The 72,089-nt window shown below is 35.6% G+C and overlaps 5 protein-coding genes and 2 pseudogenes across 5 annotated transcripts; 5 read left to right on the top strand and 2 right to left on the bottom strand.

The window, feature by feature from the left end:
- The first annotated feature begins 2,873 nt into the window (after positions 1-2,873).
- Positions 2,874-3,821, top strand: LOC138384198 (olfactory receptor 5P76-like). Its single transcript, XM_069469506.1, has one exon. It carries the CDS (start codon positions 2,874-2,876, stop codon positions 3,819-3,821), a length of 948 nt encoding a protein of 315 aa, XP_069325607.1.
- A 2,368-nt stretch (positions 3,822-6,189) lies between these two features.
- LOC138384892 (olfactory receptor 5P76-like) lies at positions 6,190-6,894 on the top strand (annotated as a pseudogene).
- Positions 6,895-16,627: 9,733 nt separating this feature from the next.
- On the top strand, positions 16,628-17,572 carry LOC138384197 (olfactory receptor 5P76-like). Its single transcript, XM_069469505.1, has one exon. The coding sequence runs from the start codon at positions 16,628-16,630 to the stop codon at positions 17,570-17,572; it is 945 nt and encodes a 314-aa protein (XP_069325606.1).
- Positions 17,573-40,467: 22,895 nt separating this feature from the next.
- LOC138384196 (olfactory receptor 5P76-like) lies at positions 40,468-41,168 on the bottom strand (annotated as a pseudogene).
- Positions 41,169-43,548: 2,380 nt separating this feature from the next.
- LOC138384195 (olfactory receptor 5P76-like) lies at positions 43,549-44,493 on the bottom strand. Its single transcript, XM_069469502.1, has one exon. It carries the CDS (start codon positions 44,491-44,493, stop codon positions 43,549-43,551), a length of 945 nt encoding a protein of 314 aa, XP_069325603.1.
- A 13,468-nt stretch (positions 44,494-57,961) lies between these two features.
- On the top strand, positions 57,962-58,915 carry LOC138384891 (olfactory receptor 5P4-like). Its single transcript, XM_069470550.1, has one exon. The coding sequence runs from the start codon at positions 57,962-57,964 to the stop codon at positions 58,913-58,915; it is 954 nt and encodes a 317-aa protein (XP_069326651.1).
- A 10,312-nt stretch (positions 58,916-69,227) lies between these two features.
- On the top strand, positions 69,228-70,173 carry LOC138384194 (olfactory receptor 5P76). The gene has a single exon (XM_069469501.1). It carries the CDS (start codon positions 69,229-69,231, stop codon positions 70,171-70,173), a length of 945 nt encoding a protein of 314 aa, XP_069325602.1. The 5' UTR covers position 69,228.
- The last annotated feature ends 1,916 nt before the right edge of the window (positions 70,174-72,089 follow it).

Raw genomic sequence — 72,089 nt, 5'->3', positions numbered from 1 at the left:
AAACATGAAAAAAATGCTCAACATCTCTAATCTTCAGGGAAATGCAAATCAAAACTGCAATGAGATATTACTTAATTCCAGTGAGAATGGCTTTTATCAAAAAGTCCCCAAAGAATAAATGTTGGTGTGGATGCAAAGAGATAGGAACTCTCATACACTGCCAGCGGGACTGCAAACTAGTACAACCTTGGTGGAAAGTAATATGGAGATACCTCAAAGAGCTACAAGTTGAAATACCATTTGATCCAGCAATCCCATTACTGGGCATCTACCCAAGGAAAAAAAAGACATTCTATAAAAAAGACATCTTCACTCAAATGTTTATAGCAGCACAATTCACAATTGCAAAGATGTGGAAACAACCCAAGTGCCCAACAATACATGAGTGAATTAATAAAATGTGATATACATATACAATGGAGTTTTACTCAGTCACAAAAAACAATGGTGATCTAGCACCTCTTGTATTATCCCAGATAGACTTGGAGCCCCTTGTAGTAAGTGAAGTACCACAAGAATGGAAATACAAGCACCACATTTACTCACCATTAAATTCATACTAATTGATCAACACTTAAGTGCACATGTGATGGTAACATTCATGAAGTGTCAGGCAGGTGGGAGGCGGGAGGAGATGATGGGTATATTCACACCTAATGGGTGCTGTGCACAGTGTTGTGGGGGTGAGCATGCCTGCAGCTCTTACTGGAGTAGGGCGAGGGCAATATATGTAACCTAGACATTTGTACTCCCGTAATATTCTAAAATAAAAATAATTAAAATTAAACTTTACCTCAAGCTACACCTCATATCCCTTCAAGGTACCTAATGACATGTCTCATAGATATTGGTACAAAATACTTATCAATAAACAATATTGAATGGATAAAGCTAAGGTTAGCATTTTATATCTGAAATTTAGTACTGGATATTTCTTAATCCGAAATATACTAAACTTGGAACCTATATTTACTTATAAGAATTTATTATATGCTCTAAAAATTATTAAACAAAGGTTATAGAACTATACATGAACACCTAGATAGAAACAAAAGAATAAATTGACCACTGGAGAATTGACAGAATCTGGAAAGATTAGTTGTTTTTGTGTCTGAATTGAACTGCTCAATTTCCAGTACAGAAAATAATGATGCTCTACGGTGCCTTTGAATTCACAATTGAATCTCTACAGTCTTTAGAGAATTTTCCTCAAAGGAAAACAAAAATGAAAGATACCTATATAACCGCTATGACTTTGAGTTGTTACTGAAAGTTGGATGAGTTCTCATTGCAAGAGGTAAGACGTTGGCTCTTGTTCATGAATCTGATGTATTCATTTTCATTTATATCTGTACTCACAAGCCACAGTGCAGAAACAGGGCAGGTGTGATCAAGCAGTCAGCTACTGAGCAACTTTGGCTGAACTGCTCTGTTTCCACCATCAGTTTCATGTGAATAAATAGGCATAATCCAGGTCACCAGGATTGCCTGTTTATCTCCCCATAGCACAGAAACTCAGTTGGTCTTTCACCACTATTCAAACTGGGCACTCTGCAATAATGTTAATAAACTCACTAGCTTTAAGACACTTTCAGTACTTATAGATATTATAAATACTTCCATTAAAGATTAAAAATGTGAAGATGAAGTAAATATTTGCAGAAAGACTTACTTTACTTATGGATCCAAATGCTTTTAGCTTAGAAGCAACAACGTACTATACAAAGCTTGCGACATAAAGTCAGAAAACTAGGAGATGAGGGTCAACATGGCCACTAGCTGGATATGCCTTCTTCAATTCTTAGACTATACTTTATTCATCTCTATATTATGTTGAAAATGCTATTATTCATTCTGCAAAACCCCAATTAGAAAACGTTGTTACAGTAGGAAGTTATTTGATTTATTTGAATAAGTGTATTTTTATAGCATGCTAAATATTAATCATGTTTTTTGCATATTGACTACATTGATATCTCAAACTATTTGAAAAAAATAAAACAATAATGTATTTAATTATAAATATTTTAAAGATATCTAATAAATTTTCACAATAAGTGAACTTATTTATAATAGTAATTTGAAATTACTTTCTGATAATAGAGTCAAAAATAATTTTTTTCTTCATTTTAAAAAATGTTCTTATTTAACTGATAGATATTGTGAAATATGTTACTAACCAACTTCCTCTTTAACACATTAGATGCGAGAAGACCTAAAGCATAAGCTGTTATCCACTTATTGCCAGGTGTGTTGGACTTCATGGTATTATTTAATTTTATTTTCTGTGTAGTTATTAAAGGAATAAGCAGTCAGATTTCCTGGGGCTCATATTCTGACTCCAACATTTGCTATGTAACCTTTTATAAGATACATAACCACTTTCAGACTCAGTGTATGCATCTATAAAATAATAATGAAACTAACATTATTTTATGGAAAATGAATCAGACTATGTATACAAAATTCTTAACCCTAGGCTTATCATTTAGTAAGCATGTAATAAATGTTAGCTATTACTCAAGTCTTTATTTAAAAGCTCTATATGCATATATTTCTTTTTTTATGTACCTGCCAATCTTCTTTGTTATTCTCATTGCTTTATATTTTTTATACTTTTAATTTAAAGCCACTTTAACTGCCTTTTTGGAAACAATATGACAAAAAAAGGACATTATTTGAAGGGAATTTTTCTGGTGTTTGAGAAAAAATAATTTTAACAGCACAGACAGATTCATCATTTCATATAAAAATATAATGGTGCTTCAATATCTTTATAATGACCATGTGTACTAACAAAAATGAAACTGACAAATGTATAACTATTGGACTGTTTGCATCACAGGTTCGTTTTCGGAGCAGTACCTTGTCTCATGGATTCCTGGGTGGATGGGAACCACACTGCTGTGACAGGGTTCATTTTATTGGGCTTAACACATGATCCAGTCCTTCATGACATTCTCTTCGTACTCATGCTATGTTTTTACCTGGTGACCATATCTGGAAACCTCAGCACAATCATTCTAATCAGAATCTCCTCTCAGCTCCATCACCCTATGTATTTTTTTCTGAGCCACTTGGCTTCTGCTGACATAGGCATTTCATCTTCTGTCACCCCCAACATGCTTGTAAACTTCCTGGTGGAGACAAATACAATCTCCTACCTTGGATGCGCCATCCAGCTTTTTTCAGCTGCTTTCTTTGGGACAACTGAATGTTTCCTTCTGGCTGTCATGGCATATGACCGCTTTGTGGCAATCTGCAACCCGCTGCTTTATTCAACCAAAATGTCCACACAAGTCTGTGTCCAGTTACTTGTAGTGGCTTATATGGGTGGTTTTCTTAACGCTTGCTCCTTTACCTTTTCCTTATTTTCTTTATCGTTCTGTGGCCAAAATCAAGTCAATCATTTTTTCTGTGATTTGGCTCCCTTAATTGAACTCTCCTGTTTTGATACCAGTGTCCCCGCAGCTGTTCCCTCATTTTCTGCTGGCTGCATCATTTTGGTTACTGTGTTTGTCATAGCCATCTCCTACATGTACATCCTCATCACCATCCTGAAGATGCGCTCCAGTGAGGGGCGCCACAAAGCCTTCTCCACCTGCACCTCCCACCTCACTGCGGTCACTCTGTTCTATGGGACCATTACATTCATTTATGTGATGCCCAAGTCCAGCTACTCGACTGACCAGAACAAGGTGGTGTCTGTGTTCTACATGGTGGTGATCCCCATGTTGAACCCCCTCATCTACAGTCTCAGGAACAAGGAGATTAAGGAAGCTCTGAAGAGAGAGCTAGGAAGAAAAATATTTTCTTACTGATACCTTTTATTTTGTAGAATTTGAAACAATAATGTCTCATTAATAAAATATTAATAGTAAAAGGAAATCGAGTGTCTGTGGTTAAAATATATCTGTTCATGCATCGTTACTCAGTGTGGAGCTTTTCAGTAAATGTAGGGGCTAGATTTTCATATCAAATAGTAAATCAGTAAAACTCACAGCAAATATTCTTTAATAAAATAAATTTATAATTAGGACAACATTGTTTCACATCAAAATATACTTAATCTGCTTAAAATCCTCTCACATTTTATTCATTTCTTCCCACACATTGTTCTCTACAATAAGTTAAGGTTATTATGCTTCTAAACCCTTAGACTGTGTCCATTTTCAAAGTCAGCTTATCCTGAGATAAGCTTGATAACTGTAGTGATGATTGAGTACATTGTGAAAGAAAATGACAAAGTGGAACCAAATAATAATATTGTTGGAAACATTCTTCTTGCGGAAAGTTTACCTACTGGGAATGAGCTTTGTGGACCCATAAAATCCTGGTCTGTGTTCCTGGCCTCTGGTTCTGGCATAGTTACAGGGCTCCTAAAGGAGAACAGGAAGACTTCTCTCTAACTGTCCTGTGAATTTCTCTGTCAGGTCATGATAATTGATTTATTTTGCCTGAATGAGCAGAATTCCTGAATTCCCTGAGGACTGAGTGAAACAAAAATAAGCAATAATTTCCAGGAGGACAATCCAATTACAGGGTGTCATTGAGACTGTAGAGAAAACCCTTGTTTGTGGTCTCACTCACATCTTAACTCAGAAAGCTCCAGGGGACTTGACTGTCTCTCCCCTAAAATTTTGACTGGCCCCTGGAAAGACTTTATCAACCTCCACATGGTGACAGCTACCACATTTATTTCCCTTTCCTGTCCTCTGCTTAGTGTTTCAGACATAAATTCTTAGCTGTTTGCCTACACAACCACAGGAAATTAAGCATTTCTTTCATCAATTTGCTCTTGCATATGTTCAAAAATTATAATATATTGAGTGACTCATAATCCAAGCACTGTCCTTGGCTCTTGAAGATGCAAGTGACAAACAGTCAAAGATATTTGGCCTCATGAAATTTATCTTCTAGCATAGAGTTCGGACAATAAAACTAATAAGTAAGTAAAAACAGAGTATTAGAAGGTGATGAGTGCTATGAACAAAAAAAAGTAGAGCCGTGCATGGAAGGTTGCTATGCCAGGGGCAGGAAGTGGTCACTGCAGGTGTCACTGGGAACATAACATCTGAGCAATAATTGCAGGAGGTGACGATGGTTCATGTCGAATATGGTGATACCTGTGAATCGTTGTGCAAGTCTAAGCTTCTACTCTCAGGTATGTAACTTACCTTTGAGGTTTCTGTTCCAACAATGGCAGGGTTGGTCATTTTAATCAATCGCCTGGTGGGTACAAATAAATCAAATGATGGAGTGTTAGATATCTTAAATATCACTTTGAAGCTTACAGGATAATAAGGAATTGCCTCACCAGAAAGTGTGAGAACCCAGAGAAGTAGACCGGATACTTGAAAATGCTTTTGCCAAGGGAGAATTTGACAAGTGAGAAAGTGCTACCAGCCTGTGCTGTGGATTTAGTGTTCTTTTGGGTTGAGAGGGGCACAAGTCCAAGCCTAGGGCACATCCAGCACAGAAGTCTGATCCATACACCTCACATATTTCCTCAGGATAAGGGAAACCTGAAGTAACCCAGCCTGGCACAGATTAGCAGCCCTGGAGGTCCAGGGATCTCAAGCCTTGAACTTGGATGTGATGGGTAAGGACAGGTGAACTGAATAAGCAAACGAACAATCCAAGCCTCTATTATTCCTACTACCAATTATTCAACTACAATAAGTAGCATACGGTGAAAAATAATGACTGTTACAAAAGGAATAAGATACCAAACATGAGAGCCAGTGGGAATAGCAGAAAATGGAAATAGAATCATTAAGATTTAAGATAGGGGAATTAATAGACACAAATCATAATATTACTTTGTTTAAAAATATGAAAGATAATTTTAAAGCATATACAATCACAGGAAACAAAAAAAGCCTAAATAGTATGCAAGACACCCACATAGAACCTCATAAGTGACAAATTCATCATGCCTGAGGAGTTACACCGGACATCTTTTGGTGAGTGTAGCCCTCACAGATCTTCACATAGGATCCCAAGTGACAGCACAGATAGAGGCCCCATCCAAGCTTGGAAATTCATGACCCTAATTGCAACCAGTATCTTTTGTAACATCAGGCACAGTTCTTGGCTCCCTGCAAGTGTCGTTTCCAGTTGTAAGAATCATTGCACTCAGGGAAGCATAATGTAAAAAACAGAATATGTTTTACATATTATACTGACATGGGCTATTCCTCTTCTCTCGCACCCAACATGCTTGTAAACTCCCGGGAAATAGAAATACACCCACCTTGGATGCACCATCCAGCCAAGTTCAGCTGTGTTTGTTGCCACAGCTGAATGTTTCCTTCTGGCTGCCATGGCATCTGATTGCTTTGTGGCAACCTACAATCCACTGCTTTATCCATCCAAAATGTCCACACAGAGCTGTGTCCAGTTATTTGTAGTGGCTTACACAGGTGGTTTTCTTACACTTTCTACTTTACCTTTTCCTTCTTTTCTTTATTTTTCTGTGGACCAAATAGAATCACTCATTTTTTCTGTGATTTTTTTCCTTTAATTCAACTCTCCTGTTTTGATATCAGTGTCCCCATAGCTGTTCCCTCACTGTCTACTGGCTCCGTCATTGTGGCACTGTGTTTGTCATAGCCATCTCCTACATCCACATCCTCATCACCATCTTGAAAATGCGCTCCACCGAGGGCACCACAGGCCTTCTCCACCTGTACCTCCCACCTCTCTGAGGTCACTCTGTTCTATGGGACCTTTACATTCATTTATGTGATCTTCAAGTCCAGGTTCTCATCTGACCAGAACAAGGTGGTGTCTGTGTTGTATCTGGTGGTGATTCCCATGTTGAACCCCCTCATCTACAGTCTCAGGAACAAGGAGATTAGAGGTATTCTAAAGAGAAAGCTTGGAAGATAATTATTTTCTTAATGACACCTGTTAGTTTGTAGAAATTGACACAATAATGTCCCATAGAGATAATAATAAAAGGAAATTTTCCATGGTCCCAATATAGCTGATCATACATCATTACCCAGTATGGAACTATTTTTAGTACTGGGTGGAGTTTTAGGTATCAAATAGTAAATCACAGGCTCAAAGTGAATTACCTTTAATAAAATTAAGTTGAATTTATAATTAAGAAAAATATATATAATCTGCTGAAAATTCTAGGTTGTATTCATATCTTTTTCAAAAGTAGTTACCTGCCACAATTTAATTTGAAGACATGTGAACTAAAGAGACAAGTCACGTGCTCTCTATGCACCTAACAGACCTGGTTGATAGAAGGGTAAGCAAACTTCTGTCAACACTTTTGCTTATGAAGAGTGAATATAGCAGTCACATAGCAATCATTGCCCCATAACATTGCCAAAATCTAACTTGATACAAATTCCTATTTTTTTTTCAGGGCCTAGTCCTAGTCCATGATAATTAATTGGCTCTGTGTGTATTGACTCTATCTTCTGGACCTTTGGTTCAGTATCTAGATCATCCTTCCTTTTCCAGAACAATACTGCCCATGTTACAGCTGAGTAGTTTTCTTGTCATATATCCTGCCCAGTCGAGGCTAAGAGTTCACAGACCTTTCACTTTCCTCTGTTCCTGTGCCTTGTAGTAAGTACAAGCTGATATATTTTCTCGCTTAAGTCCAGTGATCCTTTGTCAAATTTGTGCCTTGATGATCTGTCTAGTTCTGACAGTGGGGTGTTGAAGTCCCCAGCTACATGATGTGGCTGTTTATTTCTTTCCTTAAGTCCAGTAGTATTATTTTTATGAATGTGCAAGCTCCTGAGGTGGGTGCATATATATTTAGAGCTGCTATGTCTTCTTAGTGAGTTGATGCCATTCTCATTATATGATGACCGTCTTTGTCTTTTTTTTGCTCTTATTGTTATAAAGTCTATTTTTCCCGATGTAAGTATAACTTGTAATCCCCATGCTGAACCCTCTAATCTACAGCCTGAGGAAGAAGGAGGCGATAGAGGTCATGAGAAAATTGATGGTGAGAATACATCCTTCATTTGAAAGAAATCCAATGTGAGTACAGAATTTGCAACACAACAGTTTTGGGAACAACAAGATGGATGTTTATGTTGTCCATTAGCCTTGTTTTATGTCAAGAACTACCTTAAATATACAATGTCAGTAGTTAATTAAGGTCCATTTTATAATTTTGTAGAATCACAAAATAAAATATATAATTTTCATGAAAATCTACTGGGTTCAAGTTAAATGTGTATATTTTTGGGTTAGGATATCTGGAGAACATAGTTCCACTTTTTTTCTTCTTTGCCCATTACATAGGGAGTCTAACTATGGATTATGGTTTTTTTTCCTCCATTTAAGTAGTATATTTTTAAAATGTCATCTTATAAATTAGCATCTTGGAAAGCATCATGTATTCAATTGAAATGCAATTGATGATAGTACTGATATCCCAGGTCACGTTCTCTGGAAGACTTGGTCTCTTTTACAGAGGATTATCTTAATCTTTGGAAATAGTGATGCTGGCATCTTGGAAAAGTTTTATTCCCTTCTAATCTAAACTAGACCAAAAAATTCTGTTTCACAATTTTGCCACCAGGAGACTCAATCCAGGTAACAGAGAAGGAACTCTGAGGGCTTACCAGACAAGCATTTGAGTAATAGGAAAATCTCCTGGGGAGTGCTGGTGGGGAGGCGCCTAGGCACAGTGGAGCTTTCTTTCAACAAACCAGCTGATATTTCCAGGGCATAAAATTATCCACTGAGACACCCAGGCTGATGCAGGCTCGGAATACAGCTGCCATCCTTCTTTGTAATATCTCTCAAGAAGGTGTTCATTGCTGCTACTTCTGTCACTTCTTTATTTTAGGTACCCAATTCAATGTTCATGAAATATAAATTGGTAAAAGCATAACTGTTTGCAAACATTCAGGGATACTAAGACAACCTATGGAAAGAACTAGTTTAAAGAATTCCTGGACACTCAGCACTCTGGTGGGTGAAATTATTTACCTATGGCTTTTGAAAAGGATGACACCATAGAATTCAGGGGTAGACACCAGTTTTTGTAATGATGTAATCAGGCAATTCTCACTCTCATCACTCTGGACCTCTTCTGTTGAGCATTTTAATATATACATGTATCAGCCATTTGCATATCCTCTGTTGTGTAATGTCTTTTCAGGTCTTTTGCCAACTTTATTCTTAGATTGTACTTTTCTTATTCATTTGTTCTTATAGTAATCTGTCATGAATCCTTTGTCAGATTTGTATATTTTAAAGGTGTACCCCCAGTCCCATTCTGAAGTTTGCCCTGTCACTCTCTTAGCTGTATGTTTTGATGAACAAAAGATTGTAATCTTAATGAAATCTAATTTAACAATCTTTGCTTTAATGTTTAATGTGGTAACAACTTCAAAAAATCTTTGCCCAATCCAAGGTCACAATGATATTCTCCCCTCTTTCTTCTACAGGCTTTATGCTTTTGAAATTCAGTGTTAGGCTGAAATGTTGTTTTTTTAACCTATGAATTCAACACAGGCAAGGCCCACAGATCTACTTACTGTGAGAATGTGTGGGACTATGTGATTTCTCTCTTTGGACCAGCTCCTCATCTGCTGCTGATTTCTAGGTAAATTCCTGGGAGGCTGTTGTTGGGTGAAATGATTTGTTCTTGAATTTGGGTTTCTTCTAAATTTCTACCTGTCCAGGCAGTCTGCACTGTCATTGAAGGTCTGGCTGATTCCTCCTCATCCCTTCAGTCTCCAAGTCTGTGGCTGGCCAAAGTACTCACCTGCCCTCAGGCATGCAAACTGCCACAGTTCTTTACTCGCCTATGTGGATGTGAGCTCATGAACGCTTTCATGAATCCTCTGTTCTCAGTTCATTGCATATAATAAATGTGATTTTCATTTTGCCTAGATTTTTCTTGCTATGATGTGATCAAAGGTTTTTTTATATCCTTCTATGTCTTAAATCAGGGATGCACATCCCACTTTGATTAATGTTCACACATTAATTATTAAATCAATCTAGAATTTCTGGAATAAATCTGACTGCGGTTGCTTTTTTATCCACTTTGTTATCATTGAATTTGTTTTACTAATGTTTTGTTTAGGATGTTTGCATCTATGTTCATGAGAAAGTTTCAACTATCATTTTCCACTCTTGAAATGAAATTTTCAGCTGGGGCTATAAAAATAAAAAACATGACTTGGAAACGATTTCTTTGTTAACTTTTCTCAGAAGAAATTTTTACAGGATTGGTGATATTTATGTCCTAAATAAATGTATGCAATTAACATTGAAACCATTTGTGCCTTCCACTCTTGTGGAAAATTCACTGTAAGAAGCATTTTCCTTAATGGGTAAACGAATATTTAGGTTTTTCAATTTCTTTCTATGTCATTTTCGGTAAGGTGTTCTTAAAATAGTTTATCGGTTCACTTCTATTTCCAAATCATATCTTCTTATTTTGTATTTTCAGTATGACCTGTAATGTCATCATTTCATTCCTGATGTTACAATTCTTCTATTTTATTTAGTCTTCTTAGAGTATTAGAGGTATATCAATTTTATTAACATTTTCAAAGAATAAAATTTTTGATTTGTGCTTTCCTGTATTGTACATTAATTTTCTATATATTAAATTTTTATTCCTTTTTATTATTCTTCTTTATTTACTTGGGTTTAATTTAGTGTTCTTTATTTAAATTCTTGAGAAAGACACATAGATCATTGCTTTCAGCCTTTATTTTGCAATATGTCATGCAAAAGATGTGTTTTTTCCTTTCTTTGTAATATATTATGCAAAAGATGGCTATGAATTTCCTTACAGTGATTACTTTAGTTGTGCCCAATATGAGTTAATGTGTTATATTTTAGTTATTTAATTGAACACATCTGATTTTATCATGATTTCTGTTTTGATTTTTGTATACTTTACAAATACGTTGCTTATTTTCCAAAATGTGGGGAATGTTTAAGTTATATTTTTGCCAGAGGACATAATCTGAAAGAATTAAGTACCTAAAAAAATTGGAACTACATTTGTGGCCCCATTTATGGTCAGTTTAAAAAAAAATTATTCCATGTACAATTACACCAATGCACTCTGTAAGTATTTGCTGTGGTGTTAGATACATTTCAGTGGGATTAATTTAGGTATAACTTTCAAATTTTCTAAATTTTTATTTAGGTTTTTTATTGCTTTCTCTGTCAGTTATTGAGGTTTTTGAAAAGATTACAGTTATTTTTTTAAAATAAAATTTCCTTTAATTCTGTCAGTTTTTATGCTTTCTGTATTTTGATGCATCTATGCTATGTACAATGAATTTAGACATGTTATGCTTGCCTGAATGATTAAGCATTTTACCAATACAAATGCCCTAATTTTCTCCAAATATATGCAAACCATACATCCGATAAGAAGTTAATATCCAAAATATATAAGGAACTGAACTAACACGATAGCAATAAAGCAAATAACCTGTTTAAAAATGGGCAAAGAACTTAAATAGTCACTTTTCAGAAGAAGGCATACAAATGACCAATTGGTATATGAAATGATATTCAACATCACTATCATCAGGGAAATGTAAATTAAAACCACAAGCAGTTATCACCTCATACTTGTTAGGATGGGTGTTATCAAAAGCCAAAGCATAACAAGTGCTGGAAAGGGCATGGGGAAATAGCAATCCTTACACTTATTGATGGCATTGTAAATTGGTATAGCCATTATGGAAAAGAGTATACAGTTTCCTCAAAAAGTTAACAAAACTGCCATATATTCCAGCAATCTACTTGTGGGTATATATCCAAAAGAACTGTAATCATGTTATCAAGGAAATATATGCATCCCCATGTTAATTGCAGCATAATATCAGTATCACCAAGATATAGAAATAACTAGATGTCTGTCAATGGATCAATAGATAAAGAACATGAAGATACACAGACACACACACACACAAACTGGAATATTATTAATCATGAAAAAAGAAGTACATTCTGACATTTGTGAAAACATGGATACAACTTGAGGATATTATGCTAAAAGTGAAATAAGCCAGACACAGAAAGATAAATACTTCACGATCTCACTTCTATAAGGAATTTAAGTAGATGAACTCATAGAAACAGAGTAGAAAGGTGTTTGCCAGGGGTTGGAGGTGTGGGAGAAAAGACAGGATTGGAATTTTCAGTTACAAAATGAATAAGTTCTGAGGATTTTATGTATAGCATAGTTACCCTAGCTGATGATGTACACTTGAAATTTGCTAACAGAGTAGATATTAAGCGTTTTCACCACACATACACACACATACACACACACACACACACAAAAGCTGACTATGAGGCAATGGATAAGATAATTAGCTCAATCGTGGTAATCATTTTACAATGTATGTATTTATCAAAACATGACATTTTATGTCCCAATTACCCTGATTTGATTATTACACATTATATACATGCATCAAAATATCGCATGGACCCCCAAAATATGTACAAATATATATCAATAAAATTTTGTTCAAGCATGGTGAAAATCTTAAATATATACAATTTTAATTGTCAATCACACCTTAATCATACAGTAAATAAAATGTATTTGTATATTACCTTTGCATACTGAGATCTTAGTAAATTAGTACTGTAATACTAGTATGTGTTTTGTAGCTATCTTAGAATTTCCTGTTTGAACAGTTACATACAAAAGGGGGCATTTTTGTTTCTTCCTGTTTCACCTTTGTGCTGTTTGTTACTTTTTATTGCCTTATTTTAATACCTGGGACTTCCAATATAATGTTGAATAGAAGTGGTGAGGATGGACCTTCTTCCATTTTACCCAAATGTGGATGGAAATCATTCAATATTTTACCATTAAGAATGATGTTAGTTGAAAGTTTTTCATAGATGCTCTTTCTCAGGTTTTTATTGTTGTCATAGTTGTCGTTGCTGTTCCTATCTTTCCCTTTCCTGCTTGCATACGGACTATTTAAACTTTCTTAAAATTCTATCTGAATTTTTATACTGCCATTTTTGGCATATCTCTTTGCATTATGTTTTTAGTGATTGCTCTCAGAATTTCAACATATGCCTCTAAATTTTCAGAGTTTACCTACAGTTAACAATGTATTAAATCACATAAAATATAGAGACCTCGAGACCTTATATGTTTCTTTTCTTCCTGCCACCTTTATGTTATAGTTGTCATACCATATGTCTTATATCTCTGTACATAAAGATCCCACAAGAAAATGTTACAATTTTTTATTTGGTGAGTTGTATGAATTTTAAAGGAATTAGGAGAAACACAATATTTCTCAACTTTATTAGAGTATAATTGACAATTAAAAATTATATATATTGTGGGGTGCAATGTGATGCTTTGATATATGTATATATTGTGAAACCAAGTGAATTAATATATCTATCATTTCACATACTTATAATTTTTTGTGATCAGGTAGTCTATTCTTTTAACAATTTTCAAGTGTGCAATATTATTGACTATAGTTACCATGATGCACAGTAGATCTCCAGAAATATGTATTATTATTTTTACACTAAACCAGGTAGTTACTATTTTAGATTCTCTCATGCATCCCTACAAAAAAGAAATTCCCATTATCCTCCAGATGTCTTGCTTTCTGGTTGTGTGATCAAAGTCACTGGTGTAACAACAGTGTCTTGACTCCACTGGGACATGTGAGAAACCCACCGATTGCCTTTCAGATTGTCCATATCAAATATGAGGGAAGAATGTGTGCACCGAATTCCAGCCTACCTTGGTTGGGGTTGCCCTTGGGGGTCAACTGTCTCCTTATCTGGGCTATACTTGCATGTTGACTGAGCAGGCTGCTAAGAGCTTCCCAGGTCTTAGGCTCCAGAGAAGGAGGGGGCATTAAAGTGGAGAGGCTAGTGGTTAGCGCAAGAAGCAGGAAAATGACAATGTGGGTCAGAATCACCCAACAGAAATTGTTTGAACTCCTCAGTCTCAGTTCTCTCATCTGAAAAATAACAATAAAATCACCTACCTCATAAAATTTTGTGAGGATTAAATGTACATAAACTGTTAAGCATAGTTCTTGGCATAAAGTGAGCTCTGAATGAATGCTGGCTCTAATTTTCTTAGTGATGGTACAGCTACTTTCTCAAAAGAGGGGCTTCAGGGGTTGGTAGAGGAGAGTCTAAAATTAGGGTTAGCAAGAGAGTTAGGGTAAAATAGGGTCTTTGACTTGAAAATACCGGTATTTCACCATCATCTACCTGTACTGTATAGTACTACTAAAAAGGTAACACATTGAGGCATCGACAGTGAGAGACTATTACTTATCTGGAAATTATCGGAACCTCCTTTTATTAATAATTTGAACTTCTTTGTACAACTTTAAAGGCATTTATTGTCTTACTTTTGCTCTGATAATTAATATATATGTCTTTAAAATTTTTCTTATTTAAAATTCAACTTTACTTCACGCTACATCTCATATCCCCTCAAGGCACCTAATGATATGTCTTGTAGATATCAATACAAAGCACTTATCAATAAACAATAATATTGAATGGAAAAATCTAAGGGTAGAATTTTATACCTGAAATTTAGTACTGAATATTTCTTAATCAGAAATATCATAGTAAACTAGAAATCTATATTTATTTATAAGAATTTGTTATATTATATTCTCTACTAATTATTAAACAAAGATTATAGAAATATGCACCTAGATAGAAACAAAAGAATAAATTGACCACTTGAGAACTGACAGAGTCTGGAAAGATTAGTTGTTTTTGTGTGTGAATTGAATGGCTCAGTATCCACTACAAAAAATAATGATGCTCCATGATGATTTTGAATTCACATTTGACCTCTAAGGTCTTCAGAGATTTTTCCTCAAAGGAAAACAAAAATGAAAGATACCTATATAACCATTATGAATTTAATTTGTTACTGAAAGATGAATGAGTTCTCATTAGAAGAGGTAAGACGTTGGCTTTTGTTAATGAATCTGATGTACTGATTTTCATTTACCCTTTGAGAACACTTTGTATCTGTACTCACAAGCCATAGTGCAGAAACAGGGCAGATGTGATCAAGCAATCAGCTACTGAGCAACTTTGGCTGAATTGCTCTGTTTCCACCACCAATTTCATGTGAATAAACAGGCATAATCCAAGTCACCAGGATTCCCTGTTTATCTACCTGTAGAACAGAAACTCAGATGGTCTTTCACCACTATTCAAAGTGGGCACTCTGCAATAATGTTAATAAACTCACTAGCTTTGAGACACTTTGGGCACTTATGCATATTATAAAGACTTTACTTAAAGATTTAAAAATGTAAAGATGATGTAAATATTTGCATAAAGGCTCACTTTGCTTATGAGTCCAAATGGTTTTAGCTTAGAAGCAATAACATTTTAGACAAAGCTTGGGACATAAAGGCAGAAAACTAGGAGATGAGGGTCAACTTGGCCACTAGTTGGATGATCCTTCGTCAATGTTTAGGCTACACTTTATTTAGCTATATGTTACGTTGAAAATAATTTTATTCATTCTGAAAAACCCCAATTAGAAAACACTGTTATAGAAGGAAGTTATCCGATTTATTCAAACGAATGTATTTTAATTATGTCATAAATATTAATGCTTTTTACATAGTGATTACATTGATATTTCAAACTACTTAAAAATAAAACATGTAAGCAAAATATTTGTACCCCCATAATTTCCTGAAATAAAAAAATTTTAAAAATGTAAAAAAAATAAAATAATAAAAAAATAAAAAAATAATATATTTAATTATAAATATTTTTTAAAGGTTCACTTAATTAACAATAAGTGACCTAATTCATAATAGTAATTTGAAATTCCTTTATGGTAATAGGATCAAAAACAATTTTATTTCTTCTTTTCAAAAAATGGTCATATAACTGATAGATATTGTGAAACATGTTACTAACCAACTTCCTCTTTGACACATTAGATGCCAGAAGACCTAAAGGATAACCTGTTATCCACTGATTGCCAGGTGTTTTGGACTTCATGGTATTATTCAATTTTATTTGCTGTGTAGTTACCAAAGGAATAACAGTGAGACTTCCTGGGGTTCATATTCTGACTCCAGCACTTGCTATGTTACCTCATCCAAGTTACATAACTTCTTTTAGACTCAGTGTTATGCATCTATAAAACAATAATGAAACTAATATTATTTTGTGGAACCAGACTATGGATACAACTCTCTCAGCCCTGTTATTAACATTTAGTAAGCATGAAAAAATGTTAGCTATTACTCAAGTCTTTATTTAAAAACTCTATATGTATATTTTTCTTTTTTTGGTATACTCACCAATCTTTGTTGTTATTCTCATCTGTCTTGTATTTTTTATACTTTGAATTTAAAGCCACTTTAACTGCATTTTTGGAAATACTATGACAAGAAAAGAACATTATTTGAAAGAAGTTTTTTCTATTGTTTGTGACAAAAATAATTTTCAAAACGCAGACCCATCATTTCATATAAAAATGTACTAGTACTTGAATATTTTTATAATGACTTCCCATGTGTACTGATGAAAATAAAACCAACAAATTTGTAACTACTGTACTGGTCTCATCACAGGTTCATTTTGGCAGCACCTACATTGTCTCATGGATTCCTGGGTGGACAGGAACCACACTGCTGTGACAGGGTTCATTTTATTGGGCTTAACACATGATCCACTCCTTCGAGTCGTCCTCTTTATACTCATGCTATGTATTTACCTGGTGACCATATCTGGCAACCTCAGCACAATCATTCTAATCAGAATCTCCTCTCAGCTCCATTACCCTATGTATTTTTTTCTGAGCCACTTGGCTTCTGCTGACATAGGCTTTTCATCTTCTGTCACGCCCAACATGCTTGTAAACTTCCTGGTGGAGACAAATACAATCTCCTACCTTGGATGTGCCATCCAGCTTGGTTCAGCGGTTTTCTTTGGGACATCGGAATGTTTCCTTCTGGCTGTCATGGCATATGACCGCTTTGTGGCAATCTGCAACCCGCTGCTTTATTCAACCAAAATGTCCACTCAAGTCTGTGTCCAGTTACTCATAGTGGCTTATATAGCTGGTTTTCTTAATGCTTGCTCCTTTACCTTTTCCTTCTTTTCTTTATCGTTCTGTGGCCCAAATCAAGTCAATCATTTTTTCTGTGATTTCACTCCCTTAATTGAACTCTCCTGTTTTGATACCAGTGTCCCTGCAGCTGTTCCCTCAGTTTTTGCTGGCTCTATCGTTGTGGTCACTGTGTTTGTCATAGCCATCTCCTACATCTACATCCTCATCACCATCCTGAAGATGCACTCCAGCGAGGGACGCCACAAGGCCTTCTCCACCTGCACCTCCCACCTCACTGCGGTCACTCTGTTCTATGGGACTGGTACATTCATTTATGTGATGCCCAAGTCCAGCTACTCGACTGACCAGAACAAAGTGGTGTCTGTGTTCTACACGGTGATGATCCCCATGTTGAACCCTCTCATCTACAGTCTCAGGAACAAGGAGATCAAGGAGGCTCTGAAGAGAGAGCTAGGAAGAAAAATATTTTCTTAGTGACACCTGTTATTTTATAGAATTTAATACAATAATGTTCCGTAGATATAATAATATTAGAAATTTTTCTTTTGTCACAATATTGGTGACCATACATCATTACCCAGTGTGGAACATTTTTTTAGTATCAGATGGATTTATAGATATCATATAATAAATCAGAGACCTATAGTGAGTTACCTCTAATAAAATTAAGTTAAATTTATAATTAAGAACAAATATGTAATCTGCTGAAAATTCTAAATTGCATTCATTTTTTTCAAAAGTAGTGACCTGCCATAATTTGAATTGAAGACATGTGAACTAAAGAAACAAGTCACCTGCTCTCTATACACCTAACAGACCTTGTTCATAGGCAGGTAAGAAAACTTCTGTAAACACTTTTGTTTATAAAGTGTGAATACAGCAGTCACATAGCAATCACCAGCTCATGACATTGCCAAAATCTAACTGTATACATATTGCTATTTTCTTATCTTTTTTTTTGAGACACAGTCTCACTCTGTTGCCTGGGCTAGGGTGCTGTGGCATCAGTCTAGCTCACAGCAACCTCAAACTCCTGGGCTTAAGTGATCCTACTGCTTCAGCCTCCCGAGTAGCTGGGACTACAGGCATGTGCCACAATGCCCAGCTAATTTTTTTCTCTATATATTTTTAGTTGTCCAGCTAATAGATTTCTATTTTTTTAGTAGAGAAGGGGGTCTCACTCTTGCTCAGGCTGGTCTTGAACACCTGAGCTCATATGATCCTCCCGCCTTGGCCTCCCAGAGTGCTAGGATTACAGGCGTGAGCCACCGTGCCCGGCCACAAATTGCTATTTTCTTGGTCAAGGCCGAGTCCTAGTTCATGTTAAGTTTGCTCTGTGTGACTTGGCTCTACGTTCTGGAGCTTTTGGTTCCATGGTCTGGATCATCCTTCCTTTTCCAGAAAAATATTGCCCTTGTTATAGCTGAGTAGTTTTTTTTTTTTTTTGGCATATTTCCTGACCATTGTAGGCTAAGAGTCCACAGACCTTTCACTTTCCACTCTCTCTGTTTCTTGCAGTACAAGCTGATATATTTTCTTCAAAAATTTTGTGAGAGTGACCAGAGAAATGAAAATAAAAGCTCCGTGGGATACTACTTTACACCTATTTGTACAGTTAGAATAAAAAAGTAAGACAAAAAAAAAGTGTTGGTGAGAACATGGAAAATTGGAGCCCTCTTACACTGCTGGAGGAAATGTAAAACAGTGCAATCATTTTGGAAAACTGTCTTACAGTTTCTAAAACTATTAAAAATACAGTTACCCTATCACTCAGCAATTTCATTTCTAGATGGATACCCAAGAGAATTAAAACATATGTCCACAAAAAAAATTTTCCTCAGTGTTCTACAAACACTCACTGCCTATTGTTATTGAATACAGAAGTCTTTTAGCTCAGAGAAGAATCAGGGTTGAACGTATAAATTAAAGAGTAAACACTATTTAAGTAGTATTTTAATTGGAGAAATTGCATGAGACCCATACGTGGTTGTCAACATAAGGATATACAGGATAAACAATGGAATAGTCCATCATTTAAGGGTCTGGCAGAGTTGGAAAATCTAGCAAAGATTATCACAAATGGACAAGAGAGGTAGGACAAAACCCAAACAGGAATGTAAGTTTGCAGAATACAGAAACAAAAGTGATTCAAGATGAGACAGTGTGGGTACTTGTTCAATCCTTCTGAGATTTGGCAATGTGGCGACTGTGGGTAACTTAGCAAGAGCAGTTTCAGAGTGGTGAAATTGAAGCCACATGGGAATGTACTTGATACGCAGCTGATAGGTGAAAAATAATTTCAGCAAAATGGCAGGCCATGAACAGGAGAGTAGGGAGAATATTTCAAGAACAATGAGTAACACACTTTCACTGGGTCTCTTTGCTACATGAATGGAGGAGAATACAGGATTATAACATTGGAAAACAGTTATGCTTACAGTGGAGAATTCTCTACAAGTCAGTCTAATGAATTTAGACTTGAATAATTTCAACTGCATTACATTCAATCAGTGTCTGTAATTTATTGATTATAAAATCAGGTTATAAACTATATATTTACATTTATAGTATGATTTTCATGTTTTAAAAATAAAAGTTTGTTTTTTCCAAAAAAAACACATGTCTGGGAGAATAAATATCAAGTTGTTAGCAGGAGATCAATTATAGAAAATGGTCTATATTATTATTTAGGACAACTGAAAGAAATTGGTGACTCACTCAGTCTAGATAATTGAGGGGAATTTAATAAAGAAACTATTTGTAAAGTTGTGGGCAGAGTTTGGGAAAAGCTTCAAGGATAATGCTGCACCCAGGGACACTGACCAGCTCAAAACCTGAAGGGGGCCGGGCGCGGTGGCTCACACCTGTAATCCTAGCACTCTGGGAGGCCGAGGCGGGTGGATTACTCGAGGTCAGGAGTTCGAGACCAGCCTGAGCAAGAGCGAGACCCCGTCTCTACTAAAAATAGAAAGAAATTATATGGACAACTATAATATATATATACAAAAAATTAGCCGGGCATGGTGGCGCATGCCTGTAGTCCCAGCTACTCGGGAGGCTGAGGCAGTAGGATCGCTTAAGCCCAGGAGTTTGAGGTTGCTGTGAGCTAGACTGACGCCACGGCACTCACTCTAGCCTGGGCAACAGAGCGAGACTCTGTCTCAAAAAAAAAAAAAAAAAAAAAAAAAAACCTGAAGGGGCAAAAGGTGTGGGCAGTTACTGGACCTTGCAGAGCTGTGGTAAGAGAACCACCTGTCAGGAGCTGAGGCATTTGTTGGAACATCAGCAGCACCTGACCCAGGAGGGGAAGAGCCAGGAAAGTATCCAAACCTCAGTGTCCTCTGCCAGTGTTTCCCAGAAGCCACATGCAAGGGAGTCTGTTGATACGGTGCATACAGGTCAGTCTCTTGGGATTATGTCAAGGTGGAAATGGGTAGAAAGCAGATCTGGGAAGACAAACGGGAGATATATAGCACTCTGAGGTTTTTAATTTTTTACCATGCTTATTGTCTTGTGCATCTATGTATTTTTAAAATTTACATAAAAATGTGAATTCCTTTTGTAATGTTAAAAATATTTTCAAGTTCTAAAACTAAAGAAGAAGGAAGCAGGAAGAACATTTCTGCGTCTATTGCAGGAGTTCCAGTGGGATTATACACCCCACAATTTAAGTAGTCTCAGAAGTGGCTGTGCAAAGGGAAAGAAGGTGTAATACTTTAAAGGCTTTATAGAAGTGTGTTGCAGGTGTTTCCTGGGGATAAACTAACCTCAGTAAAGAAGTGTGCAACAATAATTTCACTGCAGTGAGGTCACTGGAAGAAGTGCCCTCATTCAGGTATCGCTTTCCACCTGTACACTTACTACACAACTCCTTCAACATACTGCAAAACGTTTACTCAAAATTGACTATCAGAAGATATAATAAGCTATAATTGACTCACATGTGCAAATCATTAAAAACGTTTCAGTTGATGGTGACGTTATGTCAGAAAATATAAAGTGTGCAGGAAGTGACTCTGATTACACCTTACTGCTCACATGTAGGTATTTCTGCTGGAGGAAGTTTGTCCCAGTGGTTTTCAGGCTTTGGAATGAGATGTGGCTGTGACTTTGAATAAGTTTCTTAACCTCTTCAAGTCTAATGTTTCTTAATTCAGAATTGTATATTATATTTATACAAGTCTCATAGGATTGTAAGGATTAAATGATATGAAGATAATATTACATGTCTTCGTGTGCAGTTGTATGTAAAACATTTAGAAAGTTTAATAATGTGACTGAATATAAATTAAGACTCCAAATTATTTCTTTCTTCCATTATATCAATACCCAGCTAGAAAAGGAAATTTTAAATCTTATCTTTATAACTGCAAATTTGTTAAATGTTTAGAAATAAAGGAAAATACAAAACCTTTCCAAAAGCAAAACATGAATAAATAAACATATCAGATAGGAAGATTTAATTGTGTAGACATTAATAGTCTCTAAATCAATTTCTATAATTAATATAAATCCACTGAGAATCTTGAGCATTTTTTTGGTTGAAGCATTGTACAAGATGAATTAAAATTTAAAATGAAAGAATAACTGTGAAAGTATTGCCAAAAAATCTTACCAAAGAAGCATTGTGAGGTGGTAACTTAACCTATATTAAAACATATTCCAAACTATTATAAAAACAATGTATTAACTGTATTTCTGGTTAGAAGGTTAGAAGGAAATAAAATTTCTTACCCATGTGGTGAGAAAAAAATGGATAAAATAAAAAGCATTGTTTTGTGTAGGGCTATCAAAGAGTACTGGATGAGAGAGAGAAAACCGATTAACTAAATTTTCAAGAGGAAGGAGTATGTAACAGAGCTGAAGCAGCATCTACATTCAGGAGCAAGCACCTAGTCTTGATGTGATTGGCAGAAGAACAGGTTTGCCATAGACAGGGACTTTGCAAGAATCAGAAAAGAAAATCATCCAAGAATGTAATGACAGTGTGGGCTGGTAGACTTTGGAAGAGACTCTAATTGGAAAATAAATTGTTTGACCTAAGAATTCTCCATCTTGAACCCTCCTGGGAGTTTGCAAAGAAAGTGGTAGTGGAGGAGGGATTTAAAAGGAAAGGCTGGTGGGTGGCTCATGCCTGTGATTCTAGCATTCTGGGAGGCAGGAGGATCACCTGAGCTCAAGAGTGTGAGAGCAGCCTGAGCAAGAGTAAGACCCTGTCTTTACCAAAAATAGAAAAATTACATGGATGTCGTGGTGCACACCACTCGTCCTACCTACTTGGGGGGCTGATGCAGTAGGATTGCTTAAGCCCAGGAGTTCGAGGTTGCAGTGAGCTATGGTGACACCCACTCTGTCTCAAAAAAAAAAAAAAAAAAAAAGCAACACATAATTTCACTGTAAATGCTAGACTGAGTAAAAAGGCTGACATTATCTGGGAAAGGCAGAAACATGTATGTCACTTATAGTTTTTCGCATATGTGGTAAATTATTTTAAAAATTTAGAAAACAGCAAGTGGAAGATGTGCACAGATGTCTCATATTTCTGAATTAGTGGAAAAACATTTTAAAATAAATATAAATATATTAATTAATTTAAAGAAAATATGGACATAATTGGGGAAATTAAACAGAAATTTAGAAAAACAGTAAAACTCAAAAAAGAACAAAATGGATACCCCAAAACTAAAAATTAAATATATAAAATAAAAATACATTGTATAGGCATAACAGACTATTGAACACAAAAGAAATAATTAATTAGAAAACAAGTTATAAGACATTATGGAAGCTGAGAAGTAAAAACAAAATTAAAAATTAGAATAATGTGAGGGAATGATAAGACAATATCATATAATTTAACACATGAATATTTGGAATTCCCAGGAGATAAGAAAAAGAATAGGCCTATAAAAATATATGAAGAAGAATAAAATTTGCACAAAATTGATTAAAAACACCAATCCGCATTTTAAAGGTTAATAAAAACCATGCAAATATATATATACACATACATATGTGTATATGTACACACATACATATGTGTATATATATACACACACGTATATATGTGTATATTTATAATGGCTTATCATAGTAAGCTGCTAACAACCAGAAATAAAGAGAAAATTTTGAAGCAGCTGTAGAAGAAAAATGTTTCCTATAGAAAATCAAGGATAAGAATAACTGCTGACTTCTCATAAAAAAATAACAGAAGGCAAAGACAATGGAACAGTTTAAAGGTTCAAGAGGAAGAGAAGATAAGGAGGAAGGGTAGGAGGAGGAGGAGCAGGGGACAATGATGGCCAAAATCATATATGAAAACAGTTAAAATATATGGATTCCACGGAGTACTAATCAGCCATAAAATAAAATGGTGAACTAGCGCCTCTTGCATTATCCTGGATGGAGCTAGAGCCCATTCTTCTAAGTGAAGTATCACAAGAATGGAAAAACAAGCACCACATGTACTCACCACTAAATTGGTACTAAAAGATCAACACTTATGTGTACATATGGAAGTAACATTTATCGGGTGTAGGGCAGGTGGGAGGGGGGAAGATGGGATGGGAAACTTCAAACCTAATGGGTGCGGTGCACAATGTCTGGGGGTTAGGCATGCTTGTAGCTCTGAGTCGGGTGGTGCAAAGACAGTCTATGTAACCAAAGCATTTGTACCCCCATAATATTCTGAAATTAAAAAACGAACACTAAATTAAACCCAAGTAAATAAAGAAAAACATAATAAAAATAAATAAAAATTTAAGAAATAGAAAACTGATATACAACACAGAAAAGCACAAATAAAAAAATTTATTCTTTTAAAATGCTAGTAAAATTGATATACCTCCAATCCTCTAATAAGACCTAAAAAAATACAGAAATTACAACATCAGGAATGAAATGATAACATTACAGATCTTACCGAAAATAAAAATAAGAAGATATGATTTTGAAATAGAAGTGATCTGGAAAACTATTTTTAAGAACACCTTACCAAAAATGACACAAAAAGAAATTGAAAAACTGAATATTCCTTTACACTTTAAAGAAAATGACTCCTACAGTGACTTTTACACAAAAGTAGAAGGCACAAAAGGCTTCAGTGTTAATTTAGTACAACTATTCAGGACATAAGTATCATCAATCCTGTCAAAATTTCTTCTGAGAAAGGATAACAAAGAAACCCTTTCCAAGTCATTTTTATATTTTTATAGCCCAACCTGATAATTTCATTTCAAGAGTGGAAAATGACAGGTAAAACTTTCTCATGAACATAGGTGCAAACATCCTAAACAAAACATTAGTAAAACAAATTCAATGATAGTAAAATCTATAAAAAAAAAGCAACACAAGTTAGATGTATTCCAGGAATTCTAGATGTATGAACATTAATCAAAGTGGGACTTGTATCTCTTAATTAAGATATACAAGGATGTACAAAAAGCCTTTGATCACATCATAGCAAGAAAAACCTAGGCAAAATGAAAATCATGTTTATATATGCAATGAACCGAGAATAGAGGATTCATGAAAGCATTGATGAGCTCATACCCACATAGGCGAGCAATGCACTGTGGCAGTTTCCATACCTGAGGGCAGGTGAGTACTTTGGCCAGCCACAGACTTGGAGACTGAAGGGATGAGGAGGAATCAGCCAGTGCTTGGATGACAGTGCAGACTGCCTGAATAGGTAGAAATTTAGAAGAAACTCAAATTTAAGAACAAATCATTTCACCCAACAACAGCCTCCCAGGAATTTACCTAGACATCAGCAGCAGAGGAGGAGCTGGTCCAAAGAGAGAAATCACATAGTCCCACACATTCTCACAGTAAGTAGATCTGTGGGCCTTGCCTGTGTTGAATTCATAGGTTAAAAAAACAACGTTTCAGCCTAACACTGAATTTCAAAAGCATAAAGCCTCTAGAAGAAAGAGGGGAGAGTATCATTGTGACCTTGGATTGGGCAAAGATTTTTTGAGGTTGTTACTCCAACATTAAACATTAAAGCAAAGATTTTTAAATTAGATTTCATTAAAATTAGAATCTTTTGTTCATGCAAGCATACAGTTAAGAGAGTGACAGGGCAAACTTCAGAATGGGAGTGGGAGTATACCTTTAAAATATACAAGTCTGACAAAGGATTCATGACAGATTATTATAAGAACTAATGAATAAGAAAAGTACAATCTAAGAATAAAGTTGGCAAAAGACCTGAAAAGACATTACACGAGTGAGGATATACAAATGGCTGATACATGTATATATTAAAATGCTCAACAGAAGAGGTCCAGAGTGATGAGAGTGAGAATTGCCTGGTTATGTCATTATAAAAACTGGTGTCTACCCCTGAATTCTATGGTGTCATCCTTTTCAAAAACCATAGGTAAATAATTTCACCCACCAGAGTGCTGAGTGTCCAGGAATTCTTTAAACTAGTTCTTTCCATAGGTTGTCTTAGTATCCCTGAATGTTTGCAAACAGTTATGCTTTTACCAACTTATATTCCATGAACATTGAATTGGGTACCTAAAATAAAGAAGTGACAGAAGTAGCGGCAATGAACATCCTCTTGAGAGATATTACAAAGAAGGATGGCAGCTGTATTCCAAGCCTACATCGGCCAGGGTGTCTCAGTCAATAATTTTATGCCCTGGAAATACCAGCTGGTTTGTTGAAAGAATGCTCCATTGTGCCTAGGCACCTCCCCACCAACACTCCCCAGGAGATTTTCCTATTACTCAAATGCTTGTCTGGTAAGCCCTCAGAGTTCCTTCTCTGTTACCTGGATTGAGTCTCCTGGTGGCAAAATTGTGAAACAGAATTTTTTGGTCTAGTTTAGATTAGAAGGGAATAAAACTTTTCCAAGATGCCAGCATCACTATTTCCAAAGATTAGGATAATCCTGTGTAAAAGATGTCAGGCCTTCCAGAGAACGTGACCTGGGATGTCAGTACTATCATCAATTGCATTTCAATTGAATACATGATGCTTTCCAAGATGTTAATTTACAACATGAAATTTTTAAATGAAGAAAAAAAAACATAATCCATAATCATAGACTCCCTATATAATGGGCAGAGGAGAAAAAAAGTGGAACTATGTTGTCGAGGTATCCTAACCCTAAAATATACACATTTAACTAGAACCCAGTAGATTTTCATGAAAATGATATATTTTATTTTGTGATTCTACAAAATTATAAAGTGGACCTTAATTAACTACTGACATTGTATATTAAGATAGTTCTTCACATAAAACAAGGCTAATGGACAACATAAACATCCATCATACTGTTCCCAAAACTGTTGTGTTACAGTTTCTAGACTCACATTGGATTTCTTTCAAATGAAGGATGTATTCTCACCATCAATTTTCTCATGGCCTCTATCGCCTCCTTCTTCCTCAGGCTGTAAATTAGTGGGTTCAGCATGGGGATTATAAGTTATACTTATATCAGGCAAAATAGACTTTATAACAATAAGAGTAAAAAAAAAAAGACAAAGATGATCATTATATAATGAGAAAGGCATGAACTCATTAAGAAGACAGAGCAACTCTAAATATATATGCACCCACCTCAGGAGCTTGCACATTCATAAAAATAATACTACTGGACTTAAGGAAAGCAATAAACAGCCACATCATATAGCTGGGGACTTCAACACTCCACTGTCAGAACTAGACAGATCATCAAGGCACAAATTTGACAAAGGAACACTGGACTTATGCGAGAGACTAGAACAAACAGAATTAACAGACATTTACATAACATTCCACCCCAAAACTGCACAATATACATCAGCACAGGGAACACTTTCCAAGATAGATCATGTGTCAGGCCACAAAACAAATCCTAGCAAATTAAAAAAAATTGAAACCATACCGTGCATTTTCTCAGACCATAGTGGAATAAAACTAGAAATCACTTCCAAGAGATACTTTCAGAACTACACAAACACATGGAAATTAAACAACCTCCTGCTGAACAATCCTTAGGTCAATGATGAAATCAAGATGGAAATAAAAAAAAATTTCTAATTGAATGACAAAAGCAACACCTGCTACTAAAATCTCTGTGATACAGTAAGAGCAATACTAAGAAGGAAGTGTATAGCACTAAACACCTATATCAAAAAGACAGAAAGATCAGAAAAAACAACCTAATGTCACACCTCAAGGAACTAGAAGAAGAGAACGTCAAAACCAAAAGTCTACACAAGAAAAGATAGCAAAGGGCAGAGCTAAATGGCATTGAAACTAATAAAACAATATAAGGGATCAATTAAACAAAAGATTGGTTCTTTGAAAACATAAACTAATTTGATAAATCACTAACTAAATTAACCAGGAATACAAAAGCACAAATTCAAATAAGCTCAATCAGAAATGAAAAAGGAGACATTCTCCCTGATACCACAGAAGTATCATTCAACACTATTATGAAAAGCTCTCTACACACAAACCAGAAAGTCTAGAGGAAATGGAGAAATTTTTGGAATCACACAACCTCCTAACCTTGGATCAAGAAGAAATAGAAATCCTGAGCAGACCAATAAGAAGTAGTAAGATTGAAATAGTAATAAAAAAGCTCCTGACCTATTTTTTTTTTTAAAAAACAATAGTTTCATATTTTTTCCCCACCCCCCCTTTCCCGAGTCAGCACCTTCAAGTGTTACCACTCCCCAAACGGTGTGCAATGCACTCATTGTGTAGGCATACCCCCGTCCCCTCCCCCACCCCCCACCTCAGTCTGATGTCCAATTGGTGTCGTTTCCAGATTTGTATTTAGGTGATGATCAAGGAAACCAATTTTCTGGTGAGTACATGTGATGCTTGTTTTTCCATTCTTGGGATACTTCACTTAATATAATGGGTTCCAACTCTCTCCAGGAGAACCATAGAGATGTTGTATCTTCATCATTCCTTATGAGTTTTATGAGTTCTTTGTATATTTTGGGTAGCAGTCTTGTATCAGATGTTTTTTGTGCAAATATTTTTTTCCAGTGCTAAATGGAAATCAGCTACCAAGCTATGAAAAGACACAGAGGAAGTTTAAATGCATATTACTAAGTGAAAGAAGCCAATCTGAAAAGTCTACGTACTATATGATTACAACTATGTGACATTCCAGAAAAAGTAAAACTATGGAGAGACTAAAAATATCAGTGGTTGCCAGAGGTTGGAAGTGGGAGGAGAGATGAACAGGTAGAGCATGGAGTATTTTTAGGGCAGTGAAAATATTCTGTTATACATATATATAAATGATAGATACATGTCATTATATATTTGTCATAATTCACAGTATGTAAAACAGCAGGAGTGAACTCTAATGTAAATTATGGTCTCTGAGTGATTATGATGTGTCAATGGAGGTTCATCAATTGTAACAAATGTACCACTCTGGTGAGAATATTGATGAGAGAGGCTATGCATGTGGGGGGTGGGCAGGGGTACACAGAAAATCTCTCTACTTTTCTCTCTATTTTGTTGTGAACATAAAATTGCTCCAAAAAAAAATCTCCTGGGGAAAAAAAGCATAGGACCAGATGGATTCATAGCTGAATTCTACCAGACCTACAAAGAACTGACATCTATCCTACTGAAACTATTCCATAACACTGACAAAGAGGGAATCTTCTCTAAGTCATTCCATGAAGCCAGTATCCCTCTGATACAAAGCCAGGAAAAGACACAACAAAAAAAGAAAATTACACACCAATATCCCTCATGAACAGAGACATAAAAATCCTCAACAAAATACTAGCAAACCAAATCTAGAAGATTACTGAAAATATATCAATTACAATCAAGTGTGCTTCATTCCAGGGATGCAATGGTAGTTCAACATATGCAAATCAATAAATGTGATTCAGCACATAAACAGAATTAAAAACCAAAACCATATGATAATCTCATCACATGCAGAAAAAGCGTTTAATAAAATCCAGTCTACTTTATGATAAAAATCCTCAGCAAACTAGGCATAGAAGGAACATATCTCATAGTAATAAAAACCATGTATGACAAACCCACAGCCAACATCATACTGAATGAGGAAAAGGTGAAAGAATTCCATCTAAAAACTAGATAAATGCAAGGTTGCCCACTGTCACCACCTCTATTCAACATAGTACTGGAAGTCATGGCCAGATCAATCAGGCAAGAAAAAGAAATAAAGGACATTCAAGTTGGGAGAGAGGAGGTCAAGCTATTCCTGTTTGCCAATGATATAATCTTATATCTAGAAAATCCTAAAGACTCCTAAAAGAGACTTCGAGAATTGATAAATATATTCAGGCTCAGATTACAAAACTAATGTACACAAATCAACAGCATTTCAATACACTAATAACAGTCAAGCTGAGAGTCGAATCAAGAACTTGATATCATTTACAATAACTGCAAAGAAAATAAAATACCTAGGAATACACTTAACCAATGTGGTGGAAGTTCTCTACAAGGAGAATTATAAAACATTAATGAAAGAAATCAGAGATGAAACAAACAAATGGAAAAAACATCCCATGCTCATAGATTGGAAGAATCAGCATAGTTAAAATGTCAATACTGCCCAAAATAATTTACAGATTCAATGTAATTCCCATCAAAACACCAATGACATTTTTCACAGATCTAGAAAGAACAATCCTAAATTTCATATGGAGTCAGAAAAGAGCCCAAATAGTGAAAGCAGTCTAAAGCAAAGTGGACAAATCTGGAGGCATAACATTAGCAGGCTTCAAATTATACTATAAGGCTATCATAACCAAAACAGCAGGACACTGGTATAAAGGTAGACACATAGACCAGTGAAACAGCATAAAGAATTCAGTAATAAAGCCACATAGCTACAATCAACTGATTTTTGACAAAGCAGACAAAAACAAACTCTAGGGAAATGATGTCATATTCAATAAATCGTACTGAGAAAATTGGATAGCCACATGAAGAAGAATCACACTGGATCCCTATTTCTCATCATATACAAAACTCAAGGTGATTAAAAACTTAACTGTAAGACCTGAAACCATAAAAATTCTAGATTAAAACATAGGAAAAACTCTTCTGAACATCAGCCTAGGCACATAATTTATGTCTAAGACCACAAAGGCAAATATAGCAACAACAAAAATAAATAAATGAGACTTATTTATACTATAAAGTTTCTGCATAAGAAAGAAAATAATCAACAAGTTATTCATGTACACATATGTACATATATACATACACCATGGAGTACTACTCAGTCATAAAAAGGAATGAAATAATGTTTTTTGTAGCAACCTGGTTGGAACTGGAGACCATTATCCTAAGTAAAGTATCTCAAGAGTGGAAAAACAAATACCACATGTTCTCCCTTTAAAGTGGGAGCTACCGAGCTGTAAGGAGAAAGAAACAAGTAACTTACAAAGGAAAACCCATCAGAATTACGCCAGATTTCTCAGCTGAAACCTTACAAGCAAGAAGAGGTTGGGGCCCCATTTTCACGCTTCTGAAACAGAATAATGCCCAGCCTAGACTCTTGTACCCAGCTAAGCTAAGTTTTCTATACGAAGGAGAAATCAAGACATTCTCAGATATACAAAGATTGAGGGAATTCACCAAGACAAGACCAGCCCTCCAAGAAGTACTCCAAAGAGAATTACACACGGATCAGCACAAGAAAGATCCACGAATGTAAAACTACTCAAGAGCTAAAGATCAAATTCCAGATACCACAATGGCCCAGGAGAGAAAACATCACAATGAAGTTCTACCCAACAAGCTGAACAAAAAACTGTCTCACTTATCAGTTTTCTCAATAAATGTGAATGGCTTGAACTCCCCGCTCAAGAGACATAGACTGGCCCAATGGATAAAAAAATACAATCCAAGTATCTGCTGTCTTCAAGAAACTCACCTAACCTGCAAAGATGCATTTAGACTGAAAATAAAAGGATGGAAATCGATATTTCAAGCAAATGGTAACCAAAAGAAAGCTGGTGTGGCAATCTTAATTTCCAATAACTTAGCTTTCAAACCAACAAAAATAATAAAAGACAAAGATGGCTACTACATACTGATTAAAGGCACAATTCATCAAGAAGCCATGACTATACTCAATATATATGCACCCAACCTAGGTGCACCTAGATTCATAAAGCAAACCCTACTAGATCTCAACCAAATGATAGATAACAATACTGTAATAGCTGGAGACTTTAACACCCCACTGACAGTACAGGACAGATCCTCTAAACAGAAAATAAACAAAGACATAATGGACCTCAATAGAATGCTAGAACAAATGGGCATGGCTGACATCTATAGGACATTCTACCCAAAGTCCACAGAATATACATTCTTCTCATCAGCTCACGGGACATTCTCTAAGATTGACCATGTCCTAGGACATAAATCATGTCTTCAAAAATTCAAAAAAATAGAAATTATACCATGCATCTTCTCAGATCACAGCGGAATAAAAGTAACAATGATCACAAACAGAAACCCTCACTCTTACTCAAAGTCATGGAAGCTAAATAACCTTCTCCTGAATAATTATTCTATAAAAGAAGAAATCAAGATGGAAATCAAAAATTTATTTGAATTAAATGACAATGGAGATACAACTTATCAAAATCTATGGGATGCAGCTAAAGCAGTCCTGAGAGGAAAATTCATATCCATAAATGCCTATATCAAAAAGACAGAAAACATGCAAATAGACAACCTAACGAATAGACTCAAAGAACTGGAGAAAGAAGAACAGAACGATCCCAAACCCAGCAGAAGGCGAGAAATTACTAAGATCAAATCAGAACTAAATGAAAAGGACAACAAAGAAACTATAAGGGAAATTAATAAAACAAAAAGTTGGTTCTTTGAAAAGATAAACAAAATAGACACACCTCTGGCTAGACTAACCAAGAGCACAAAAGTAAAATCTCTAATAACCTCCATTAGGAACATGAAAGGAGAAATCACAACCGATGCTACAGAGATACGAGATATCATCTATGAATTCTACAAAAATCTTTATGCACACAAACTGGAGAACGTGGAGGAAATGGACAAATTTTTAGAAACACATAGTCTTCCCAGGCTCAACCAGGAAGAAATAGAGTACCTGAACAGACCAATATCAAGAACTGAAATCGAAACAGCAATAAAAAACCTTCCCAAAAAGAAAAGCCCTGGTCCAGATGGGTTCACACCTGAATTTTACCATACATACAAAGAAGAACTGGTGCCCATCCTACATAAACTATTCTCCAATATTGAGAAGGATGGAGTTCTCCCCAACACGTTCTACCAAGCCAATATAACATTAATACCAAAACCTGGAAAGGACACAACAAAAATAGAGAACTACAGACCAATTTCCCTCATGAATATAGATGCAAAAATTTTTAATAAAATACTAGCAAATCGAATCCAAGTACTTATCAAAAAAGTAATCCACCACGACCAAGTGGGCTTCATCCCCGAGATGCAGGGGTGGTTCAACATACGTAAATCTATAAATGTAATTCACCACATAAATAGAAGCAAAAACAAAAACCATATGATACTCTCATTAGATGCAGAAAAAGCATTTGACAAAATTCAACACCCTTTTATGATAAAAACGCTTAACAAAATAGGCATTGATGGAACCTACCTAAAAATGATACAAGCCATATATGACAAACCCACAGCCAACATCATACTGAATGGGGAAAAACTGAAAGCACTCCCACTTAGAACTGGAACCAGACAGGGCTGCCCATTGTCTCCATTACTTTTCAACATAGTATTGGAAGTCCTTGCGAGAGCTATCAGGCAAGAGAGCAGAATCAAGGGAGTCCAAATAGGGAAGGAAGAGATCAAACTCTCACTTTTTGCTGATGATATGATGTTATATCTGGAAAACCCCCAGGATTCAACCAAGAGACTCCTGGAATTGATTAACGAATACAGCAAAGTCTCAGGCTACAAAATTAATATACACAAATCAGAGGCATTTATATATGCCAATAACAGTCAATCGGAAAACCAAATTAAAGACTCAATACCCTTCAAAATAGCAACAAAGAAAATAAAATATCTAGGTATATATCTAACTAAAGAGGTAAAGGACCTCTATAAGGAAAACTATGAAACACTGAGAAAAGAAATAGCAGATCTTGCAAATAGATGGAAAAATATACCATGCTCGTGGATCGGAAGAATCAACATTGTTAAAATGTCTATACTACCCAAAGTGATCTACAGATTCAATGCAATCCCTATTAAATTACCAACATCATTCTTTACAGACATAGAGAAAATAATTATACACTTTGTATGGAATCAAAGAAGACCCCGTATAGCAAAAGCAATTTTAAGCAACAAAAACAAAATGGGAGGTATTAATTTGCCAGACCTCAAACAATACTACAAGGCCGTGGTTCTTAAAACAGCCTGGTATTGGCACAAGTGCAGGGACACAGACCAGTGGAACACAACAGAAAATCCAAATATAGAACCATCCTCATATAGTCACCTAATTTTTGACAAAGCGGGAAAGAATATACCCTGGGGACAAGAATCCCTATTCAACAAATGGTGCTGGGAGAATTGGTTAGCCACTTGTAGAAGACTGAAACAGGACCCACAGCTTTCACCTCTCACAAAAATCAAATCACGGTGGATAACAGACTTAAACCTTAGGCGTGATACAATCAGAATTCTAGAAGAAAATGTAGGAAAGACGCTTACAGACATTGGCCTAGGCAAAGAATTTATGAAGAAGACCCCCAAGGCAATCACAGCAGCAACAAAAATAAATGAATGGGACATGATTAAATTAAAAAGCTTCTGCACAGCCAAAGAAACAGTCCAGAGAATAAACAGACCACCTACAGAATGGGAAAAAATTTTTGCATACTACACATCAGATAAAGGACTGATAACAAGAATCTATTTAGAACTCAGGAAAATCAGCAAGAAAAAATCAAGCAACCCTATCAAAAAGTGGGCAAAGGACATGAATAGAAATTTTTCAAAAGAAGATATAAAAATGGCTAACAAACATATGAAAAAGTGTTCAACATCTCTAATCATCAGGGAAATGCAAATCAAAACCACAATGAGATATCACTTAACCCCAGTGAGAATGGCCTTTATCAAAAAAACCCAAAACAACACATGTTGGCGTGGGTGTGGAGAGACAGGAACACTAATACACTGCTGGTGGGACTGCAAACTAGTGCAACCCCTGTGGAAAGCATTATGGAGGTATCTTAAACAGATTCAAGTAGACCTGCCATTTGACCCAGCAATCCCATTACTGGGCATATACCCAAAGGAAAAAAGGTCATTCTGTAACAAAGGCACATGTACCCAAATGTTTATAGCAGCACAATTCACAATAGCAAAGATGTGGAAACAACCCAAATGCCCATCAATACATGATTGGATTAGTAAACTGTGGTATATGTATACCATGGAATATTACTCAGCTATAAGGAATGATGAAGATACGACATCTCTATGGTTCTCCTGGAGAGAGTTGGAACCCATTATATTAAGTGAAGTATCCCAAGAATGGAAAAACAAGCATCACATGTACTCACCAGAAAATTGGTTTCCCTGAACATCACCTAAATACACATCTAGGAACGACACCAATCGGATATCAGACTGAGGTGGGGGGTGGGGGAGGGGATGGGGGTATGCCTACACAATGAGTGCATTGCACACCGTTTGGGGAATGGTAACACTTGAAGGTGCTGACTCGGGAAAGGGGGGGTGGGGAAAAATATGAAACTATTGTTTTTAACTTGCACTGTTTCTTAATAATTTATCATGAATAAAAAAAATAAAAATAAAAAAAATAAAAAAAAAATAAAAAAAAAATAAAGTGGGAGCTAAACAGTGGGTATACACTATCATAAAGTTGTGTAATTGGCTTCGGAAACTAAGAAGCGGGAGGGGAGAGAAATAAAAATTTACCCACTGGGTACAGTGTACACTGTTGTGGTAACAGGCACACTAAATGCCTTGACTTCAGCATTATACAATTCATCTATGTAACAAAAACACTTGCACCCCCTTAATATTAATATTTTGAAATAAAGAAAATTCTTGTTCATATCTTCTTGAGCACATTTGGGAATAGTTTTTCTAGTGTACACACTTAGAAGTAGAATTGCCAGGTCATTCAGTACTTGTATCTTCAACTTTAATAGGAAAAGAAAAAATACTTTTATAAACATTATAATTGGAAATGTTTTTTAAATGTTAAGTCTAACACATACCTAAAGTTTCCTTCATTTTTATTTGATCATAAAATGATTGCTAAAGCAAATATAAAAATTTATATTGCTGGTATAAATACCATTGAATGTATTTTACTACACTTACTTTTAATAGTCAATTGTCATATGGTCTGTAGAAAAAAATTCAATTGTCTTTTAAAGTCATTAAGAAAAATTAATCTTTCATATTTGCTTTATTTTACCATTTCTATCATTCTTTGTTTTAATATATATACAAGTTTCTATCTAGTGTAATTTCTGTTTGACCTGAAAAACTTCCTTAACAGTTCTCCACTATGGGTTTTACTGGTGATAAATTTTCTCAGTATTCTCATATATGAAAAAGTTCCTTTTAACTGTTTTATATATGATTTTGTCATCATTGTCATTGTTGTCATCATCGTCTTCTTCCTCCTCCTCTTCTTTTCTTCTTAAACTTCTAAACTGTTCCATTGTCTTTGACTTGTTATTTTTTATGAGAAGTCAGCAGTTATTCTTACCCATGTTTTCCTATATGAAACATTTTTTTTTCTATAGCTGCTTCAAAATTTTCTCTTTATCTCTGGTTGTCAGAAGTTTACTATGATAAGCCATGCCTATATGTATTTGCCTGGTTTTAGTTAACCTTTGAAATGTGGATTGGTGTTTTCTATCAATTTTGGGCAAATTTTCTTATTTTTCAAATATTTTTTTCAGGCCTATTCTATTCTTTTTCTTCTCTCCTCTGGGAATTCCAAATATTCATGTGTTAAATTATATGATATTGTCTTAATTTTCCTTATGTTATGCTCATTTTTAATTTTGTTTTTACTTTTCAGATTCAATAATGTCTAATAACCTGTTTTCTAGTTAATTATTTCTTTTCTGTTCAATAGTCTGTTATACCTACACAATGTGTTTTTATTGTACATATATAAATTTTTAGTTTGGGGGTGTCCATTTTGTTCTTTTTTGAGTTTTATTGTTTTCATAAATTTCCCTTTATTTTCACCTATTATATCCATATTTTCTTTCAATTACTTAATATATTTATATTTATTTAAATTTTTTTTGTTAATTTCAGATATCTGAGACATCTATGTGCATTTGCCCCTTGTTGCTGTTTTTTAAATGTTTTAAATTACAAACCACATCTGCAAAAGTATTTTACATATAGGTTTCTTCCTTCCCCAGATAATGTCAGCCTTTTTACTCTGTCTAGCATTTACACTGAAATTATGTGTTGCTTTTTTTTCTATTTTTTTGAGACAGAATCTCACCCTGCCAGCCTGGGTAGAGTGCAGTTACATCATCATAGCTCACTGCAACCACTAACTTCTGGGCTCAAGTGATCCTCTTGCCTTAGCCTCCTGATTAGTTGGGACTACAGGCATGCATTATGATGCCTGGCTAATTTTTCTATTTTTAATGGAGATGGGGTCTTGCTCTTTCTCAGGCTGGTGTCGAACTTCTGGGCTCAAGCAATCCTCCTCCCTAGGCCACCCAGAATGGTAGGATTACAGGCATGAGCCATCCGCCTGGCCTTCTTAGCTTTTAAATGCCTCCTCCACTGCCACTTTCTTTTTTTTTTTTTTTTTTTTTTTTTTTTTGAGACAGAGTCTCACTCTGTTGCCCAGGCTAGAGTGAGTGCCGTGGCATCAGCCTAGCTCACAGCAACCTCAAACTCCTGAGCTCAAGCGATCCTCCTGCCTCAGCCTCCCGAGTAGCTGGGACTACAGGCATGCACCACCATGCCCGGCTAATATTTTTTTTTATATATATTTTTAGCTGTCCATATAATTTCTTTCTATTTTTAGTAGAGATGGGGTCTCGCTCTTGCTCAGGCTGGTCTCGAACTCCTGAGCTCAAACGATCCGCCCACCTCGGCCTCCCAGAGTGCTAGGATTACAGGCGTGAGCCAACGCGCCCGGCCCACTGCCACTTTCTTTGCAAACTCCCAAAGGGGTTCAAGATCTTAGGTCAAACAATTTATTTTCTAATTTGAGTCTTTTCCAAAGTCTACCAACCCACACTGTCATTACATTGGTGGATTTTTTTTTTTCTCATTCTTACAAAGTTTTTGACATCAAGACTATGTGCTTGCCCCTGAGTGTAGATGCTGCTACAGCTCTGTTAAATACTCCTTCCCCTTGGGAATTTAGTTAATCGGTTTTCTCTCATCTGTGCTCCTTGATAGCCCTCTAGAAAATGATGTTTCTTATTTTATACATTTTTTCTTGCCACGTGGGGATGAAATTTTATTTCCTTCTAATATCCTAGCCAGGAGTAAGTTAATTCATTGTTTTCATAATAGCTTGGAATGTGATTTAATATGGGATAAGTTGCCACCTCACATTGCTTCTTTGGTAAGATTTTTCGATAGTACTTTCACAGTTATTCTTTCATTTTAAATTTTAACTCAGCTTGTACAATGCTTCAATCAAAAAAATGGTGAAGATTCTCAATGAATTTATGTTAATTGTAGAAATTAATTTAGAGACTATTAATATCTGTACATTAAATCTTCTTATCTGGTATGTGAATTTATTCATGTTTCCTTTTTGCAAAAGCTTTGTATCTTCCTTCATTTCTAAACATATAATAGGTTTTTAACTGTAAAGATAAGATTTTAAAATTTTCTTTTCTAGCTGGGTATTGGTATAATGGAAAAAGAAATAATTCTGGAGTCCTAATTTATATAGAGTCACTTTATTAAACTTTCTAAATGTTTACACACATGTGCATATGCACACATGTAATAGTCACATCCTTTAATCCTCACAATGCTATGTGATTTATATAAATATAATATACAGTTTTGAATTCAGGAACATTAGGCTTGAAGAGGTTAAGAAACTTATTCAAAGGCACTGCCACATCTCATTCCAAAGCCTTAAAACCACTGGGACAAACTTTCTCCTGTAGAAATACCTGCATGGGAGGAGTAAGGTATAATCAGAGTCACTTCCTGCACACCTTATATTTTCTCAGAAACCTCACAATCAACTGAAACACTTTTAATGATTTGCACATGTAAGTCAATTACAGCTTATTATATCTTCTGATAGTCAATTTTGAGTAAAAATTTTTCAGCATGTTGAAGTAGTTGTGTAGTAAGTGTTCAGGTGGAAAGAGATATCTGAATGAGAGCACTTCTCCCAGTGACCTAACTGCGGTGAAATGATGGCTGCACACTTCTTTACTGAGGTTATTTTATCCCAAGGAAACGCCTGCAACACAGTGTAATGACATTCCAGTATTATACCTCCTTTATTAAATTCCCTTCAATTATCCAGACTAAGTCACCAATTTCCTTCATATTCCTTGATCTTTATTCTCCCATTTATTTTTTAAAAATACAAACTTTTATTTTTACAAAATTAAAATCATACTATAAACATAAATATATAGTTTATGACCAGATTTTACAATCAATAAATTATAGACACTGATTGAATGTAATGCAGTTGAAATTATACAAGTCTAAATTCATTAGACTGACTTGTAGAGAATTCTCCACTGTAAGCGTAATTGTTTTCCAATATCATAATCCTCTATTCACCTACATTCAAGTAGCCAAATGACCCATCAAAAGTGTGTTGCTCATCGTTCCTGAAATATCCTGCCCACTTTCCTGCCTCATGGCTTACCCTTCTGCTGAAATAATTTTTCATCTACCAGCTACTTATCAAGTACATTGCCATGTGGCTTCAATTTCACCACTCTGAATCTGCTCTTGCTAAGTTACCTACAGTTGCCACATTGCCAAATTTCAGAAGGATTAAACAAGTACCCATACTTTCTCATACTGAATCACTTTCGTTTTTGTATTCTGCAAACTTACATTCCTGGTTTGGATTTCATCCTACCTCTCTTGTCCATTTGTGTTCATGTTTGCTAGATATTATAACTATCAGACTCTTAAATGATCTACTATCCCATAGTTGATCCTATATATCTTTATGTTTATAGCCACATATGGGTCTCATGCAATTTCTTCAATTTAAATGCTACTTAAATATTGCTCACTCTTTAATTTATACATTCAACCCTGATTCTTCTGTGAGCCAAAAGACTTCTGCATTCAATAGTAGTAGGCATTGAGTTTTTGAAAAATAATGAAGAAAATATTTTTGTATGCATATATGTTTTAATGCTCTTGGGTATCTATCTAAAAGTAGAATTTCTGAGTCACAGGGTAACTCTATTTTTAATAGTTTAAGAAAGTGCAAGGCAGTTTTCCAAAATGATTGCATCATTTTACATTCCCTCCAGCAGTGTCAGAGGGCCCCAAGTTTTCATGTTCTTCCCAGCACTTTTTATTGTCTTTCTTTTTGATTCCAACCATACAAGTGGGTGTAAAGTAGTATCCCATTGAGGTTTTATTTGCATTTCTCCTGTGTCTTTCTCAAAATTTTTGAAGAAAATATATCAGCTTGTGCTACAAGGCATAGGAGCAGTGGAAAGTGAAAGGTCTGTGGACTCTTAGTCTCGACTGGGCAGGATATATGACAAGAAAACTACTCAGCTGTAACATGGGCAGTATTGTTCTGGAAAAGGAAGAATGATCTAGATACTGAACCAAAGGTCCAGAAGGTAGAGTCAATACACACAGAGCCAATTAATTATCATGGACTAGGACTAGGCCCTGATTAAAAAAAAAATAGCAATTTGTATTCAGTTAGATTTTGGCAACGTTATGGGGCAATGATTGCTATGTGACTGCTATATTCACTCTTTGTAAGCAAAAGTGTTGACAGAAGTTTGCTTACCCTTCTATCAACAAGGTCTGTTAGGTGTATAGAGAGCAGGTGACTTGTCTCTTTAGTTCACATGTCTTCAAATTAAATTATGGCAGGTAACTACTTTTGAAAAAGATATGAATACAACTTAGAATTTTCAGCAGATTATATATTTTTTCATAATTATAAACTTAACTTTATTAAAGGTAACTCGCTTTGAGCTTGTGATTTACTATTTGATACCTAAAAATCGACCCAGTACTAAAAAATAGTTCCACATTGGGTAATGATGTATGTCAGCTATATTGGGATCATGGAAAATTTCCTTTTATTATTATCATTATGAGATATTATTGTGTCAAATTCTACAAACTAACAGGTGTCATTAAGAAAATAATTTTCTTCCAAGCTTTCTTTTTAGAGCCCCTCTAATCTCCTTGTTCCTGAGACTGTAGATGAGGGGGTTCAACATGGGGATCACCACCGTGTAGAACACAGACACCACCTTGTTCTGGTCAGTCAAGTACCTGGACTTGGGTATCACATAAATGAATGTAATGGTCCCATAGAACAGAGTGACTGCAGTGAGGTGGGAGGTGCAGGTGGAGAAGGCCTTGTGGCGCCCCTCGCTGGAGCGCATCTTCAGGATGGTGATGAGGATGTGGATGTAGGAGACGGCTATGACAAACACAGTGACCACAATGATGCAGCCAGCAGAAAATTAGGGAACAGCTGCAGGGACACTGGTATCAAAACAGGAGAGTTCAATTAAAGGAAAAATATCACAGAAAAAAATGAGTGATTCTATTTGGTCCACAGAAGAGTAAAGAAGGAAAAGGTAAAGGAGAAAGTGTAAGAAAACCAACTATATAAGCCACTACGAGTAACTGGACACAGAGTTGTGTAGACTTTTTGGTTGAATAAAGCAGTGGATTGTAGGTTGCCACAAAGCAGTCATACGCCATGACAGCCAGAAGGAAACATTCAGCTGTCGCAGCAAACACAGCTGAACTCGGCTGGATGGTGCATCCAAGATGGGTGTATTTCTATTTCCAGGAAGTTTACAAACATGTTGGGTGTGAGAGAAGAGGATTAGCCCATGTCAGTATAATACGTAAAACATATTCTGTTTCATACATTATGCTTCCCTGAGTGCAATGATTCTTACCACTGGAAATGACGCTTGCAGGGAGCCAGGAACTGTGCCTGATGTTACAAAAGATATTGGTTCCAATTAGGGTCATGAACTTCCAAGCTTGGATGGGGCCTCTATCTGTGCTGTCACTTGGGATCCTATGTGAAGACCTGTGAGGGCTACGCTCACCAAAGGGAGGTGTCCGTTGTAACTCCTCACACATAGAGAATTTGTCACTTATGAGGTTCTATGTGGGTGTCTTGCATACTATTTAGACTTTTTTGTTTCCCGTGATTGTATATGCTTTAAAATTATCTTTCATATTTTTAAACAAAGTAATATTATGATTTGTGTCTATTAATTCCCATATCTTAAATCTTAATGATTCTGTTTCCATTTTCTGCTAGTCCCACTGGCTCTCATGTTTGGTATCTTATTCCTTTTGTAATAGTCATTATTTTTCACCATATGCTGGTTATTGTATTTGAATAATTATTGGTAGGAATAACAGAGGCTTGGATTGTTTGTTGGCTTATTCAGTTCACCTGTCCTTACCCATCACATCCAAGTTCAAGGCTTGAGATCCCTAGACCTCCAGGGCTGCTAATCTGTGCCAGGCTGGGTTACTTCAGCTTTCCCCTTATCCTGAGGAAATATTAGAGGTTTATCAATCAGACTTCTGTGCTGGATGTGCCCTAGGCTTTGACTTGTGCCCGTCTCAACCCAAAAGAACACTAAATCCATGGCACAGACTGGTAGCACTTTCTTCTTACTTGCCAAATTCTCCCTTGGCAAAAGCATTTTCGAGTGTTAGGTCTACTTCTCTGGGTTCTCACACTTTCTGGTGAGGCAATTCCTTATTATCCTGTAAGCTTCAAAGTGATATTTAAGATATCTAACACTCCATCATTTGTTTTATTTGTACCCACCAGGCGATTGATTAAAATGACCAACCCTACCATTGTTGGAACAAAAACCTCAAAGGTAAGTTACATACCTGAGAGTAGAAGCTTAAATTTGCACAACTGTTCACAGGTGTCACCATGCGAGACATGAACCATCCTCACCTCCTGCAACTGTTGCTCAGATGGTATGTTCCCAGTGACACGTGCAGTGACCACTTCCTGCCCCTGGCATAGCAACCTTCCATGCATGGCTCTACTTTTTTTGTTCATAGCACTCATCACCTTCTAATAGTCTGTTTTTACTTACTTGTTAGTTTTATTGTCCAAATCCTATGATAGAAGATAAATTTCATGAGGGCAAATATCTTTGGCTGTTTATCACTTACATCACCAATAGCCAAGGACAGTGCTTGGATTATGAGTCACTCAATATATTATAATTTTTGCACGTATGAAAGAGCAAATTGATGAAAGAAATGCTTACTTTCCTGTGGTTCTGTCCGCAAACAGCTAAGAATTTATGTCTGAAACACTAAGCAGAGGACAGGAAAGGAAAATAAATGTGGTAGTTGTCACCATGTGGAGGCTGATAAAGTCTCTCCAGGGGCCAGTCAAAATTTTAGGGGAGAGACAGTCAAGTCCTCTGGAGCTTCCTGAGTTAAGATGTGAGTGAGACCACAAACAAGGGTTTTCTCCACAGTCTCAATGACACCCTGCAATTGGATTGTCCTCCTGGAAATTATTGCTTATTTTTGTTTCACTCAATCTCTAGGGAATCAGGAATTCTGCTCATTCAGGCAAAATAAATCAATTATTATGACCTGACAGAGAAATTCACAGGACAGTTAGAGAGAAGTCTTCCTGTTCTCCTCTAGGTGCCCTCTAACTATGCCAGAACCAGAGGCCAGGAACACAGACCAGGATTTTATGGGTCCACAAAGCTCATTCCCAGTAGGTAAACTTTCTGCAAGAATGTTTCCAACAATATTATTATTTGGTTCCACTTTGTCATTTCCTTTCACAATGTACTCAATCATCACTACAGTTATCAAGCTTATTTCAGGATAACATGATTTTGAAAATGGACACAGTTTAAGGGTTTAGAAACATAATAACCTTAACTTATTGTAGAGAAAAATGTGTGGGAAGAAATGAATAAAATTTGAGAGTATTTTAAGCAGATTAAGTATATTTTGATGTGAAACAATGCTATCCTAATTATACATTTATTTTATTAAAGAAAACTCGCCGTGAGTTTTACTGATTTACAATTTGATCTGAAAATCTAGCCGCTAATGTACTAAAAATCTTCACGGTGGCTAATGATGCATGAACAGATATATTTTAATCACAGACTTTCAATTTGCTTTTACTATGTCATTTATGGGACATCACTGTAAAAATTCCTACAAAATAAAAGATGTCACTAAGAAAATATTTTTCTTTCAAGCTCTCTCTTCAGAGCCTCCTTGATCTCCTTGTTCCTGAGACTGTAGATGAGAGGGTTCAACATGGGGATGACCACCATGTAGAACACAGACACCACCTTGTTCTGGTCAGTCGAGTAGCTGGACTTGGGCATCACATAAATGAATGTAATGGTCCCATAGAACAGAGTGACTGCAGTGAGGTGGGAGGTGCAGGTGGAGAAGGCCTTGTGGCGCCCCTCACTGGAGCGCATCTTCAGGATGGTGATGAGGATGTAGATGTAGGAGATGGCTATGACAAACACAGGGATGACGATGATGGAGCCAGCAGAAAATGAGGGAACAGCTGCAGGGACACTGGTATCAAAACAGGAGAGTTCAATTAAGGGAGGGAAATCACAGAAAAAATGATTGACTTGATTTGGGCCACAGAAGGACAAAGAAAAGAAGGAAAAGGTAAAGGAGCAAGCGTTAAGAAAACCACCTATATAAGCCACTACGAGTAACTGGACACAGACTTGTGTGGACATTTTGGTTGAATAAAGCAGTGGGTTGCAGATTGCCACAAAGCGGTCATACGCCATGACAGCCAGAAGGAAACATTCAGTTGTCCCAAAGAAAACACCTGAGAAAAGCTGGATGGTGCATCCAAGGTAGGAGATTGTATTTGTCTCCACCAGGAAGTTTACAAGCATGTTGGGGGTGACAGAAGATGAAGAGCCTATGTCAACAGAAGCCAAGTGGCTCAGAAAGAAATACATAGGGTGATGGAGCTGAGAGGAGATTCTGATTAGAATGATTGTGCTGAGGTTGCCAGATATGGTCACCAGGTAGATGCACAGGATGATCACAAAGAGGACAACACGAAGGGCTGGATCATCTGTTAAGCCCAGTAGAATGAACTCCCTCACAGCAGTGTGGTTCCCGTCTACCCAGGAATCCATGAGACAAGGCAGCTGCTGTCAAAATGAACCTGTGAGGAGAACGATACAGTGTTTATAAATTTTCTGTTTTCATTTTTATTAGTACACATGGGAAGTCTCCATAAAGGTATTCAAGTACCAGTACATTTTTACCTGAAACTGTGAGTCTGTCTGTGCTTTGAAAATTATTTTTATCATGAACACCAGAAAAATTTCCTTCAAATAATGTCCTTTTCTTGTTATATTCTTTCCAGAAAGGCAGTTAAAGTGGCTTTAAATTCAAAGTATAAAAAATATAAGATACATGAGAATAACAAAAAAATGAGTATATCAAAAAAAGAAAAATATAGAGTTTTTAAATAAAGACTTGAGTTATAGCTAACATTTTTACATGCTTGCTAAAAGTTAAGCACAGGGCTAAAAAATTTGTATCCATAGTCTTGTTCAATTTCCGTAAAATAATATTAGGTTCATTATTATTTTATAGATGCATAAACTGAGTGTGAAAGATGTTATGTAACTTGTATAAGGTAACTAGCAAGCAGTAGACTCAGAACATAAATCTCAGGAAGTCTGACTGCTCATTCCTTTAGTAACTACACAACAAGTAAAGTGAAATAATACCAGGAAATCCAACACACCTGGCAAAGAGTGGGTAACAGTTTATCCTTTATGCCTTCTGACATCTAATGTATAAAACAGGCACTTGGTTAGTAACATGTTTCACAATATCCATCAGTTAAATAAGACCATTTTTAAAAAGGAAGAAATAAAATGATTTTTCATTCTATTACCAAAAAGGAAATTCAAATTACTGTTATGAATGTGGTCACTTATTGTAAATTTATTACATATCTTTAAAATATTTATAATTAAATGTTATTATTTTATTTTTCAAATAGTTTGAAGTATCAATGTAATCACTATGTGAAAACGTGATTAATATTCAGAACATAATTAAAATATATTTATATGAATAAATCACATAACTTCGTACTGTAACAATGTTTTCCACTTGGGATTTTGCAGAATGAATAATATTATTTTCACCATAACATATAGCTAAATAAAGTATAGCCTGATATCTGAAGAAGGATCATCCAGCTAGTGGCCAGGTTGACCCTTATCTCCAAGTTTTCTGACTTTATGTTCCAAGCTGTGTCTAATATGTTGTTGCTTTGAGGCTAAAAGCACTTGGGTCCATAAACAAAGTAATCCTTTATGCAAATATTTAAATCATCTTTACATTTTTAAATCTTTAATTAAAATCTTTATACTATCTATAAGTGCCCAAAGTGTCTCAAAGCTAGTGAGTTTATTAGCATTTTGGCAGAGTGCCCAGTTTGAATAGTGGTGAAAGACCCTCTGAGTTTCTGTCTTTTGGGTAGATAAACAGGGAATCCTGGTGACTTGGATTATGCCTGTTTATTCACATGAAACTGATGGTGGAAACAGAGCAGTTCAGCCAAAGTTGCTCATAGCTGATTGCTTGATCACATCTGCCCTGTTTCTGCACTGTGGCTTGTGAGTACAGATCTAAAGTGTTCTCAAAGGGTAAATGAAAATCAGTACATCAGATTCATTAACAATAGCCATCTTACCTCTTGCAATGAGAACTCATTCATCTTTCAATAACAAATTAAACTCATAGTGGTTATATAGCTATTTTTCATTTTCGTTTTCCTTTGAGGAAAAATCTCTAAAGGCTCTAGAGATTCAAATGTGTATTCAAAGGGACTGTAGAGCATCATTATTTTCTGTACCGGAAATTGAGCGGTTCAATTTAGACACAAAAACAACTAATCTTTCCAGATTCTGTCAATACTCAAGTGGTCAATTTATTCTTTTCTTTCTATTTAGGTGTTCATGCACACTTCTATAATCTTTGTTTAATAATTATCAGAGAATATAACAAATTCTTATAAATAAATATAGGTTCTAAGTTTACTATGGTATTTTTTATTAAGAAATATTCAGTGCTAAATTTCAGGTATAAAATGTTAACCTTAGCTTTTTCTTTCAATATTGTTTATTGATAAGTATTTTGTATTGATATACAAAACATTAAGCACCATGAGGGAATATGAGGCACAGCTTGAGATAAAGTTAAATTTTAAATAACAAACATTTTAAAGACAGGTGTATTAATTATCAGAGCCAAAGTAAGAAAATAAATGCCTTAAAAGTTGTACAAAAAAGATCATATTAGAAGTAGTTCACCATTTTTATGGCTGAGTAGTACTCCATGGTATACATATACCACATTTCATTAATCCACTCATGTATTGATGGGCACTGGGGTTGGAGCCCATTCTTCTGAGTGAAGTATCACAAGAATGGAAAAACAAACACCAAAGGTACTCAGCATTAAATTGGTACTAACTGATCAACAGTCATGTGCACATATGGAAGTAACATTCATCATGTGCCATGCAGGTGGAAGGGGACAGTTGGGGATGGGTAAATTCATACCTTACAGGTGTAGTGTATTTGGGGATTGGCATGCAATGTAACTCTGATTCAGGCATTGCAAAGGCAATTCATCTAACCAAAGTGTTTGTAACCCTGTAGTGTTTGTAACCCTTTGAAGAACTGAAAACAGAGAATAGGATGGCAAACTCAAGGCAAAAGCCAGGCATAGAAAGAGGATAAGCCTTGGGCAAAACAAACAGAAGGGCTGACACAATGTTCTATGTGTCTTGTTTTCCATTGGCTGCCAGGGTCATTAGGAAGAATGGAAACAATGTCATATGGACATATCTCTGTCAATAATGTACTTGAATAGCATGAGAAAATCAAAATTCACTATTAATATACATGAAAATAAAAGTATCACAAAAGTCAAAGGCTCTCATCCAAAATCACTGAGAAAGATTGTTCAAAGTACACATACCCTGCTATCCTGAAGACGTCCCTGCTTGGAGAGACTTGCCAAGAACTTGTAGGTGTGCATGTGAGTGTGTGTGTGTGTGTGTGTGTGTAGATGTCCTATGTGATTAAGCTCTCCTAGGTTCTCTGATATGACCATTCAGAGGTCAAATGTTAGTTGATACTACAACAAATAAGAGTAGTACCTAGAATGTAAAAATGGCAGTTTCTTTCTTCTAGGTTCTATACAACCACTGCGGAAGCTATAAGAATTTTTTTTTGTTGTTGTTGTTGTTGTTGTTAACATTCATAACGTTCATAAATCTTAATGATAATAATAAATAGGGTCATTGTTTGGGGTGTCCCAGTAGAAGTTAAGCATTTAATTTAATCCTTCCCACTCCAACTCATTTCAAACAAGAATCAGTTACAGAGTTTTCCTCTGGGAGAGACATAGGAGGGAATATTTGGGCATAAGAAGCAAGGCTGGCAACGTTCAGGAGGAGTGAGAAGCAGACAGGTCCAGAAATCCAACTCCTAGGACTCTCCACCTGGCAGTACATCTGTCCATATGTCAGGGGCATCAGAGGTGGCTGGGAACATTACTAACAGTAAATGTTTATGGCATTTTCAACCAAAATAGAGGGTTCTGAGGAAGAAATAATTTAATAAAGGTTTTTTGGAAACCAAATATGAGGATTGACCCAGGAAGACACATCGACAAACAAAGTTGGCCATGTTCCAGAGTCTGTCACAGGTGAAAGGTTCTTATAGGAAAATTTAAAAGAAGGGAGGAGAGTCCTCATACTGGAGTTATCTTCTTTTCATTGGAGGGTACAATAGAGAAGTTATGATCGGTAGCTACAGATTACATCATACAGTCTAAAAAAAGTCAACATGCAAGACAATGAGTAAAACTTCATGCTTCAGTAAATCTTAACATAAATATGTCTATTCATGTCTGCAGGTTATACATTGGTCAGTACATGTACAGTACATGAGGAATTTACAGTTAGATTCTTTAGTCAGAGGCAAAATGTCAGATGACCTCCCCAAGGTGGATTAATGTGGAAGCGTGCTTAAGGTAATGGAACCTGTAGGTTATCAGCATTTACATAAAGGTAAATGGATCATCAGATGTACACAGTTGAGCAAACTCTAAGAAACAGCTGATAATTGAAGAAAAAACAACATCATGAAAGACAGACATCAAATGATCACCAGAAGATCTAGTTCCAAAGGAAACAGAGTTAAGGTAATTATAGTTATTCTAGTCTTTATTCTTTTTTTTTTTTTTTTTTTTTTTTTGAGACAGAGTCTTGCTTTGTTGCCTGGGCTAGAATGAGTGCCGTGGCGTCAGTCTAGCTCACAGCAACCTCAAACTCCTGGACTTAAGCGATCCTCCTGCCTCAGCCTCCCTAGTAGCTGGGACTACAGGCATGCGCCACCATGCCCGGCTAATTTTTTGTATATATATATATCTTAGTTGTCCATATAATTTCTTTCTATTTTTAGTAGAGACGGGGTCTCACTCTTGCTCAGGCTGGTCTCGAACTCCTGACCTCGAGCGATCCACCCGCCTCGGCCTCCCAGAGTGCTAGGATTACAGGTGTGAGCCACCACGCCCGACCCTAGTCTTTATTCTAATTAATATACTCAGAGGGATATAAGAAAAAATTATGTGCCTAAAGATCAACTTCAGATACTGGAAAATAAAAATGTTATTGTTGAAATAGTGAAGCAAACCCTCAACAGATGGGTTGAACATCATAATGGTCCCAGGGAGGTGAGCTGGGAAGCAGAGCTGAGGAATATGCCCAAGATATAGCACAAAAGCTCTAAGAGATGGAAAGATTAAAAAAAAGTTGAGATATGGAAAATCGATTCAGAAGTTCTAACATACATGTAGCAAGAGTTCCAAAAGAAAGAGTGAGAATGGTAGGAGTAGAGATACAACACCTCATGAACTAATTGAAGGAAAACTTTTAGTGCTGAACAGAGACAGCGGTCCGCAGAGACAAAGGTCTTCCCAAGTACCAAGTAAAAAGAGTGACAAGAAAGCATTACCCCCAAAATTATGTAATGAAATTACAAAAGAAAAGAATTACAGAGAATATCCTAAAAGTTTCTATACAGTAATTATCTACAGAAGAAGAAAATATTGACACCAGACTTTTCATCAATAACACAGGATATAGGAAGAGAAGGGAGCAACTATTCTAAGTTGTGAGTTGGAGAATAATTAAGTATATAGATTCCAATACCCAAATAATATGTGACTCAAGCAGCAGTGAAAATAAAGACACTTTTATATCATGGTAGGACTCAGAAATTTTACTGCTCACAGCCTTATCCTACTGGATGAAAAGAGAGAGAACCTAAGGGACACACAAAACTCAAGAGACAGGAGTGAAGACAGAGGCAAGTAAAAGTACTTTATTAGTCTAAGTCACTGTTGATCAAAACTAATAATTTGTAGCTAAATTTCCTGATGATTTAGCAAACAATGTGGGAAGTGGTAAGAGCAGGAAGGGAGATAGGTAAAGATATGCTAATAGAAAATATAAACAAAGTTTTAAAACTTTAGGAGTTATAACTATTAGAAGAATGGAAATAAGATGCATAAATTCCATAGTATTAGATTAAAAGTATCACAAAGAAAATTAATTCAATTGAAACAAATATTGATAGTAAACAATAAGAAAAAGAACAAGAAAAAGTCATAGTAAATAGAAAACAAAATTAGATCATGTCACAAATAGATGGCTGATGCTACCAACAGTTTAAGAAGTGAGGAAATGTGTACTTTCAGATATTGCTGGTGGGAAGTAAATTGACAAAAATACTTTTAAAATTTTATAAAGGGGGAGAAAAAAAGTTTTATAAAAATACAAGGCGTTATTCACAAGAAACTTGTAGCAGTCTTAACAATTTATATACCTAATAACACTATGTTGAAATATTTAAAGCAAAATCTGATAGGAATTTGAGAAATTGAAAAATCTACTATCATAATGTGGGACTTTCAGAAACTAGTAAGTCAAATAAATAACAAAAAATTTCATCTAATAGATTATTAGCACAAAACATCATGATGCTGGTTTTCTTTAAGGGTAATTTGGCAGTATCTATTAGAATTTTAATTGTGCAACCATTTCAACCCAGTTATTCCACTTCTTGGAGTACATCCAAGAGAAATACTGGTACAATGAAGCATTAGTAGAAGTATAGTTAAATAAATACTAATTAAATACTTTGGAGTAGTATATATCATTGCAAAGTGTGAAGGAGATCGATCCAACATGGAATCATCTTAAAACTATTATTGAGTAAAACAAGCAGTTTCAGAACAATACACACAGTAACATCACTCTTAAAAAAACATGTGGAAATTAGGAAAAAAGAAGAGATCCTTGGCTTGTCTAGAAAGAGAACACTGGGACCGAGATAAACGTGGGATGGGAGAAGAAAGAAATATCTTCAATAACTGGATCTCTGTCTGGCTCAAGAAGCCAAGGTTTTAGGAAAAAAAAAAAAAACTATGAAAGTGGGAAATGCCAAAGCTGAATTGAAATGTAGGCCATCTTAATGTGGAGAACGGCATTAGGGCTCTTCAATGCAGCTCTCTAATGCGTGACTAATTAAAAATCACATGACAGTGTCAAGAAAATAGTTCCAGCTACCTGGTCATAGCTGCTCCTTAGAAATGGTACAGGTGATTGCAGCCATAGCTCAGAATAATTATGTAGCTCCAAATGCAGCCCCAAAACTAATTAGATCTATGTAGTTGTAATACCTATATACAAATAATGAAGAGAATTAATGAAACCCCTGAGATCTTAGTGAGTATCTCAGCCAACATAATGGTGTATGAATACATAAACACACCTAATTGTCTCAATCTAACTGGATTTTCTCACATTGCATTTTCCAAAGGATGTTAAACCTGTGCATGTCTGGTGCTGAGGTACTTTTGGTCTTATATTACAAATGGTCCTAAATCTTGGATAAATAAGCCCTGCCGTACAGAGATAATTCCTGGAGTCTGTCATTATATTTGACCGGCAGGTAGCTTTCATTCTTTGTTCTTGATATAAAAATGTCTTTTGCATTTGTAGTGGAAGCTAATAGTTGCTTATTTGAAGGGGATTCTTATTTATGGATTACTCATTCATTGCTAGATATTTTAACATAAATCATTTCATTTAACATAGTGGCTATGTGAGGTAAATATTACTATATCTCAATTTTAAAAATAAGGAAAGTGAGGCTCAGAAGGATTAGGGAACTTTTCCAAGATCACCTGGATAGTAAGTGGGAGACCTAGAATTTATTCCCAGAACTTTGGGCTGAAATTTTATTTTATTTTCATTGTAGCACTGTATGTCATGCCTTGCATATCATACTGGTTGGCACTCAAATCGTGTTTTGAATTCATTTGGATATTTCATGTATATATTTTCATAAAAAATATAAGATTTATTCCAGATTTGTGTTTTTTAAACTTCTTACACAATCCTGGGACTAATTAATAAAATCAGAGATTTAGCATTCTTTCACTGTATCAAGTTAATTCATGTGATAAATTGATCAAATCACATTGAATTAATAGTCACTGCATAAAACATATTTGTCATAGGTTGACTAAGAATAGAGGATTGCTAGTTACCTCTATATTTTGTAAAGAGATATTTAAAATGTTATAATCTTTCAAAAAGTAGCAAATATTCCATTTGTTTATTCAGGCGACTTACACATGGTCAATTCAGTTCCTCTAGAAAACAATAACATACCCTCTTCCTCAAATGGCAGGCTTCTGATATTTGATGGTACTTTGAAAGTATTATCTGATATTTGATAGTAGTTTTGGTTTGTTTTTGGTTTTGTTTTTTCTTTGAGACAGGGTCTCACTCTGTTGTCTGGACTTGAGTGCAGTGGCATGATCACAGCTCATTACACCCTCAACTCCTGGGCTCAAGTGGTTCTCCTGCCTCAGCCTCCTGAGTAGCTGGGACTACAGATGCAGGCCACTTCAGTCAGCTAATTTTTTCTTTTGTTTTCTTGGTAGAGATGGGGTCTGTTCTCCAACTCCTGACCTCAAGGGATTACAGGTGTGAGCCACTGCGCCTGCCTCTTTCCTTTTCTCACTTTCCACCTTTCTGAACCTTTATGGTATCATGATCTTGCTTGTAAACAGAGTATAAAGAAAATTTATTTTTTAAATGCAACATGAACACTGTTTATCTTTTGACAAACCACTTGAATTTACTATGATTGCTGATTTATTTGGATTTCCACGATTGTATTTGGTTCTTTCTATTTACTTTGCTTTCAATCTATTCTCACTGATTTCTATTTTTTTTGCTTCTTTTGCATTAAATTAATTTTTAAAATTCTTATATTTTTGACACTAGTTTGAAAATTATGTGTTAATTTCTATCCTCTAACACATCCCTAAACTTTAACATACTATATAGATATTCAGAAATATCTTTAACCTTCTCTTAAAACCAGAACTTTAGAATTCTTTAACTTTGTCATAGACAGAATTCTAAAGATCATCCTGAAGATTCCTATCCCCTGATTTTTCAATCAAACACTAATCTCAATATTGCTATAAAGAGATTTTGCAGATGCAATTGAAGTCCCAAATCAGCTGACCTTAAAACATGAGATTTTCTGTAAAAGCCTGACCTAATCAGGTCAACTCTCAAAAAACAGAGCATGTTCTCTGGTAGCCAAGAAAGGAATCAGAGGGATAGGAAGTACAGGAAGGAATTGGTGTGTTGCTGCTGGCTTTGAAAATGGCGGGGGGTCATGTGACCTGGAATACAGGTGGCCCCTGTAAGCTGATAGCCAGAAAGGAAATGGAGACCTCAGCCCTACAACAGGCTGGATTTTGCCAACAACCTGACTGACTGGATTTTGCCAACAACCTGAATGAGCTTGGAAATGGACTATTTCTCCGAGTCTCCAGATAAGAGTCCAGCCAGGCTGACACCTTGATTTCAGCCTTGTGAAAACCTGAGCAGAAAAACCGTTTAAGCCAACCCAGACTTCTGACCAAGAGAACTGTGAAATTATAAATGAGTATTGTTTTCAGCTGCTACGTTTGTAGTAATTTGTTATGCAGCAATGGAACACTAATTCATACTCCTTTCAAACCACTTCCCATTTTACATGTTATTGTTTAATATTTTCATTTCACTATTTAAAAAAAATTAATACACTTTATTTTTTCAGAGCAGTTTTAGGTTCTAGCAAATTTGAGCAGGAAGTACAGAGAGTTCCATACACCCCCATCCGCACACGTGTGCAACCTCCCCCACTATTGGCATCTTATACCACAGTGCTACATGTTCCGGGCTGATCATTAAACTTCCAGTCTGATAATTCCAATATTCCAGCCATATATGTCTGGATGTTGATGGTGGGTCTGATGCTGATCAGTCTCTTCAAATTGTGTTTTGTGCCTTTTATTACGGTGTGTAATTTTTTAAAGCATACATGACGTACTGGATAAAAGTAACCGCAGTAAACAGGCCTTTAGTAACGTAGCGGTACAGTGTGGCCGGTGGTGAAGTGTCTGCAGATTTCCGGTTAGGTCTCAGTGTTTGGTGAGCCTGCGCCCCTGGACTGTGAATTTCTCCAGTGCTTCGTGGCCCCCACTCCCATGGACAGGATGGCTGGAGGGGGTTGGTGTGTATTTTCCTTCCCCCAGGTAGGTTAGGCTCTGATATAACCCAAGCAGGTTAGACTCCGGGAAAATACTTTCTCCTGACGGCAGGCCTCGTTAAGAAGAACAGAATTCTCTGGCATGTTTCAAAGTAGTTATTTTTTTCCCTTCCTTTATTGGAAGCCTGAGGGAATTTTTCACGGATATTCACCTTGAAGTCCTGGTAGAGTTTCCTGGAGGTAAGGCTCAGAAAAGTATAAGGGCTCCCGTAAAACCGCTGAAATTTTCCCCTCTCAGACTTGTCCACACTGAGCCTCCAGCAATTCATCAGTTACACTTTAGGTCCCCCTTCCACCCCCCCAGTACAGGTTCTTGTCATGGTTTCTGCTCATGTGTCTGCCTATCTCTCCAATTTGGGGGGCAGTGGTTTGCCCTGGGACCTCACCTCTGACAAATCTGAAGAAGAGCTGTTAATTTTTCAGTTTACTCAGCATTTTACTTGTTACCAGCAAGTGGTGAATTAGAAGCTTCTGACATGCCAGACTGAAACTGGAAGTCTCATTTGGCATTATTTTCCCCCCCAAATTAATCACTGTTGTTATAATTATTATGCACTCAACATTTACATATAATTACCCATATATTTGCCACTATATCTACACACTACTTCTACTTGCGTATAAAGACCTTCCTTCTGGTTCATTTTCCTGCTGTCTTTACTTTTTTAGAAATTCCTTTAGTGATGTTCTGTTTGTGGCAAATATTGCCATTTTTTCTTTGTATCTATTCTCCTCATGCTGAATTACAGATTGACAAATGTCTCTAGATGATTGCAATTCTGCTTCAGCTTATCTTGCTGGTCATTATTCATTGTTTTCTCAAGCCTTTTAACTTGTAATTTATTACTTTATTACTCAAGTCTTCTGGCTTCTATTGTTCCTGTGTAGAGTTTGCTGTTAGTCTAATTGTCATGCCTTCGTAGGTAATTATATATTATTATTGGCAAACTTAAGTGTTTTTTCTTTGTCTTGGCATTGTTTCAGCTTTACTGTATTGATATATCTCTTAATTTATTCTAATTGTTATTATTTGTGCTTTTTCAGCCAGTCTCTATTTCCAAAATTGCCTCTACTCTATTTTTTTCTAAGTTTTCTCTCCTGGAACCCACATTGAATGTGAAAATGGGCCCTTTCATTCAATTTTCTATCTTAATGACTCTTTCACTTATTCAGTTATTTTTGCTTCTCAAAATAACTTGTTTTCTCAAAAACACCTTTATATCTGTTTCCAGGTTACAATTCTTCTTTTCAGTTGTATCTAATCTACTTAACTATATCTTGAGTTTTAATTAAGTGACAATGTTTTCCATTTCTAGCAGTTCTTTTCCATTCTTTTATAAAATTTGTTTTTTAAAATACAGTATCTTGATCCATCCTTTGATTTTTAATATTATATTTTATTTCTTTAATCATTTTAAGTGCAATTATTTTGTATTCTGTTTTAGATAATTCTACCATCTGGCATCTTAGGGATTAATTCTTCATTTCTTATTTGTGCTAACTCTTGCTCATGGTGGCTTATTTCTTCTTGTGTGTGGCAATTGTAGGCTGTGCATTCCCCTTTGGTGTGGCTTTATCAATATGTGATCTTTTGGGACTTGTAGTAAAGGTATATCTATTCAGATAGGATTAGCATTTGCTCTTTTAGGCAATGTTTGTTTATTTATTTCTGATAAACTATAGCACAACATGGTTTTAAATAGCCATTTTATTTATTCATAATAATTTTATGGATCAAGGAGTTGAGAAGGAGTCATCTAGGTTTGGCTATGATCCATGTGGCATCACTTGGGGCAGCTGTGACTGCAGAATCCACTTCCCAGATGGGGTCTCCACTCTCATGCCGGGCTGGGCTAGGTATCTGCTGGGAGCTCAGTTGTAGCTGTCAACTGACATTGTGGGCAACCACACACTGTGAGAAGTGAGAAGCCTAAGCCATCTCACAGCATGGCATCCATGTCCCCAGAGAGATGTTCCCAAGGATGAGTGTTCTAAGAATCCCAAAGAGAAGTTGCAAGGTTTCCTATGACCTAGTCTCAGAAGTACCAGAATATCACTTCTGCTTCTCAAGCAAGTCACTGAGTCCTGCTTAAATCCAAGTGGAGGGTAATTAGATGCCTCCTTCCATGGGAGTAGTAAAACAAAATTTGTAGTCTTTATCATCGATATGTCTTTAATATGTCACTTTATACTATAAATATCTATAATATCAATATATTATAGTAACATTCCTATACTATTGCCAATGCATGACTACATTATGATAATTCAAAATTTGGGGATTTAAACTAAACAAGAAATGTAAATTCAAATCCCAAACATGCATCAGGATAGACAAATTATAATTAATTCTTAGGAAAGGAGGTTTATGGTTTTATTTCTCTTTCTCAGAGACTAGGCTGAGACAGAAGATTTTCCTTCTCACCTCCCCTGGCTAAGAAGAGGATATTTTAAAGACTGCCATTTCACTGAGGCTGAAGGCAAGGATTCCTGCATTATGAGTACACATGTGGGAAGCGGGCATGGGAGTCTCAGTCTCAACTCTCCAACTTGCAGAGGCCCAAACCGTTACCGTCAATGTCTTCACAGCTATTACAACTCAGGTCCTTAGTAGTAGAATTTGACAAACGTCTCTAGACAGTTGCAGTTCTGCTTCAGGTTATTTCACAATTATCAACTCCCACGTCACTTTTGGTTGGTGGGGATTTCCTTGATTACATGAAAGCTTGCTTTGCATTCTGAACATTTTTAATATATCTAAGCTAGCAGTTTATCCAAGTATTTTGTTGAGAATATTTTAAGATATTTCATGTTCTCAGATTAAGTTGGAAATATGCCTTCATTTTATTTATTTTTTGCATTCTCATGATTAAACCTACTCATTAATTTTTTGTTAAATGGAAGAACTCAATTTCCTTCTATTTATGGATTACTCTGTTGTTCTCACATGGCTGGCATAGTACAAACAATTGACCCTTCGTTAACGTATTTCAATAGACACCTTATTGATATATTATTATAAAATATATCCATTTTGTTAGGACTGTACAATACCTAAAATACAATTAATGACTCAAAGTGTATTTATTTCTCATGTTGCTCTCAGGATTAAACTCTATCTGCAGCTTCCATTTACAGCTCCTCTGTAATTATATTAAGCAGATTAGATGCTGTTACACTGTTCTGACAAATTAATCTGGAAACTCAGTGTGGTCTAACACAACCTAGATTTATTTCTCACTTCCAGTATATTTTCAGTACATACGCTATTCACATTCACTCAAAACCGAAGCTGGTGGGATGTACCCCTATATTACAGTTGTGTCACGTAAAATGCATCACAATGGACAAGGAAGAAAGAGTTGCCCACTGACAATTTAATTCGATCCTGAAGAGAGACACTACATTTCCTCTCAGAGCACATTGGCATGTACTGTTCACAGTCTTACCTAACTGCAAAGGGGCTGGTAAGTATGGTCTCTAATATGCCTGGGAAATCGAGACAGACTGGATAGTGCTAAACAGAAGCATAAAGTCAGGTACTTTGACTATTCTGGTTCTCATCAGGTTCTCAAAATATTATCACTGTGTCACTCAACAACGTGAGTGGATCAAATGACAAATGTGAGTGCTAGCCATGTACAAATCTGAGTCATTCGTCCCTTAGTATCTGTGGCTTTAGGATAATGGATATTAATATTCTCAAGTCATGTTTAATGCAACATGATTAGAAACCTTTAGGGAAGTATAAGCATTAGACAAAAGTAGTATCTACATTTTGATTTTTAGTAGACTGAATGTTTAGATAAATATATTAATTATGAGATCACTTAATTTATTCTAATATCCACTGATTTTTATTTCAATAGGCACCATTCCAAGAAAGATGGAGACTGAAAACAGCACAATGGTGACAGAGTTCATTATTTTGGGGTTAACAGAAGAGCCTACTCTTTGTTCAGTTTTCTTTGTGGTCTTTCTAGGAATCTACGTTGTTACCATATTGGGCAATATCAGCATAATCATGTTAATCCGAAGGAGCCCTCAGCTTCACACCCCTATGTACCTCTTCCTCAGCCATTTGGCCTTTGTGGACATCGGCTATTCTACATCAGTCACACCTATCATGATTGTGAGTTTTGTAAGGAAGAGAATTGCTGTCCCTGTTGCTGGCTGCATAGCCCAGCTTGGCTCTGATGTTGTCTTTGGGACGGCCGAGTGCTTCCTGCTGGCCGCCATGGCCTACGATCGCTATGTGGCCATCTGCTCCCCACTTCTCTACTCCACACACATGTCTCCCAGGGTCTGCATCCTCTTGTTGGTTGTTTCCTATGTGGGTGGGTGTGTGAATTCTTTGTCATGTATCAGCTGCTTATTGAGCTTGACTTTCTGTGGGCCGAATAAAATCAACCATTTCTTCTGTGACCTCCCACCCCTGGTGAAGCTTTCTTGTACCCATATTTATATTGCTGAAATATCTCCTACCATCTCAGCTGGGTCAATCATTGTAATCGCACTGTTTATCATAATTGTTTCATATCTGTGTATTCTCCACTCGATCCTAAAGATGCACTCTAGCCAGGGAAGGCACAAGGCCTTCTCCACCTGCACCTCTCACCTCACTGCGGTCACTCTGTTTTATGGGACAGTTACATTTGTTTATGTTATACCAAAATCAGGCCACTCAGATGATCATATTAAAGTGGTGTCTGTGTTCTACACAGTAATAATCCCCATGCTCAACCCTCTGATCTACAGTCTGAGGAACAAGGAGGTGAAAGAGGCCATGAGAAAATTGATAGTGAGAATACATTCCTCATTTGAAAGAAATCCAGTGTGAGTCCAGAAATTGTAAAACAATTTTTTTGGAAACATATGTTGTAGATGTTTATGTTTTCCTTTAGCCTTGTTTGATAGAAAGAACTATCTTAAATATACAATGCCAATATGTTGATTCATGTCCACTGTATAAGTCTATAAAGTCACAAAATAAAATATATCATTTTCACGACAATCTGAGTTCAAATTAAATGTGTACATTTTAGAGTTAGGATACCTGGAGAATATAGTTCCACTTTTTCTGTCCTCTGCCGAGTATTTACAGAGTCTATGATTAGAGAGTGTGTTTTTTTCCTTGAGCTAAGTAGTATATATTTTTTAAATGTCATAAATTAGCATCTTGGAAAGAATCATGTATTCAATGAACTTGCAATTGATGATAGTATCGACACCCCATGTCACTTTTCTGGAAGACCTGGCCTCTTTTACGCAGGGTTATCCTAATCTTTGGAAATAGTGATGCTGGCATCTTGGAAAAGTTTTATTACCATCTAATCTAAACTGGAGCAAAAGAGTTCATTTCACAATTTTGCCACCAGGAGACTCAATCCAGGTAACACAGAAGGAACTCTGAGTGCTTATCTGACAAGCCTTTGAATAGTAGGGACGTGTCCCAAGAGGTGCTGGTGGGGAGTGGGCTAGGCACAGTGCAGCTTGCTTTCAGCTAGCCAGTTGGTATTTCCACAGCATAAAATTATTGACTGAGATACCCAGGCTGATGCAGGCCTGGAACACAGCCGCCATCCTTCTTTGTAATGTCTCTCAAGAAGGTCTTCATTGACACTACTTCTGTCACTTGTTCATTTTAGGTATCCAATTCAATGGTCCTGGTATATAAATTGGTGAAATCATAACTCTTTGCAAACAGGCAGGGATACAAAGTTAACCTGTGGAAGGAAGTAGTTTAAAGAATTCCTGGATACTCAGAACTCTGGTGGTTGAAACTATTCAGCTGCTGTTTTTGAAAAGGATGACACCATAGAATTCAGGGTAGACCCCAATTTTTATAATGAAATAATCAGGCAGTGTTAATGATCATCACTTTGGAACTCTTATGTTGAACATTTCAGTAAATGCATGTATCAGCCATTTGTATATCCTCTGTTGTGTAATTTGTTTTCAGGTCTTTTCTCAATTTTATTCTTAGATTTTAGTTTTATTTTATATATATATATTTTTTTAATTTCAGAATATTATGGCGGTACTAATATTTAGGTTACATGTATTGTCTGTGCCCTGCCTGAGTCAGAGATACGAGCATGTCTATCCTCCAGACAGTGCTCACCACACAATTAGGTGTGGATATACCCATCCCCTCATCCTCCCTCCCATTTGCTCTATACCCAGTGAATGTTACTTCCATATGTGCACATAAGTTTTGGTCAATTAGTACCGATTTAATGCTGAGTACATGTGGTGCTTGTTTTCCCATTCTTGTGATACTTCACTTAGTAGAATGGTCTCCATCTCCATCCATGATAAAGAAGAGGTGCTAGTTCATTGTGGCTGAGTAGAACTCCATGGTATACATATACCACATTTTATTAATCCACTCATGTATTGATGGGCCATTGGGTTGTTTTCAAATCTTTGCAATTGTGAATTGTGCTGCTATAAACATTTAAGTGCAGATGTCTTTTTTATAGAATATCTTTTTTTCCTTTGAGTAGATGCTGAGACATGGGATTGCTCGATCAAATGGTATTTCTACTTGTAGCTCTTTGAGGTATCTCCATATTACTTTCCACCAAGGTTGTACTAGTCTGCAGTGCCTCCAGCAGTGTATGAGTATTCCTCTCTCTCCAGATCTGCACCAACGTATGCTATTTTGGGACTCTTTGATAAAAGCCATTATCACTGGAGTTAAGTGATATCTCATTGTGGTTTTGATTTGCATTTCCCTGATGATTAGAGATGTTGTGCATTTTTTCATGTGTTTGTTGGCTATTATTCCATCTTCTTTTGAAAAGTTTCTGTTCATGTGCTTTGTTCGCTTTTTTTTTTTTTTCTGAGATAGAATCTCACTCTGTTGCCCAGGCTAGAGTACCGTGGTGTCAGCCTGGCTCACGGCAACCTCAAATTCCTGGGCTCAAGCATCCTACTACCTCAGCTTCCTGAGTAGCTACAGTAGGCATGTGCCACCATGCCCGGCTAATTTTTTCTATATATTTTTAGTTGTCCAGCTAATTTCTTTCTATATTTTTAGTAGAGACAGGGTCCCACTCTTGGTCAGGCTAGTCGCATATTCCTGAGCTCAAATGATCCGCCTGGCTTGGCCTCCCAGAGTGCTAGGATTATAGGCATGAGCCACCGCGCACAGCCACTTTTTTCGCTTTTTAATGGGGTTGTTTGATTTTTTCTTATTGATTTTCCTGAGTTCTATATAGATTCTAGTTATCAGCCCTTTATTGGATGCGTATCATGTGAATATTTTCTCTCATTCTGTAGGTTGTCTATTTGCTCTAATGATAGTTTCCTTGGCTGTGCAGAGGCTTTTTAATTTGATCAGGTCCTATGTATATTTGTTGTTGCAGTGATTGCCTTTGGGGTCTTGTTCACAAATTCTTTCCCTAGGCTGATGTCTATAAAAGTTTTCCCAACATTTGCTCCTAGAATTCTTATAGTTTCATGTCTTAGGTTTAAGTCTGTTATCCACCATCAGTTGATTTTTGTGAGAAGTGTGGATCCTGTTTCAGTCTTCTACATGTGGCTATCCAATTCTCCCAGCACCATCTATTGAATAAGGATTCTTTTCCCCAGTGTATGTTTTTCTCTGCTTTGTCAAAGATCAGGTGGCTTTATGAGGATGGTTTTATATCTGGGTTCTCAGTTCTGTTCTGTTGGTCTATGTCTCTGTTCTTTGCCAGTACCATGCTGTTTTCGTTACTATAGCCTTGTAGTACAGTTTGTAGTTTTCTTATTGATATGTTCTTATTATTAATATAATGTGTCATGAGTCCTTTTTGAGATTTGTATATTTTAAAGGTATACTCCCATTCTGAAGTTTGCCCTGTCATTCTCTTAATTGTATGTTTTGGTGAACAAAACTTTTCAATTTTAATGAAATCTAATTTAACAATCTTTGCTTTAATGATTAATGTTTTGGTGACGACTTCAAGAAATCTTTGCCTAATCCAAGGTCACAGTGATATTCTCTCATGTTTTCTTCCGGAGGGTTTATGCTTTTGAAATTCATGGTTGGGCTGAAATTTTAGGTGTTTTTTTTTTTTTCTATGAATTCAACATAGGCAAGGCCCACAAATCTACTTACTGTGAGAATGTGTGGGACTATGCGATTTCTCTCTTTATACCAGCTCCTCCTTTGCTGCTGATTTCTAGGTAAATTCCTGGGAGGCTATTGTTGAGTGAAATGATTTGTTCTCGCATTTGGATTTCTTCTAAATTTCTACCTGTCCAGGCAGTCTGCACTGTCATCCAAGCACTGGCTGATTCCACCTCATCTCTTCAGTCTCCAAGACTGTGGCTGGCCAAAGTATTCACCTGCCCTCAGATATGCAAACTGGCACAGTTCTTTGCTCGCCTATGTGGATATGAGCTCATCAACGCTTTCATGAATCATCTATTCTTGGTTCATTGCATATATAAACATGATTTTCATTTTGTCTAGATTTTTCTTGCTATGATGTGATCAAAGGTTTTTTTGTACATCCTTCTATATCTTAATTCAGACATGCAAGTCCCACTTCTATTAATGTTCATACATCTAGAATTCCTGGAATACATCTAACTTGTATTGCTTTTCTATCCACTTTATTATCATTGAATTTGTTTTACTAATGTTTTGTTTAGGATGTTTGCATCTATGTTCATGAGAAAGTTTCCGCTATCATTTTCCACTCTTGAAATGAAATTTTCAGCTTGGGCTATAAAAATAAAATATGACTTGGAAAGGATTTCTTCGATATCTTTTCTCAGAAGAAATTTTTACAGGATTGGTGATATTTATGTCCTAAATAAATGTATGCTATTAATATTGAAACCATTTGTGCCTTCCCTTTTGTGGAAAATTCACTGTAAGAACCATTTTCCTTAATGGGCAAAGGCATATTTAGTTTTTTCAATTTCTTTCTATGTCATTTTCGGTAAGGTGTTCTTAAACTAGTTTATCAGTTCACTTCTATTTCCAAATCATATCTTCTTATTTTGTATTTTCAGTATGCTCTGTAATGTCATCATTTCATTCCTGATGTTATTATTCTTCTATTGTTATTAAGTCTTATTAGAGTATTAGAGTTATATCAATTTTATTAACATTTTCAAAGAATAAAATTTTTTATTTGTGCTTTTCTGTATTGTACATTAATTTTCTATATATTAAATTTTTATGTCTTTTTATTATTTTCTTCATTATTTGCTTGGGTTTAATTTAGTGTTCCTCATTTAAATTCTTGAGAAAGACACTTCGATCATTGTTTTCAGCCTTTATTTTGCAATATATCATGGAAAAGATATATTTTTTCCTTTCTAGGTAATATATTATGCAAAAGATGGCTATGACTTGCCTTATAGTGATTAGTTTAGTTGGGTCTAATATGAGTTAATGTGTTATATTTTAGTTATTTAATTGAACACATCTGATTTTTATCATGATTTCTTTTTTGACTTTTGTGTTCTTTACAAATACGTTGCTTATTTTCCAAAATGTTGGAAATGTTTAAGTTATATTTTTGCCAGAGGACATAATCTGAAAGAATTAAGTGCCTAAAAAAATTGAGACTGGATTTGTGGCCCCATTTATGATCAGTTTAAAAAATATTATTCCATGTATAATTACACTAATGCACTCTGGAAGTATTTGCTGCAGTGTTATAAACATTTCAATGGGATTAAATTTAGGTATAACTTTCAAATTTCCTAAATTTTTACTGATTTTTTATTGCTTTCTCTGTCAGTTATTGAGGTTTTTGAAAAGATTACAGTTATTTATTAAAATAAAATTTTCTTTAATTCTGTCAGTTTTTATGCTTTCTGTATTTTGAAGCATCTTTGCTATGTACAATGAATTTAGACATGCTTTCCTGAATGATTAAGCATTTTACCAATACAAATGCACTAATTTTCTCCAAATATATGCAAACCATACATCTGATAAGAAGTTAATATCCAAAATATATAAGGAACTGAAATAACACAATAGCAATAAAACAAATAACCTGCTTAAAAATGGGAAAAGAACTTAAATAGTCACTTTTCAGAAGAAGGCATACAAATGATCAATCAGTATATGAAATGATATTCAACATCACTATCATCAGGGAAATGTAAATCAAAACCACAAGGAGTTATCACCTCATACTTGTTAGGATGGGTGTTATCAAAAACCAAAGCATAACAAGTGCTGGAAAGGGCATGGGGAAATACATTATTGATGGCATTGTAAATTGGTATAGCCATTATGGAAAACAGTATGGAGTTTCTTTAAAAAGTTGAAAATGGACTACCATATATTCCAGCAATCCTGTGGGTGTATATCCAAAAGAACTGTAATCATGTTATCAAAAAATATCTGCACCCCCATGTTCATTGCAGCATAATATTACTATCACCAAGATATAGAAATAACTAGATGTCTGTCGATGGATGTATAGATAAAGAACATGAAGATACACAGACACACACACACACAAACTGGAATATTATTAATCATGAAAAAAGAAGTACATTCTGACATTTGTGAAAGCATGGATACAACTTGAGGATATTATGCTAAAAGTGAAATAAGCCAGACACAGAAAGACAATTACTTCATGATCTCACTTTTATAAGGAATTTAAGTAGATGAACTCATAGAAACAGAGTAGAAAGGTGTTTGCCAGGGGTTGGAGGTGTGGGAGAAAAGACAGGATTGGGATTAAAGGGTTGGAATTTTCAGTTACAAGATGAGTAAATTCTGAGGATATAATGTATAGCATAGTTACCCTAGCTGATGATGCATGCTTGAAATTTGCTAAGAGAGTAGATATTAAGTGTTTTCACCACACACACACACAAACTGACTATGAGGCAATGGATAAGATAACTAGCTCAATCGTGGTAATCATTTTACAATGTATATGTTTATCAAAACATGACATTTTATGTTCCAATTTCCCTGATTTGATCATTATACATTATATACATGTATCAAAATATCGCATAGACACCCAAAATGTACAAATATATATGAATAAAATTTTGTTCAAAACATGGTGAAAATCTTAAATATATACAATTTTAATTGTCAATCACACCTTAATCATACCATAAATAAAATATATTTTGTATATTACCTTTGCATACTGAGATCTTAGTAAATTAATACTATAATACTAATATGTGTTTTGTAGCTATCTTAGAATTTCCTGTTTGAACAGTTACATACAAAAGGGGGCATTTTTGTTTCTTCCTGTTTCGCCTTTATGCTGTTTGTTACTTTTTATTTCCTTATTTTAATACCTGGGACTTCCAATATAATGTTGAATAGAAGTGGTGAGGATGGACCTTCTTCCATTTTACCCAAATGTGGATGGAAATCATTCAATATTTTACCATTAAGAATGATGTTAGTTGAAAGTTTTTCATAGATGCTCTTTCTCAAGTTTTTGTTGTTGTCATAGTTGTCATTGCTGTTACTATCTTCCCCTTTCCTGCTTGCATACGGACTATTTAAACTTTCTTAAAATTCCATCCGAATTTTTATACTGCCAATTTTGGCATACCTCTTTGCATTATGTTTTTAGTGATTCCTCTCAGAATTTCAACATATGCCTCTAAATTTTCAAAGTTTACCAAGAGTTAACAATGTATTAAATCACATAAAATATAGAGACTTTGACACCTTATATGTTTCTTTTCTTCCTGCCACCTTTGTGTTATAGTTGGCACATGTCTTATATCTCTGTACATAAAGATCCCACAAAAAGATGTTACAATTTTTTACTTGGTGATTTGTATGAATTTTAAAGGAATTAGGAGAAATACAATATTTTTCTTAACTTTATTAAAGTATAATTGACAAATAAAAATTACATATATTTGTGGGGTGCAATGTGATGCTTTGATATATGTACACATTGTGAAACCAAGTGAATTAATATATCTATCATTTCACATATAATTTTTTGTGATCAGTTAGTCTACTCTTTTAACAATTTTCAAGTGTGCAATATTATTATTGACTATAGTTACCATGATGTACAGTAGATCTCCAGAAATATGTATTATTAGTTTTATACTAAACCAGGTAGTTACTATTTTAGATTCTCTTCATGCATCCCTACAAAAAAGAAATTCCCATTCTCCTCTGGATCTCTTGCTTTCTGGTTGTGTGATCAAGGTCACTGGTGTAACAGCAATGTCTTGACTCCACTGGGACATGTGAGAAACCCACCGATTGCCTTTCAGATTGTCCATATCAAATATGAGGGAAGAATGTGTGTGCACCGAATTCCAGTCTACATTGGTTGGCGTTGCCCTGGGGGGTCTTAACAGCCTCCGTATCTGGGATATGCTTGCATGTGGACTGAGCAGGCTGCTAAGAGCTTCCCAGGTCTTAGGCTCCAGAGAAGGAGGGGGTATTATAGTGCAGAGGCTAGTGGTTAGCACTGGAAGCAGGAAACTGACAATGTGGGTCAGAATCTCCCAGCACAAGTTGCTTGGACTCCTCAGTCTCAGTTCTCTCATCTGAGAAATAATAATAATAAAATCACCTGCCTCATAAAATTTTGTGAGGATTAAATGTACGTAAACTGTTAAACATAGTTCTTGGCATAAAGTGAGCTCCAAATGAATGCTGGCTCTAATTTTCTTAGTGATGGTAAAGCTATTTTCTCAAAAGAGGGGCTTCAGAGGTTGGTAGAGGAGATTCTAAAATTAGGATTAGCAAGAGAATTAGGGTAAAATAGGGTCTTTGGTTTGAAAATACCAGTATTTCACCATCATCTACCTGTACTGTATAGTACTACTAAAGAGGTAACACATTGAGGCATCGACAGTGAGAGACTATTACTTATCTGGAAATTATCGGAACCTCCTTTTATTAATAATTTGAACTTCTTTGTACAACTTTAAAGGCATTTATTGTCTTACTTTTTCTCTGATAATTAATGTATGTCTTTAAAATTTTTTCTTATTTAAAATTCAACTTTACCTGCTACATCTCATATGCCTCAAGGTACCTAATGATATGTCTTGTAGATATCAATACAAAATACTGATCAATAAATAATAATATTGAATGGAAAAAGCTAAGGGTGGCATTTTATACCTGAAATTTAATACTGAATATTTCTTAATCAGAAATATCATAGTAAAATAGAAACCTATATTTATTTATAAGAATTTATTATATTATATTCTCTACTAATTATTAAACAAAGGTTATAGAACTATGCACCTAGATAGAAACAAAAGAATAAATTGATCACTTGAGAATTGACAGAATCTGGAAAATTAGTTGTTTTTTTGTGTGAATTGAACTGCTCAGTATCCACTGTAGAAAATAATGATGCTCCATGATGATTTTGAATTCACATTTGACCCTCTAGGGTTTTCAAAGATTTTTCCTCAAAGGAAAACAAAAATGAAAGATACCTATATAACCATTATGAATTTAATTTGTTACTGAAAGATGAATGAGTTCTCATTACAAGAGGTAAGACGTTGGCTTTTGTTAATGAATCTGATGTATTGATTTTCATTTACCCTTTGAGAACACTTTGTATCTGTACTGACAAGCCACAGTGCAAAAACAGGGCAGATCTGATCAAGCAATCAGCGAGTGAGCAACTTTGGCTGAACTGCTCTGTTTCCACCATCAGTTTCTTGTGAATAAACAGGCATAATCCAGGTCACCAGGATTCCCTGTTTATCTGCTCATGAGAAAGAAACTCAGATGGTCTTTCACCACTATTCAAAGTGGGCACTCTGCAATAATGTTAATAAACTCACTAGCTTTGAGACACTTTGGGCACTTATGGATTTTATAAAGACTGTACTTAAAGATTTAAAAGTGTAAAGATGATGTAAATATTTGCATAAAAGCTTACTTTGCTTATGAGTCCAAATGGTTTTAGTATGAAACAATAACATATTAGACAAAGCTTGGGACATAAAGTCCAAAAACTAGGAGATGAGGGTCAACTTGGCCACTAGCTGGATGATCCTTCATCAATGTTTAGGCTATACTTTATTGAGCTATATATTATGTTGAAAATAATTTTATTCATTCTGAAAAACCCCAATTAGAAAACACTGTTATAAAAGGAAGTTATCTGATTGATTCAAATGAATCTATCTTAATTATGTCATAAATATTAATCAAACTTTTTACATAGTGATTACATTGATGTTTCAAACTACTTAAAAATAAAACATGTAACCAAAATGTACCCCCATAATTTCCTGAAATAAAAAAATTTTAAAGTAAAAAAATAACGAAACAATAATATATTTAATTATAAATATTTTTTTACATAGCCACTTAACTTATGATAAAAGTGACCTAATTCATAACATTAATTTGAAATTTCTTTGTGGTAATAGGATCAAAACCAATTTTATTTCCTCTTTTTAAAAAATGGTCTTATTTAACTAATAGATACTGTGAAATATGTTACTAACCAACTTCCTCTTTGACACATTAGATGCCAGAAGACCTAAAGGATAAACTGTTATCCACTCATTGCCAGGTGTGTTGGACTTCATGGTATTAACTTTATTTGCTGTGTAGTTACTAAAGGAATGAACAGTGAGACTTCCTGGGGTTCATATTCTGACTCCAGCACTTGCTATGTTACCTCATCCAAGTTACATAACCTCTTTCAGATTCAGTTTATGCATCTATAAAATAATAATGAAACTAATATTATTTTGTGGAAAGTGAACCAGACTATGGATACAACTTTCTCAGTCCTGTGCTTAACATTTAGTAAGCATATAAAAAATGTTAGCTATTACTCAAGTCTATATTAAAAAACTCTATATGTATATTTTTCTTTTTTTGGTATACTCACCAATCTTTGTTGTTATTCTCATCTGTCTTATATTTTTATACTTTGAATTTAAAGCCACTTTAACTGCATTTTTGGAAATACTATGACAAGAAAAAAACATTATTTGAAAGAAGTTTTTTCTATTGTTTGTGATAAAAATAATTTTCAAAAAACAGACCCATCATTTCATATAAAAATATACTGGTACTTGAATATCTTTATAATGACTTCCCATGTGTACTGATGAAAATAAAACCAACAAATTTGTAACTACTGTACTGGTCTCATCACAGGTTCATTTTGGCACCAGCTACATTGTCTCATGGATTCCTGGGTGGATGGGAACCACACTGCTGTGACAGGATTCATTTTATTGGGCTTAACACATGATCCACTCCTTCGAGTCGTCCTCTTTATACTCATGCTATGTATTTACCTGGTGACCATATCTGGCAACCTCAGCACAATCATTCTAATCAGAATCTCCTCTCAGCTCCATCATCCTATGTATTTTTTTCTGAGCCACTTGGCTTCTGCTGACATAGGCTATTCATCTTCTGTCACCCCCAACATGCTTGTAAACTTCCTGGTGGAGACAAATACAATCTCCTACCTTGGATGCGCCATCCAGCTTGGTTCAGCGGTTTTCTTTGGGACATCTGAATGTTTCCTTCTGGCTGCCATGGCATATGACCGCTTTGTGGCAATCTGCAACCCGCTGCTTTATTCAACCAAAATGTCCACTCAAGTCTGTGTCCAGTTACTCGTAGTGGCTTACACAGGTGGTTTTCTTAATGCTTCCTCCTTTACCTTTTCCTTCTTTTCTTTATCTTTCTGTGGCCCAAATCAAGTCAATCATTTTTTCTGTGATTTTACTCCCTTAATTGAACTCTCCTGTTTTGATACCAGTGTCCCTGCAGCTGTTCCCTCATTTTCTGCTGGCTCCATCATCGTCATCACTGTGTTTGTCATAGCCATCTCCTACATGTACATCCTCATCACCATCCTGAAGATGCGCTCCAGCGAGGGGCGCCACAAAGCCTTCTCCACCTGCACCTCCCACCTCACTGCGGTCACTCTGTTCTATGGGACCATTACATTCATTTATGTGATGCCCAAGTCCAGCTACTCGACTGACCAGAACAAGGTGGTGTCTGTGTTCTACATGGTGGTGATCCCCATGTTGAACCCCCTCATCTACAGTCTCAGGAACAAGGAGATCAAGGAGGCTCTGAAGAGAGAGCTAGGAAGAAAAATATTTTCTTAGTGACATCTGTTATTTTATAGAATTTAATACAATAATGTTCCATAGATATAATCATAATAGGAAATTTTCTTTGGCCACAATATTGATGACCATACATCATTACCCAGTGTGGAGCATTTTTTTAGTACTAGATGGATTTATAGATATCATATAGTAAATCAGAGGCCTATAGTGAGTTACCTCTAATAAAATTAAGTTAAATTTACAATTAAGAACAAATATTTAATCTGCTGAAAATTCTAAATTGTATTCATTTTTTTCAAAAGAAGTTATCTGCCATAATTTGAATTGAAGACATGTGAACTAAACAGACAAGTCATCTGCTCTCTATACACCTAACAGACCTTGTTCATAGACAGGTAAGAAAACTTCTGTAAACACTTTTGTTTATAAAGTGTGAATACAGCAAGTCACATACCAATCACCAGCCCATGACATTGCCAAAATCCAACTGGATACAAATTGCTATTTTCTTGATCAAGGCCTAGTCCTAGTCCATGTTAAGTTTGCTCCATGTGACTTGGCTCTACGTTTTGGACCTTTTGGTTCCATCGTCTGGATCATCCTTGCTTTTCCAGAAAAATATTGCCCTTATTATAGCTGAGTAGTATTTTTTGTCATATTTCCTGACCATTGCAAGCTAAGATTCCACAGACCTTTCACTTTCCACTGTCCCTGTTCCTTGCAGTACAAGGTGATATATTTGCTTCAAAAATTTTGTGAGAGTGACCAGAGAAATGAAAATAAAAGCTCCATGGGATACTACTTTACACCTATTTGTACAGTTAGAATAAAAAAGCAAGACAAAAAAAAGTGTTGTTGAGAACATGAAAAATTAGAGCCCTCTTACACTGCTGGAGGAAATGTAAAACAGGGTAATCATTTTGGAAAACTGTCTTATAGTTTCTAAAACTATTAAAAATACAGTTACCCTATCACTCAGCAATTTCATTTCTAGATGGATACCCAAGAGAATTAAAACATATGTCCACAAAAAAAATTTTCCTCAGTGTTCTACAAACACTCACTGCCTATTGTTATTGAATACAGAAGTCTTTTAGCTCAGAGAAGAATCAGGGTTGAATGTATAAATTAAAGAGTAAACACTATTTAAGTAGTATTTTAATTGAAGAAATTGCATGAGAACCATACGTGGCTGTCAACATAAGGATATACAGGATAAACAATGGAATAGTCCATCATTTAAGGGTCTGGCAGAGTTGGAAAATCTAGCAAAGATTAACACAAATGGACAAGAGAGATAGGACGAAACTCAAACAGGAATGTAAGTTTGCAGAATACAGAAACGAAAGTGATTCAAGATAAGACAGTGTGGGTACTTGTTTAATCCTTCTGAGATTTGGCAATGTGGCGACTGTGGGTAACTTAGCAAGAGCAGTTTCAGAGTGGTGAAATTGAAGCCACACGGGAATGTACTTGATATGCAGCTGATAGGTGAAAAATAATTTCAGCAAAATGGCAGGCTATGAGCAGGAGAGTGGGGAGAATATTTCAGGAACAATGAGTAACACACTTTCACTGGGTCTCTCTGCTACATGAATGGAGGAGAACACAGGATTATAACATTGGAAAACAGTTATGCTTACAGTGGAGAATTCTCTACAAGTCAGTCTAATGAATTTAGACTTGAATAATTTCAACTGCATTACATTCAATCAGTGTCTGTAATTTATTGATTATAAAATCAGGTTATAAACTATATATTTACATTTATAGTATGATTTTCATGTTTTAAAAATAAAAGTTTGTTTTTTCCAAAAAAAACACATGTCTGGGAGAATAAATATCAAGTTGTTAGCAGGAGATAAATTGTAGAAAATGGTCTATTTTATTATTCATGGCAACTGAAGGAAATTGGTGACTCACTCAGTCTAGGTAATTGAGGGGAATTTAAT

Source organism: Eulemur rufifrons, chromosome 6 (genome assembly GCF_041146395.1).
Source record: "Eulemur rufifrons isolate Redbay chromosome 6, OSU_ERuf_1, whole genome shotgun sequence".
Lineage (NCBI taxonomy): Eukaryota > Metazoa > Chordata > Mammalia > Primates > Lemuridae > Eulemur > Eulemur rufifrons.
The sequence above is the reverse complement of the archived record's forward strand: the minus strand, read 5'-3'. Positions and strand labels throughout refer to the sequence as shown.

What these genes read in the sequence shown, in the direction of transcription:
- LOC138384198 (XM_069469506.1), top strand. Translation starts at nt 2,874, where the DNA reads ATGGATTCCTGGGTGGATGGGAACCACACTGCTGTGACAGGGTTCATT.
- LOC138384197 (XM_069469505.1), top strand. Translation starts at nt 16,628, where the DNA reads ATGGATTCCTGGGTGGACAGGAACCACACTGCTGTGACAGGGTTCATT.
- LOC138384195 (XM_069469502.1), bottom strand. Translation starts at nt 44,493, where the DNA reads ATGGATTCCTGGGTAGACGGGAACCACACTGCTGTGAGGGAGTTCATT.
- LOC138384891 (XM_069470550.1), top strand. Translation starts at nt 57,962, where the DNA reads ATGGAGACTGAAAACAGCACAATGGTGACAGAGTTCATTATTTTGGGG.
- LOC138384194 (XM_069469501.1), top strand. Translation starts at nt 69,229, where the DNA reads ATGGATTCCTGGGTGGATGGGAACCACACTGCTGTGACAGGATTCATT.